The sequence below is a fragment of the Triturus cristatus genome, chromosome 1_1 (genome assembly GCF_964204655.1).
Source record: "Triturus cristatus chromosome 1_1, aTriCri1.1, whole genome shotgun sequence".
NCBI classification, from domain to species: Eukaryota; Metazoa; Chordata; class Amphibia; order Caudata; family Salamandridae; genus Triturus; species Triturus cristatus.
In genome coordinates, this window is record NC_140579.1 from 494841734 (window position 1) to 494913822 (window position 72089).

General features: G+C 47.0%; 1 long non-coding RNA gene across 1 annotated transcript; it reads left to right on the forward strand.

The window, feature by feature from the left end:
- Positions 1 to 23464: 23464 nt before the first annotated feature.
- LOC146870467 (uncharacterized) lies at positions 23465 to 24553 on the forward strand. The gene is made up of 4 exons (XR_014959398.1): positions 23465 to 23525; positions 23617 to 23741; positions 23825 to 23885; positions 24365 to 24553. It is a non-coding gene; the product is annotated as an uncharacterized LOC146870467 (long non-coding RNA).
- Positions 24554 to 72089: the final 47536 nt, after the last annotated feature.

The following is a 72089-nucleotide window of genomic DNA, read 5'->3' on the forward strand; positions in this document are numbered from 1 at the left end:
CCCCTAGGGCCCAAACGTGTATTTGTGCTATTACTGATGATTGCTATCTTGTAACTTAAGTACTTCGAACTCCAGCCTCATAAAGAGACTAGAGGGGTGTGTGTTAACCTAAATACATATATTTTAAATATTTACCTGGTGTGGTTGTCCTTTCATTTGATCATTCAAGAGATTATAGACTGGTAAAACAAGCTGCTTCATTCCCTCAAGACTTAGCCTGAAGGCTGCTCTCCATAGCTACCACTAGGATAGCTTTCACATAAGGTTGTCTTTAACCATTCACCATAAGGGGTTTTTTGGACTGATACAAGGTGCCCACTAGAACTAGTGGACAGCATATATCAGGCCACCTTCTCACAACGGGCATAGACTTTAATGAAAGAAGGCTTGGCTTTCCCTAGCGCCCTGTATCTCAAGCACCATACCATCTGGGTCCAGCCATTTCCATGTGAACCTAAAAGGAGGATTCTTCTTGGTTTGTTTCACCACCCCTCTGGAGCCCATACAGAACCCAGCGTGACCCAAGGACTCATATTGACCCCTTCCCGGAAATCGGCAGTGCTTGCCTAGCAGATGTGTCTCCTGTAGGAAGACTACGACGATATCCGCCGAAACATACTCTTCCTCCGTTGATTCTACACTAGCCCATATCTCTTTACGCGGTAACAAATGCTTTAACTAATTCCCTTTCCATATCTTCTCTTTCGTTTATGCTATCAGAAGTGACCATAGAGGTTTTGTGATTCCCAGTCACTCTTTTCAAGCCCATCACTATCTAATGCCTCACTCTTTTCTTGTAACAAGCTCTGGCTCTTATCCAAAGCTGCCTTCGACTCTTTTTGTGTTATCTTTTCTTAACCTCTTGCTCTTCTTTTTAGTTCGTTCCACCCCATACTCCCACTCTCTGGGTTTTTTACCCACACCCATGCCCACAATATCCAGCACATGACTACCTTATAGAACATAGTTCAACTCAGCCTCCTCCCAAAAAACATCTTCCCACCTAAATCCTCCGTCACAACACATCTGTATTTATCCATATTAGGTCACACTGGACCCTCTACCCTACACTGACCCATACTGTCCTGACTGTTCCTCTTCTTCTCCCACACTCATCATCACCTGTGCTGCTCTTCTGTAGCCAAACCCACTGCTTCCCTCACAGCCTGTGCGTCACCAGGCTTCCCACCTGAGAGCTTCACTTGGCTGACATTCTGCTGAGTCCCAGCCCCACCTCTGATAAAAAGCCACATTCTTCTGTGGTGAATTCCTTCCAGGATTGTCTGCTTCAAATGCTATGCCCACTGCCTCACCACATGGTGAACCGCTCCTCTTTTTCACTTCTTCACCCCAGATCCCCTCACCAGCCAGTGCCGTCTTAACACTCAGTGTCTATTCCAGGAGAGCCCTGAACCTCCATCTTGATGGGTTGCTAGTATCAACTGGGAAACACGTATTCTTATCATACTTGATTGGAGCAATTGGTGTAGGTTTTGATAACCAATCAAACCACCTGCCCACATACTCGGAAGAAAAATAGTATGAATGATTCTTGATACAATTTTCAAACACCAAGTGCCACCATTATCAAAGACTACATGACCATATCGGGTGCTTGGGTCTCGAAGAGGTATTATTGGCTATGGGGAATTTATTTATTACTTTACTCCATGAATCATATCCAAACAAACAGCCTGTTTAAGATGTCTAGTCAAGTGCTTAAGCAATACTTCCATTCACTTACACAACAAGATGATAGACAGAGTGCTGACATTTTTAAACTACTCACCCACAGTGAAGAGCTATGGGTTAAATCCATCGTTCTTTTGCTCACTTCCCCACCCCAGTTTGGACCCAGCCATATGGAAATCAGTCTTGACCCTATTCCTCGTGGGAACAGTCCCACCTGAACTGTCAGGACAGGTCCTCCCTGGACCGGAAACAAGCATTCTGGAACCGGTTTCGGGGCATCACCCCTCTTCAGCCAGGCTGCATAACAAGCAAGAGACCCACGTCTGGGCATGCCCTTGGTCACTGAGGGCGAACATAGCAAACACAACAAGATGATGGTCGGGGTGCTGAAATTTTTCAACCACTCGCCCCCAGTCAAGAGATCTGGGTTTAATCCATCGTTCTTTTGCTCACTATGCCGACCCAGTTTGGACCCAGCCATATGCATTCCAGCATTCAGCACAACCAGAATGAATGGATATCTTACTTCCATCTTGCAGAACATATACACAATTCACATAATCAGACATCCACTCAATTCACGCCCTTCCACTGTACATAAGAGTGCCATCACAGCCCTGCCATTTCATAGGCTCCCACCAATGCAGCTGCCAGCAAACAGCTGCAAGTGCTACACCCATTTCCGACTCTAATAAAGGAAATACCAGCTAGCAGACACACATGGAAAAGCAGCAGCCTGCCTGACCCAGTTATCATGCTGGCAATAGTCGTAATTGTCCTGCAAACAACAGTTGGTTCCTCTTAAGTTGATACATACATTATCCATATTCAAATAATCCATATTCAATTTCAAGTAAGAAACGAGGGACACACATTAACGAACGTCAACTGTACACAGTTTATTATTTAAGCAGAAATCGCAAATGCAGGCGGTGCATAAAGTGCCGACACAGTGATCAATGTAGCAACAGTGCTACATATACAGATGACGTAGAAGCAATAAAAAAAAGTTGCTTTATGTTTTTTTGGGCCCAAAGTAAATATGGGGCATATCATCAACAAATTGCGATCATTATCGCAAAGCGCTAGTAGCACGAAAATTTTTATCGCCGGCGAAGTCCTGTTTTTATCGCCGCAGTAGCGACGTATTAGCAAGGCGCCGCTAGCCAGCGATAGCTAGCAGTTCCGGCGCCAATGGATGGCGATAAAATCTTAGCGCCGGCGATAAAAAAAAACACACGCTAAGCCGCGAAAAGTCGTGCTGGGCCAATTATCGCCAAAATCAGCCCGACAATTGCCAACAGGCCTGCATTTTGCATGCAGCAAGCGGAAAAATGCACTATAAAAGGCCCCCAAGCAGGGCAAAAAAAAAAAAGAAAAGCAAAATGGAGACCACAGAAAAAAGCGGAGACATGGAGGAAGCTGGGACAAGTGCGGAGCCTACAGCAAACCCCACAGCCAGCCAGGAGGAGCAGGGAGAGAGCATGGGGAAGGCCAAGAGGAGGAGGAACCCCAGGTTCAGCCACCAGGAGAATCAGGTCCTGTATGGCCTGGTGGCTGAACATCAGCAGGAGCTATTCATCAGGAGGACAGTGCCATCGTCCAGGAAAAAACTGATCTGGGAGGAGATCACAGCAAAGGTCAATGCTGTGGGAGAGAGGAAGAGGAGGACCGTGGAGGAGGTAAAGATGCGCTGGAACGACAGCAAAAAGAACACGAAAGAGAAGATGGCAGCCAACCGGAGGGCAGCTATGGCGACTGGAGGTGGTAGCCCTGGGTCCCTGCTGGAGCTCGATGAGCAGGAGGAAATGGTGGCGTAAGTCATCACCGAGGAGACGGTGGTTGGAGTGCCGGGTCGGGACACTGCTGAATGTGACTAGACACAACCACAGGGTGAGTACAAACTATGGAGTGGGTGGACAGGGGTGGATGGCCACAATGGCTCACATGTACAATAAATAGCATTGCATACCCACAATTACTGTGGTTCAGGTCCCAGATAGCCCTGTGCATGGTGGCATGGACACACATCAACTGATCCAACATAAACATTGCTAGACACACTTTGACGGACACACTGACATTGAAATGTGCACTGAAACATCAGAAAAACACAGTCCAGGTACATCATCAGACCACAAAATAAGTGCCACATCACATAGCAAAATGCCACATCACATAGAGACGCAGCATGCTGCCAAAATGCACCCCTTGCACCATCACAACCGATATCCAAATCATCTTCACAAGGCCGCAACTCCCATGTGCCAAAATGAGTATGCAGTGTGAATGTGACTGATCACGTGCACGAGTAAGCATGCCAACAGCAAGACCAGCACACCTGCAAAATAGCATATGTGTCTGACTTGTGTGCAAGGATGTGCGTGGCCAACAAGGGTGACTTGGAGGGCCACACACAACCTTGCACACATGCCAGACACATGTGCAATGTTGCAGGTGTGCTAAGCTTGTTGCTGGCATGCGTACTCGTGCACGTGAACAGTCACATTCACACTGCATACTCATTTTGGCACATGGGAGTTGCGGCCTTGTGAAGATGATTTGGATAAGTGTGGTGATGAGGCAAGGGGGACATTGTGACAACCTCATGCATGTTCTACAAAAATGCCCCCTTGCCTGTACATGCTATGCAGCACTGCGTACAGCAAGATGAAAAAGTAATGAGTGACTCTGCATACCGACAACACGTGCAATGTCACTCCCAAAATACGGATTTAGTCGTGTGCGCTCCATTGCAAAATGCGATGCAGGGCGCACCATGAAATCCATTCAGTCATTCAAAGTCTACTTACCTGCATTCACACATTTCCCTGTCCATACTACCCACCACCCTCCCCTGCCCCACGTCAATGCATGGCATGTACTATTTCCTCTTGCAAATTCAAAAACTCTTTATGTCTGAGAAAGCTAGATCTTCAAATCTAACAATAGCACCAACCTAGTCCCTCTCCCCTCACTATGATGTACAAGTGTCTGAGCATAGGATCCTTGGCTCGTTACTATGACATTTCTCCTCTACTACCTTTAATATGAAGAACCATGTAAAAAGGGGAATAACAACCAATTTTCAACACAGTCCATATAAACAAACATCATCATCACAAATAAATCCATCTGAAAGTCCATTTCACACTCCCTCAAGGCATGTCACTACCCATGTTGCTCTATACTCTTTGATAGCCATTAGCAGTGCGTAATCTGTGGTATCCAGAAGGTAAACACTAAAAACACAATATACAGGCTGCCGCTTTAGATTCACCCATCATGCATGTCTACAATTGTGTCGAATGGTTACATCTATGTGCCATAAAGGCCCAACCCTGGTACCAACTCACCTGGCTCAGTGTTAACATCGCTCTCGCTGTCTTGGTCTACCAATGGTCCAAAGAAATGGTCCCATGCCCTAGCCGCCTCAAGTGATCCCTTGCTCACCGTACCCTTGATCAGTAGTAGCCTAACTATCCCATCACGCTCTGCCCATTTGGTGAACTCTCACTCCCATTGATCTAAACTCGTGGCCCCACTTGCCTTCCAGTGCATCATAATATCCCCTCATGGCCACTAATAATCCCCTATCCATAAACTTGCTGCAATCCCACTTTGAGCTGTGTGTGGGAAGCAATGTAGGATACAAGCCCCAAACGCCAGATCTACCTCCCTGTCCGTCAACACCTTCAATAGTGCCATCACTACGGTCCGATAAGCAGCCCAAAGTGGTCACCCCCAAATCATGTGAGGTAAGTTTGCCCCCTCTCCCTGAAGCCTTGGGCATTCGTATGAGTCAGTGTTGACTTTTTGCCGGTGTGAGGTAAGGCGATGTAAAACATTAAAAAGAAGCCTTTGAAAGCGGGCATGCCTGGTGCACCTCCATGCTTACTCTACAATCTCAGCACAAGCCCTTTCCGGTATCTCTCTCCCTACATCTACCTCCCATTTCAATTAAGTATGTACAAAGGGGGCAGCTCCTCAAGATTCATGCGCATGTACAGGCATGTGACTTCCTTAAACTTTACAGCTGCTGTCAATATGTATTGGCACCCTAAAGAAAGCTCAGGTCCTGCTTGGTCCCCTTTACAATGCGCACGAATATCCGCTGTGATTGCTGCATGGAGTAGGAAGTCCCCCCTTCTAAAATCAAAGCGCTTATGCAGAGTACAGAAGGTCACCGTCTAGTATGATGCACAAAACGGCCCACCACTGCCACACACATTCCACATGTGGGCCCAAATCTGTGGGTAATGGGTGTGGACACAGTCTGCTCAGACAGCAACAACAATTGCTATACATGCTGCACCATACTCTGAAAGGGTAATCCAAAAGAAGTGCAGGAAGCAAACCATGCAAGATTAAACATGAGAGACGCAATGCACACAACACAAATCACAAGGAGCCAAAGCGACTTAGAGGCACATGTGTCCTACACAGTGCAGCTCTGTAGAAAAAACACGGTGGATATAATCAAGGACGTTCTTAAAATTATCGCTGCTTCAGCGGCGGGAAACTGCCGCCAAAGCGGTGATAATGTGCCTGATAACATGCTGCAGAGAATTCTAATAGAAGCCCATGTTCACACCAGAACATGTGCTTCTATTGGAATTCTATGCGGCATATTTTCAAGAACATCATCGCCGCTTGTAGCGGAAGTTTCCTGCCGCTAAAGCGCCGATAACATTAAGGCCGTCCCTGATAACATGCCCCCAAGTAGGCTCCCATTGCCAATGTGCCAAAAGTGGGCCCTCATCACACATAACTAATAGCACACAAAACACCTGCACATGTGCAAGCCCCTGCAAAGCTGCAACTCCTTGAGCCACACTGATAAGGCAAGTGATAGGGTATGATGGATAGCGTCCCTGCAGGACAAAGAGATTTACATGGTGCAGGACACCTCACTGATGTTGCGGAGTGTGGAACACATCCTCAAGGGAGCATGTCTCACCCTCTCACAACCTTATGTACACACAACCCCTGATGTGAACAAGACACTTGATGACCTACTATGCACAAGTGTCACAACTCTGACAAGGACACACAATCCACACAGCTTTCCACATGTCTGCATTGTACATACACAGAAGTCAAAGGCCCATTTCATGAAAGGGACAAGGGGCAGCTAAACAAAGGCAGCAGGTGCCACCATCACACAATGCAGTGTACACACATACTAATCTGAGTACATCAGGACTGCATTACACAAACCAGGATACAACAGGTAGCATTTGTGTGTAGACACTGTCAAGACACATTTCCCACATAGGTAACTTGTGATATTACAATGTACAAGTACACCCTCACATCCGTGATGTCTCTGAAATAATCGCCATCCAGAAACTAACATGCATATTGTACAAAATATCTACAATGTACAGTCTCCCTCAGTCTGATTGTTAAGTCAAATAATGCATGCCCATACATGGATACCACTGTTAAACTGTATCTCCCATTAACATTTCAGAGGGAGAGACAACACCTCCTGGACAGCAGGACGACCCACTCCGCCACGATGACTTGTCTGAAACCCCCACCATCAATGTGGATGAATTTCAGCGTCTCCTGGATTCCTTTGCCACACCAACTCCAGGAGCAGGGCCACCCAGCAGGGTTGCGCTAAGCCCACCCCCTGCACAAACCACCCAGCAGCAAGCACCTCCACCACAGCTGCCTCACAGGACCCTGGTAACCCAAATGTGGCCTTTCACAGCATGGTGCTTGAGGTCCAGTGTGAGACACAAGACTATGTGCGGGTGGAGTTGGAGAGCCTGGCAGCCAAATTTGATGAGCTACGTGGGTGTCTGAATCGCCTCGACAACCACATGCAGAGGATGTCAGACATCCACATACCCCTCAATAATATCCAACACACCCTGGATGACATTGCTGGGGTCCTGATCCGGAGAGCTGACACACTGTCCTGGCAGGATAGCTCCAGTAGTGTCTGTGCCGCATTATCCAGACTGTCACGGATAATGGAGGCCAGGGAGCGGAGGGAACTCCAACAGATGGCTGCCACGGCTGAACACCAGCACAATCTTGAAGGGACATGGCAGGCCCTGCTACATCATATCACATCTGCGCCTCCCCACGGTCTTGCGCCAACATCTGCTTCTGCTGGCGCATCCACATCCTCAGCTCCGTACCCTGATGTGTCTGTGCCTCACAGTGCTGCTCCCACCATACCACCACCCACATGTGAGACACATGACACATCAGAGGACGAATCTGAGGATGAAACTGCCACCCTGGTAATGCGCAAGTACACCTACCAGTGACATACAAAGGCTTGTCTCACTATTGGATTGTACATACCATCATTCCACTGACCTTCCCCTTCCACTGTCTTCCGACGTCCACCAACACACAGCTTGGACCCACACATGGACCTGCAGCAAATCTCTTTTTTCCTCAAACTCCGCCTCTTCCCCTGGCTCTGTCACTCACAATGGACTCTGCCTGCCACTCCAACGGGCATCCAGCCAATCCTGTGTCGTATGGGCCACTTCTGGTCCAGTCTAAACCTTGTCTTGTAAATAAATTCCCTAAAATCACACAGATGCTTGTTTCCATGACCAATCAAATATTTAACTAAGGCCATAAGTAAGGGGCTGTGAATTCACAAGAAGGTCCAGCAAGGGAAATACAATCAATGTACATGTGTCACCTGACACGGATAGGCAGTGAGATGACCGTGTATGTACGAAAGCAATCAATCAAATTTTCCTATCACAACATCTTTAGAGTGCACCACTAACCCGTGAGTGTCTCAAGGAGCGGAGGGGTGGGAGTCTGCCACTGCTTGAAAATCCAGTTCTTGAGGAGTCTCATTAAGGTTAGCATGTCCTATGCTTGCCGTAGGAGGGTGGGGAGAGTGTTCCAGTTCTTAGCGGCGAGGTGGCATAATGATCTTCCGCAGGAGGTCGCTTTTCAGATGCGGGGGACTGTGGCAAGTGCGATGTCAGCGGAGCGGACCTGCTGGTTTGGGGTGCAGAAGCTGAGTCGTCTGTTGAGGTATGTAGGTCCGGTGTTGTGGAGTGGCTTGTGTACGTGGTTCAGGAGCATGAAGGTGATCCACTTGTTGGCGGTGAGCCAGTACAGGTCTCCTAGGTGTGGTGTGATGTGCTGTCGGCGTGGGATGTTGAGGACCAGGCGTGCAGAGGCGTTTTGAATGCGTTTAAGTCGTTTCCAGAGTTTGGTCGAGGCTCCTGCATAGAGGGTGTTTCCGTATTCCAACTTGCTGCTGATGAGTGCCTGTGTGACTGTTCTCCATGTTTCGGTGGGAAGCCACCTGTAGAACTTGACAAGCATCTGGAGGGTGATGAAGCAGGAGGACGAGACGGCGTTTACCTGCTTTGGCATGGAGAGAGTAGAGTTGATGTTGAACCTCATGTTGCGTGCGTGGTTGGTTGGTGTTGGATCTGTTCCCAGGGCGGCCGCACACCAGGAGTTGTCCCAGGCAGAGGGGGTGGATCCAAGGATGAGCATTTCTGTCTTGTCCGAGTTTATCTCCAGTTGGCAGTTCTTCCTCCACTCGGCAACGGCTTACAGTTCTACATGGTGTTTGGTTGTGTAAGTGAGGGTGGCCATGGTGAGGGAGAAGATCAGCTGGCTGTCGTTCTCGTAGGAGATGATGTTGAGGTTGTGCAGTCGGGTAACGTGTGTGAGCGGTGACATGTACATGTAGAACAATGTTGTGTGAGGGATGAGCCCTGGGGTAAGCCGCTGAAGATTAATGTGGATTCTGAGCAGGAAGGGTGGAGGCGGGCGGCCTGGGTTTTGCCAGAGTGGAAGGAGGTTGTCCAGTCACGAGCCTTGTCTCTGATCTCGGTGTCGTGTATCCGTGTGCATAGTGTGCGGTGCAAAACAGTGTTGAAGGCGAATTACAAGTCCTGGGCAATGAGTGCTGCTGTTTCACTGTTGTCCATCCGTGTCATTATGTCATTGGTGGCGGAGATGAGGGCAGTTTTGCTGCAGGAGTTGCCGCAGAAACGTGAATGGGACGGATCCAGGATGCTGTTCCCATAGAGTTAGTGGGTCAGTTGTCTGTTGATGGTCTTCGCAATGACTTCTCACAGGACTGGTAGCAGGGAGATGGGACGTAAGTTCAGGAGGTCCTTGGGGTCAGTCTTGTGTTTGTGGAGTAAGGGGTTGGTCTCGGCGTGCTTCCAGCTCTACGTGAATGTTGAATTTTCGAAGGAGATGTTGATGCTTATCTGGAAATGGGGTGCAATGGTGGTGCTGGCTTTGGAGCAGATGTGGTGTGGGCATGTGTCTGACATTGACCCGGAGTGGATGTTGTACCAGATTTTGATTGTGTTTGTGTTGTTTACGTTGGTCCAGGAGAGCAGGGGGTTGGTGCGTATGGTGTCCGTGGGGATGGAGGTCTCAGTGCTATTCGTGGCAGTCGTGACGTTGTAGCTGTCGTGGATGTCTGCACTCTTGCGATGGACGAAAGTGTCAAGGGAGTTGCACAGATCTTGCAAAGGTGGGATGTTGTTGGTGTTCGAGCTGGTGTTGGAGAGTTCTTTCACTAGGTTGAAGAGCACTTAGCTGGTGTGTGCGTTGTTGACTATGCGATCTTTGAAGGAGGCCCGGTTGCGGATCTGATGAGGTGATGGTGTCTGCGTGCGGCGTCTTTATGGGTTTCGTAGCTGTCCAGTGTCTGTTCACGGTGCAATTTCTTCACTAGCTCATGGCAGGTCTGCATTGAGGCCTGGTGTTCTACATTGAACCAGCTGGCTTACTTGCTGGTGTGTCTGTTGGAGTGTGTCTTAATCTGGACAAGGGTGTTGGCGCAGTCACCGATCCTTTGTCTGAGGTTCTGGGCGGTGGAGTCAGTGTCGGTGGGTGTGCTCCGGGCAAGGCTGGTGGTTAGCTGGGCTTCTGTGACTTTGCTCCAGCAGTGCCAGTGGATCTGTTGGGTGTGGTGGTGCGTGGTGTCTTTATGGAAGGCAAAGTTGATGCATCGATGGTTGTTCCAGTGGAGGTTGGTTGTGTGGTTGGAGTAGACGTGGTAGCTTGCAGAGAATATGTGGTCAAGCATGTGGCTGGTGTGGTGGGTGGGTGGGTGTCGTGACGGGTTGTATGAGTCCGAGGTTGGCCTGGTTATCGATCAGGGTGGTGGATATGGTGCCGTTAATGTACACGAGGTGGAAGTTCAGCTCAACGTGAAGGATGTAGTCTGTGGATGTGAGGGCGTGTGTACTGAGAAAGTTGGCGATCGAGTTGCAGAACTGTGTTTGGGGTCTGGAGGCTCTGTAGACGAGGGTTACTCTGAGGGTGGTGTTGGGATTGTTGTGGGTCTGGAAGTGCAGGTGTTCGGCGTCGCTGAGGATGTCGTCGTTGTTGGTTGAGACTCTGAAAGTGTTCCTGTTGACGATGGCAATTCCTACTCCTACTCCGTTGGTGCGGTCCCTGTGGTTGGTCTTGTAGCTGCACAGGATGGCTATGGCGAGGTAGTGTTCCGAGGAGGGGTACAATTAGGTCACTGTCATGAAGGCCATGTCTGGGGAGGTTGAGTTGAGTAGGTCCCAGAGTTCACTTGTGGGTTGGCGTCCGTGGCGGGTGTTGAGGACAATGCATCTGAGGTAGTTGGCTTCCTACCCAGTGGGTGCATTTGTTGATCGGATGTTGGTGACGATGCTGTTCCGGCAGGAGAGATGTCCTTGTGTGCGTTTTGGTCCGGGCAGGAAGCAGGTGTGAATTCATCCTATGTTGAGGGCGTTGAGGGTGCTAGCATCGTAGTGGCAATGTGTGTAGTTGCGTTTGCGGTCCCAGGATGTTCCTGCACTTTGCGCGGTCCCGGCGTGGACGTACGCCAGAGGAAGAGGAGGTGGGAGGATCAGCCTGGCATGTGGGCGGTACGAATGGGCGTGTTGCCGTGCGGGTCAGCAGGGGATACTCTGGCGGGAAGGGAGAGCGGAGGCGGTTTGAAAAACACGTGTCCAAATACAGGGTAAGAAATGTAAATGAGCAATACAACTAAACCCGGCAGAATGGGGCACAGTGGGCCAAACTAAATTACACTTGCGATGAAGGTACAGATGAGACAACCGGAGGCAGACAGTGAAGAAGGGGCGCAGGGGGTCACACGAGATTACACAGGCCAAATTGCACTGCCCACATTGATCAGATAGCACAATCTAGCAATATACCAACTCTGACCCACGTCCATGTAGGACATATGTGTGAGAAAGTGCCATCTTTCTTGCATGGTATTCCCCCACTTTTTGCTGAATTGCTGAATGTACTTTGACTGAGTGTGCCCTGGACTCCTGCCAGTCAGGTGCCCAGGGCCTATGTTCCTTCCCTAAAAACTAAAATTACAAATTGGAAAACCCTGGCCACATGTCAGCCCCTGGTAAATGGTACCCTAGGTACCCAGGGCCTTGTGACCAGGGAAGGCCTCCAAGGGCTGCAGCACTTATTGTGACACCCTTAGAGGCCCTGTACCCTAACACAACCACACTGCTCTTGAGTGTCTGGGTACAAGGCAAAACAAAGAGTCAACATGGCACACATCCCTATGTGCCATGCCCACAACCTACACTGCCCTGGCATACATCAGCCACCGCTCTAGCTGGGTGCCCTATGCCAGTGGTGTGGACACAGGAGCATGAGCCCTGTGCACCTACAGTACTCAGATCCATTACTGGGCACTGTAAGTGCAGTACTGTCATTTAAGAGTATATGGTGCTGAGAGCTCGTCGAACACGAACTCCACAGCACCATAATGGGAACACTGAAGACTGATAAGTTTGGTATCAAACTTCTCAGCACATTAAACCCGCACTGATGCCAGAGTGGGATTTAATGTACAAAGCACTACAGAGGGCATCTCTGAAAACTAACCTACAATCCACGTCTGGTCTGGGAGGCTGCCTAGGCTGCCACACAGCAGGCATGTTACTGGACCCCAGGGTGGAGAGCCCCCGCTCACCTGGGCCTGCAACAATGCACATCCTGGGCGAGGTGCTAGGTCTCCTCCCCCAGGATGGGCAGGGGGAAGCTTCAAAGGCATGCCTCTGTGAGCTTCTCCAGGCCACTTGCTGTACCCATCAAACTGCCCCCCCCCTGGTTCTGACCCCCACTCTGGCGGGAAGACTGGCCGGAAACCCCAAGTAAGGACAGGGGATGTGCCAGCCTGCCCACCCCAACCCTCAGGTGGGGGAGGCGAGGTGAAGCACATCTCCGGGCGCTCGCCATCTTGAAGATGGGAAGCCCTGCACAATCAGGACTAGGTTACTGCCCCCTCCCACAGGAGAGTGGCAGGATAGGGGGTGTACCTACCCCAGGGCAGGGACCCATTGGTCCCTGCCCTTTACCTACCTGTAACACCCCTAAATCTAGTATTTAGAGGCACCCTGAACCTTCCTTCTCCAGATACCAGATTCTGAAAAAGCAAAGAAGAGCAAGAAGAAAGAAGACCTGCCGTGCAGCTGCTAAGAAGAGGAAGACACCAACTGCTTTGGCCCCAGCCCTACCAGCCTGTTGACCCCCGAACCTGCTCCTGCTAAATCCCAGCCCCACTTGTGGCCAGCAACCTCACAAACCCCGGAGGACCAGGCTACCTTGTGACTCTGAGCATCTGGGACTCCCATGAGCAGCTGCTCTGCTCAAAGCAAGTTTCTAACCCCTGGCATCATTCCGGAACCGCAAACCCTGCACACTCTGCACCCGCCAAGCCTGGCCTTTGCCGGAGTGGACAAAGACCCCGATGACGTCCCCCCCCCGGCGACTGTGACCCCTAATCTGGCCCCCAAGGACTCACCTCGACGCTCATGACGACGCCTGCAGCCTCAGAACCAGGGACCCCCCGACCACAATCAACAGAGGGTAAGATTTCCCGACACCAAAAGTCACCCCGGCACCCGGCGCCCTGCGGCCCCCTGTGCCCGACTCCTGGATACCTACCCATCCTCCAACTACCCAAATTACCTCCCGAAGTGGTGGTGGTACCTTAAGAATCTTTGTCCCGAGCTTGCAGCCTTTGTTCGTCCTGGAGCTTTCCCATTGCAATCCATTGAGCGCCCGAAGGGTCAAAAGCACTCTGCACCCAGCCGCCCGAGTGGCCCTGGCAGTGCAACTTCTACTCCTACCTACTTCCCCATTTTCCCTGAGCAAGTGACCCGGAGCCCACCTCCCACAGCCGCGAGGCCTGCTAGTCAGCAGCCACCAACCAAGGACCCCCTGCCTCCCATAGGATAACATTGGGCCTAACTCACTCTGCACCCAGCCGCCACAGTGCCGCAGAGGGTGTAACAACTGTACCAACCTGACCCTGGGAGACCCCTGAGTCTGTGCCCAGAACCTTAACTCTGCCAGTCGAGTACTTACCCAAAAGCCGATAACCCAATTTTATTCCATAGGGTAACATTGATTGGTTTCAGCTGAAATTTCTTCTAAGTGTGGAGATTCTAAAACTTAAAAAATTCACCTAAAATCAACCGAGTAACAAAACAGAAATACTCACCTGCTATTAGGAGATATCCCAGTTCTGGATCTTGGTGCCCAGCACTGACCCTGAAAAGTACTCACAACCGTACTTACCACTAACCCAATTTTCTTCCATAGGAAATCATTGACTGTTTTTTCGGTTAAATTTCTTCCAAGTGTCAACTTTTGAAATAGCAAAATATTACCTAAAAATCACGACAGTAACTAAAACGAATTTACTCACTTGTTTCCAAGACCTTTCCCAGGACTGAATCTAGGATCCAGTCCTGGAATTAGAAAAGTAATCCTGGAAGTATTCTATTGCAAATAACTTAAAACTCACATTGAGCTCAATGTATTATTGTGTTTGAAATTGTGTTGCCTATTGCAAAAACTTGTAACTATTACCTACCAAAGTCAATTGCATATTGCAAAAGTATGTAACTAAAGCCTCTCATTCTGAGGAAGTATATTTTGATACCTATTGTTGGTTCTAAAATAAAACAACCATATATTTTTTATATAAACCATTGGCCTAGAGTTCAGTTCTTGAGTGTGTGAGACCATTTGCTGACTGAGTGTGTACAACAAATGCTTTACACTGTCCTCTGATACTGCCTTACTGCTTGACCAAGCTACCACTTTAGAGAGTAAGGTTATATCTAACTTTAACCTCTGCCAAACCTCTAGAAACTGTGGACTCTGTGCACACTGTACCTATTTGGGAACAGTATATACAGAGCCACTTTCTCACAATATGCATGTGTGACAACATGTACAAGTCTGTTGCAGGACACAAGTAGTGTCACCAAGAAGGATAGCAAAGCTTAATTTCATAGCATATCGCCTTACACAGGACATGTTCGTCAAAGATTGTTGTGATGTAGCACATTGCATGTCACATCTCTAGGTGTTCACAACAGATTCACATTGCTGATGAGACCCAAGGGCACAGGTCTAACATACATACATGGGACTACAAAGTAAGCCACACTGAAGTTGAGTCTACAATAGTTACTGAAGCCAAAGTGCAAAGCGTCAGTCAGCCCCTACCTGTGCACAAACAATGCCAAACCAACTTCAGAGCCCTGCTATGAAGTGCCCACATATTGGCCAATGTGCCCACGGATGTCAGGTGAACTGCACTTGGCATATAGTCGGAATCAGTGGCAAGATTACAAGGGTGTCATCACCGTGACCCTATGCGAAAGTTACAGCTGAGATGAGTGGCTATGGCACTGTTGCGACAGGGAGCAATGCAGCATGTCACCACCTGTGTGCAGCAGAACTGTGTGCCTGCAACCAAACATCATCAGGTCCAAAAGCATAACTCAAATGATTAAGGGTGTCACAAAAGCAAGAAACTCGAAGTTAAGTCTGTATTCCGAACAGTGCAATTCCTAAAAGACACCTGTGAATGACCTCTATTCCAAAGTCATGACTCAGTCTCATTTAACTCATGTGACTCACACACTGTCGTGCCATGTGACGTTAACAATGGGCACACAAATGACTAACAGCATGCATGGAATGGAGATCGATCGGCCATGCCCAGGAACATGTGAGATGTTGGAGGTCACAATAAACTGTCACCAGAGTAGGCAATAAACCATATTTGCTAATCTATCAGACATGCAAAGTCATTGTGCTCACATCTAAGGTATCTGGCCTCAATCAATCCTGCTGAGTGACAGGTCAGGACTATAGTTACACATACAATGATTACTCCAGTGATGGTATGAGTTTCACACAATGGAGCAAGCCCCACTACCCCGCATCAGCCATGATATAAGTGCAAGCAGAAATCTAAAATTAACAAGATTTATTCAACAATATGAAAGATACAAAAACCCTACACTAATCTATGACCCTAACTCTAGACCTAAACTAACTACAAATATTTTTACTAACAAAAACTATCTACCCTAACTATTTACAAACACACAAAATGAATAAAGACATCAACCCCCCACCCAAAGCTAAATGAAACCTATCCCCAAATCCTATAACATTCAAGAAGTAAAAAAGTCTAAATCTACAACTAACTAAGCGTACACTAAAACTATTCTAACTAATACACACAACAATGACATAACACAACATAATACAAAAATAGGGACATTGTGGGAAGGGAGAAGGGGGGGATGGGTGAGAACCGGGCAGTCTTTATTGCAGTCCGAGTTGACTCCGGATCTCGTGCAGATGCCGGTTCAGGTACAGAAGCTTCCTGAATGTCAGTCAGGATGGTGGTGTTGTTGCGAACCATCTGCCGGAGTTGTGACAGTACCGGATCCATGGGGGCAGGTGCAGGTGCTGGTGATGGTGCTGGTGCTGGTGCAGGTGCAGGTGGCGGTGCATGGTGGACTGGCACCTGTGCGGGTGTTGCGGCAGGGGGATTGACTGTGTGGGAGCCCACAAGGGCACCTGAGGTCGAGGGGATGTTGCTGCTTCCGGTCAGGACACATTCCGGCAGCGACTTCCAGGTCCCTGCCTTCTTCTCGGCCTGGTACCTCCTTGCCATCATTCGAAAACCTTATGGACCTTCCTCACGTGGAGGTACCGGTCCTTGGCTACCTGGAATTTGTGCTGCTCCTCAGTTGTCATGTTGTCTGTAAAAAAATAACTCAATGTCAGTTTTCTGTCCCCTACACTATGTAAACGTCCAACATGATATCTGTATCACAAGTTAAAAACAACATGGGAGGCAACACACCCGCTTCACCCTGTTAAGTCAAAGACTGACCTGTTAAACCCAATGTCTACGCATGATTCAATAACTACATGCTGTGGAGACTGACATGACAGTGCATGGCATGGTACATGCACTGACACAACTAAAAGCTAATGACACGCTACAAACATGGCACCATTGGACAACCGGGCTGTGGGTGACATGTACAATTGACTTCAGTCGGGAGGCATAACCCCTACGTGCACAGTACAACCCTCTCCCATCCTGTGACAGCCAGCTCCATCAAAAGTACAATGCACATGTGCAGCCATGTGTGTCCCCCAGGAACTGTGAGCAGTACATCAAGTCAGTGCCAAGACAGGCACTCTTGCACAAGCGTGCAAGGGTGTATGTGTGCAGGTGTGAATAACTACCTATTGTAGTCTCACTCTACATCAGGGTTACTCATAGTATGGCCTGCGGGCTGCCAGTGGCCCGGCAAGCCTTCCTTGGCGGCCCGCGGACCTTGCAGACATCCTACCTGTGTTTAAAAAAAAAAAATAGCAAACACTTCCGGGTGCAGCAGCCCAGACTCTGCTCTGTGGGGGCCGAGGGATTCCAGTGATTGTCAAAGTGGAGATGCAGGGGCCTAAGAGGTGAAATACAACAAAGCTTTATTAACATGTAAATGGTCTTTTAAAGACCTGTGAAGTACTCGGGTGCGGCTGTGTGTGCGCGCTGGGAAGCTGTCTCAGTGCAGCTGTGTGTGAGCGCTGGGAAGCTGTCTGAGCCCGGGCTGAGGGCTGACACACAAAGGGGGTAAGATGACAGAGGGTGATGGAGGGAGGGAGAGGGAGGCAGAGAGAGGGAGACAGAGGTTGACAGAGAGTGACAGAGAGAGGGAGACAGAGAGGCGCAGTCTGGGGGAGACAGAGGGAGGGAGGGAGAGGAAGGGAGACAGAGAGAGACAGAGAGGGAGGGAGGCGAGAGGGAGGCAGAGAGGGAGACAGAGGGCGGGAGACGGAGGGAGGGAGACGGAGGGAGGGAGACGGAGGGAGGGAGAGAGACAGGGAGAGATAGAGGGAGGGAGACAGAGAGGGAGACGGAGGGAGGGAGACAGAGGGCTGGAGGGAGACGGAGGGAGACAGAGGGAGGGAGAGAGATGGAGGTAGACAGAGGGAGACAGAGGGAGACGGAGGGAGAGGGAGGGAGAGAGACAGAGGGAGAGGGAGGTAGACAGAGGGAGGGAGAGAGACGGAGGGAGACAGAGGGAGACGGAGGGAGAGGGAGGGAGACGGAGGGAGAGAGACGGAGGGAGGGAAAGAGACAGGGAAAGATAGAGGGAGGGAGACAGAGAGAGAGACGGAGGGAGGGTGACAGAGGGCGGGAGGGAGATGGAGGGAGGGAGACAGAGGGAGGGGGCGACAGAGGGAGGGCGACAGAGGGAGGGCGACAGAGGGAGGGTGACAGAGGGAGGGCGACAGAGGGAGGGCGACAGAGGGGGAGACAGAGGGAGACAGAGAGGAAGGAGGGAGACAGAGAGGGAGGAGGGAGACAGAGGGGGGAGGGAGACAGAGGGAGGAGGGAGACAGAGGGAGGAGGGCGACGGAGGAGGGCGACGGAGGGAGGGAGACAGGGAGAGAGACGGGGAGAGAGACAGGGAGAGAGAGACAGGGGGAGAGAGACAGGGGAGAGAGAGAGAGGGAGGGGGAGGGAGGGAGAGGGAAGGGGAGAGAGGGAGAGGGAGGGAGAGGGAGGTGGAGAGAGGGAAGGAGAGGGGGTGGGAGGGGAAGGGAGAGGGGAGTGAGGGGAGAGGGAGAGAGAGAGAGAGATGTATTTATGCCGGGTCTGGTGGCTCAGTGGACGAAGGCGTCTGCTGCAGGGACCTGTGTTCAACCTCATGGTCACAATTGTTTTTTGCTTTAGCCCCGCCCCTCCCCCTCTGACCCCGCCCCCACCGGTGCGGACCTCAGCCACAAACCACACTGTAAATTTGGCCTCCCGAGAGAAAGTTTCTGAGTACCCATGCTCTACATGCACAATAACAGGACTGGGACTGCCCTACTCACACTTGCAATCATGCTGCATCATGCCGCACACATGGAAACATGTTTGGTGTATGAATGCTGACTTAGGCACTTACTCACTCCACCATTACTATGCAATTGGTGATAGTCATCCACTGCGAGGGGGAGACATCATTGACCCACAACTGCCACTCATGCATGTGTTGTAACCACTGTAGGAGAGTAGGATCTGCTTCACATGGGTACCCCCACTTTTTGCTGGTGTTTTTCAACCTTAGTCTGGCTGTGGCGCTGCTACTCAGGACCACAGCCTAGCTGCTTCCTCTCTAAAATGGTTTCCATGTACATTAGGTACATATCTAATTAGAATCTGGAGTGCCTTATAAGCCCCTAGTATATGGTATACTATGTACGTAGGGCATAGGTACCTCAGAGGCCTACCAGGGGCTGCAGCATGTATTATGCCACCCCTGGGTAGCACTCCAAAATAGCACCACAGTTCTGCTACTGCAGCCTGGGTAAGGGTGTGCTATACAGACACATATAAACCTATAAGCCACTCCTATGGCAGGCCTTGACAATCCTGAAGGCAGAGTGCTTGGTTTTAAGTGAGAAGGTGGCCAAGCATGAGCTGAGCCCCTCTGCAGCTTTTGGAAATACTTCCTTATGGCTGTTCTGTGATACAATGAAAACTGAAGGTAGTCAGCGCACACCTATGGGTTAAATCAAAATTTATAATTCTTTATCTACTGATACATAGGATAGCGTGCGATCCAGAATAAAGGTAGCCAACCTATATGTAACAAATGAAGAATCAGGTGGACTACCACCCGTGTACTGGATGCACATCGTTGAACAATATGTTAGTCATGTACATACATTAACCAAAGAGACCAAAATCATCAAAAAACAGTTTGGATTGACACTTTTTATCTATTGATTGATTTGTTCAAGCATCCGAAAATAATATTGTGTCATTAAACAAAGATTGAACATATATACACAAGGATCAAAAAATGTGACATTAAAATTTTTGTATGCATCAAAAGAACATATATAAACATATATAAACACTGCAGCTGAAATCAAGTATTGTTGGAATTACAAATCACGCCCAATGCATTTCGGTGTGCGCTGACTACCTTCAGTTTTCATTTTGTCTTTAGCCCACCTCTAGCCAGCTAGCACCCTTTCTTAAATTTTGAAAATGTCATTCGAAAGTATTTCAAACCTCACGGACAACAGAGCAGACACCCTAACGTATTCATCTGCTCAAGTTAATGATATATATGCTCTTATTCAAGATGCACCATCTTTTAATGTCCAGGGTGGCTCAGTCTCACAACAAATTCGTCAACTTGAATTCATAACACGCAGGGCCTTAAGCCAGCATCTACATGCTTCCACCTTAATTCAATATCATAAGGTTCAACGTATCCCTCGTGGTTTACGATTACCTATCAAACCACTTTTGTACAAATTTCAATTCAATAAGGCATTCATGGAAAAATGGCAGGCGGTTTTAAATAAATGTTCACTCGACCTCATCCTTTTATTGATAGAAGAACTTTCACGCGCTATCAGGGAGTTAGAGGAAGAAATTGATGCCATCAAATCAGATTTGTCCACTCGTTGTGAGTCCGATTATTTAAACTAACTTTAGAAAATCTCAACAATAAACTTGAAGTTTATGGTAAAGAGATTCAAGAAAGAAAACTCTGGAAATTCCGCCGCGATACCATAGACTACAAGCTTAATGAAGTATATTCCTGGGCAGAGGTATATGCTCGTAGGTGGCCTTATCAAAAACCAAACACTTCTTCTCAAGAGTCTGTAGTTTCTGACTGTGAGCTAGATCCTACTCGCACACCACTTTCAGCTTCAGTAGAAACAACCGGTTCAAATTCCCAGACTACGGGAATAGAGACATCAACTCAATCACAACCTTTTTTAGCCAGCGGCTCAACCTCAGGTCGTCCACCAGACCCAAAAAAATCAGGCGTAGCAGTTTGAGGAGCAAGGGCAAGGTCTTGTAATAAATATTTCCTCCATAGAACTGTCACCCGCCCAACATCAGGTTCTTAACAAAGGTACATCCTTTGTACCAGTGTATCACACTAATTATTTTGAGTTAGAAATTGCGGTGTTCAAGTTCATGAGGAATCTGCGGTTGAAACACTTTTTTTCCAATGTGATTCCCACTCAGGAATCACAAGATTCCATCCATCATGACTCACAGCCTGAAATGCTTGCTTTTAAACCCAAAAGCGTTTTTATGCCACTAGTTTCACATAAAACCCTTGATACTTTTGAAACACTTATCCGCAATGATTTGGCCAAATTGAAATTACATACATCGACTCACACCAATCTCAAAAAGCATGAAGTGGCCATCATCAAACAACTAGCAAGGGATGACAGACTTACATTCCAATTGGCAGATAAGGGAGGAGCTTTGGTAATCCTGGACAGTGCTATTTATGAAAACAGAGTGTCCTTACACTTGCAAGATACTACAAAGTACATTAAGCTTGATCAAGATCCAACTACCTTGATTCAAGAGACTCTTCAGCAAATTTTGGACCACGCTGAAGATATGTCATGGATCACCTCCAAAATCCGCAGTTTCTTGTTTGTATCCCATCCAAGAAGACCCAAATTGTATATGTTGCCCAAGGTCCACAAAAATTTACAAGATCCTCCTTTATGTCCAATAGTGTCAGGTTGTGACTCAATTTTTATGCCATCAGGTCAATTTGTAGATCACTTTTTACAGAAATTTGTTCAAATGTGGAGAAGTTATGTTAAGGACACCACTCATTTTTTGAATCTCATAAATCATGCCAATCGACAATTCTCTTCATCATGGATACTCTTTACCATCGATGTCACATCACTATATACATCTATACCGTTAAAAGAGGGTATAGAGGCGTGTGAATGGGCCTTATTGCAACTTCCAGAAATTGGTGTTAACAAAGTTTTCATCCTAGAACTTTTGACATTCTGTTTGCAACACAGTTATCTTCAGTGGAAAGATGACTTTTATTTACAAACAAGCGGCACTTCGATGGGTTTTTCTGGGGCCCCAGCTTACGCTAATACATTTATGTCGAAGTTCGAGTTTGACTACATCTTTACCGACCACTTGTGGAGTTCGAATCTGGCATTCTATGTCAGATTCATAGATGATATTTTTCTCATCTGGAATAGCTCTAAAGCATCACTGGAAACACTAATCAATGAGTTGAATTTCATAAATGCGCGAATCAAGTTTACACATAATATCAGTGACAAGTCTCTATCATTTTTGGATGTATTAATAACTAAAAAAAACAATTCTCTTGTCACCACAGTGTACTCTAAACATACCGACAGGAATAATTTATTGTTGTTTTCTAGTTTTCACTCTCCATCATTGTTGCGTAACCTGCCCTATTCTCAGTTGCTCAGGATCAAAAGAATTGTATCAGACCAACTGCAATTAGACAAAGCTTTGTGTGAGCAATGTGATAAATTCAAGCAAAGAGGATATCCGGATCACGTGATAGATCTAGCTATCACGAAAACACGTGGCAAGGAACTTACTGCACTCCTTACCACACAGTCAAGAAACAGTCATAATCGCCAGGTTTTTGTTTCTAAATTTTCCACTAGTTCAGGCAAAATTATCAAATCTAGATGGGAACTGTTGAAACATGAATCTGACTTCAATGGCTTGTTTGCTCATGAACCACTATTTGTACACATGCGTAGCAAAAACATTAAAGATCTGTTGACAGAAACTGACAGTGAACAAAGAACAATTTACTGGCATGCGCAAATGTTATAATTGCGTAAATTACCATAACGTAATAACAGGCAACATTATTAACCATCCCCATTCAGGAAAAGCGATTTCACTCAGATACAATGGTGATTGCAATAGCAGTAACGTTATTTACACCATAAAATGTCCATGCGGTTTTCTGTACGTTGGCAAAACATCCTGCAAGATCAAAATTAGAATTTCTGAATATAAAAGTTCTATTCGGACCAAAAGTCTTAAGTCGCATATAGTCACACACTGGTTAGAACATCAACACTCTATTGCTCAGTTGAAATTCATGATCCTCGAAATAATTACATTGAAACTTGGTATGGACACAGTCAGGACTTTGGCACAAAGAGAAGTGTGGTGGACCAAGTATCTGCAGACTTTATTGCCTAATTTAGTCATTTTGACTAATTTTATCAGTTCCTCTTTTTCATTGTGTTTACCTTTTTTATTATTTTTTTATTATTTTGTTTACATTTTATCTCGCACTATATCACTCGTTTAATTACATTTTTTCATTTCCCCTCACTGGTTGAACACACAGGATCAGTTTGCACCATCTCTTCATTTTTTACAATACACGTCATGGGTTGCAGGATTTTACTCAACATTGCCGGTTTGTCCACTTTTTCTTGTTGTAGTATACACAACATTTTCTCATTTTTTATTCCTCTTCCAAGATGGCGCTTAAAATTGCCAGCAGTGAGTCCCTCTTCTTTGTTTAGCTAGACTGTACGTCATCGCGTGCTACGTGATCAAGGCAACATTTATAAGCAGCCTTTTTTCACTTTGTTTCTCTTCTGTCAAATTTTACTCATCAGCGCTTTGGATTAAAGCGAGAGCGGCAAACATCCAATAGTATTTTTGGGTAAGCATGATTCAGCTCTGTTAGTCATTCTCTAACCGAGAGTGTAGAAGTATGGTCACATTGACTGAGCGTCTTTCACTCATATCTTCAGGTTCCGATATTGTCCATTAAGTAGCAGTGTTTGGATCGCACTTTTTACATACCCTTTGGTCGTTGGACTTCACTTCCAGTTACTGGAATCATAATCGTTCAGACTTTGCTGATTACCCTTCTCAGGTATTGCACAGTCAAACTAGGTGTATTTCGCTTTGTCCCCGCGCAATTTGGGCAACATTCACTATTTTGTTTTCAATCAACAGCCCCACAACAGTTGTCGCCCACACCGTTGAGCGAGTTGTTTTCAGTGGTCGCTTATTACCTGTAAGTTTATCTCGCATAGGGTGTTTTTTGTTCCATCACTTTTCGTTTTAAACACCCCACAGTATACACTTCTTTTTTTCAGAGCCATAGTTGGTAGAAACGTTCATCTTCAAATTTCTAATAGCCTACAACTTGCAGCTATCTTTAAGGATTTTTCTCACAAGTAAGTGCTGTATACCAGCACTAGACAGACCTTTCACTAGTGCGTGTCACAATCTCGGTTCGGTCACTGGTTACGTGTTTTTATTCATCTGGCATGTTTACTTTTTGTTCGCCTGTTTCACAAAAAATCCTTTTCACCGAGCACAAGTTTCCTTTTCTTGTTGCTGTTTTTCACTCTCAGTCGATAATCTTTCTGGGTTGAATATGTACAGGAACCACTCTTATACCTTGGTCATTAATGATGCATCTGTAGTGTTTTTTATAGCTTTATTTAGTGAACAGTCACATAAAATGTATTTTGTTTATTTTCCTTGCAGTGTCCCCTGAAGAAGGGATTCATGGTAATCCCGAAATGCATTGGGCGTGATTTGTAATTCCAACAATACTTGATTTAAGCTGCAGTGTTTATATATGTTCTTTTGATGCATACAAAAATGTTAATGTCACATTTTTTGCTCCTTGTGTATATATGTTCAATCTTTGTTTAATGACACAATATTATTTTCGGATGCTTGAACAAATCAATGAATAGATAAAAAGTGTCAATCCAAACAGTTTTTTGATGATTTTGGTCTCTTTGGTTAATGTATGTACATGACTAACATATTGTTCAACGCTGTGCATCCAGTACACGGGTGGTAGTCCACCTGATTCTTCATTTGTTCTGTGATACAGCCATACCATATACTCTTAAGTGCATTATAACTTCGCGGTAAATGCTAACTTCGGGATGGCTGCATCAAAACAGGTTGTGTTTGGTGTCAAACGCTTTGAAATACTATCCCCCTGTTCTGGCGGGGGGGGGGGGTAGCATTCCACCCTTCTAGAGGGAGAGACATGTTCACAATGGCTAAACCCTATAGGACTTTCCTGAGCCCTGGCATCACAAAATGGATGCCTCTGTCACAGACACGGGTCTGGCCTCCTGCTGCTGTACATAGTCCAGTTCAAACCGGTTGCAGGGGCTACCTGCCCCTGCTCTGGCGTGAAACTGGACAACAGAAATGGGTGTAACTACTCCTCTTTCCTGGCCCACCCATAGGTGGGTCCTTAGATTTAGTCCATCCCCTAAACTTACTATAAGTATAGGAATCCAGTTCCTAGGACTTTAGATTACCCTGGACGAAACTCTGCAACATACATCCAGGACCTTCGACATTCTATCCTGACTAGAAGACTGAAGAAATCTCCCTTGGGGTCTAACCAGCCAGGAACCAGTGGGTCCCTACCAGGAACCAGTGAGCTCCTTCTCTATAAATATGAGGATCTCACCTTTGCTCAGCTTAGGGCCTTATGTTCCATTAGGAAGCTGAAGACAGGCAAAAGTCCATCCACCCAGCATCTCATAAAGATACTGAAACTGGATGATATCACAGGGCCTAGTGGGCCTGATGATGTAGACAGTGTGGGTGGGGCAGCACCTGAGGGTGGATCTAGGGGTGGAAACTCTAATGCTGACCAGACTGGTGACAATGACCAGACTCTGGTGAACACAGAACACCAGGATGAGGATGAGGAGGATGACAATAATGCCACTTCCTTTATTCCTCCTGGTAGGCCTGACAACAGGGCTAGAAGGGATAGAAGGGATAGATCTCTGTCAAGGGGATCTATCCAGTCTAACTCCTCTATAGGAACCTCTGTTTCTTCTCACAGAGGGAGGGAAACCTCCCAGGAGAGGAGAGAGAGACTGGTGAAGTATGAGCAAGACAAGTTCAACCTCAGAAAGCAGGAGATGGCCTTAAATAGGGAAGCCCTGGAGCTCTACAGAGATAGTAAAAAGTAGGGACTAGAGTCCCTTGGTGGCAGCAATTTCCCTAGAGATAGGGAGAGGTCTTATGACCATAGAAACCTAAGTAAGATTGTCCCTCCCTACCAGAGTGGGGATGACATCCACAAACGGATAACTGCCTTGGAGAGGGCCTGTAAAGTACAGAAGGTCCCTCAAGGTCAGTGGGCAGCAATCTTATGGCTCTCCTTTGCAGACAAAGGTAGAGACAAGCTCCTCACTGTAAGAGAAGAGGATGCTGATGACTACAAAGTCTTTAAAAGTGCTCTAATAGATGGGTTTGGCCTAACCACTGAACAATACAGATTAAAGTTCAGAGACACCCAAAAAGCACAAAATCAAGACTGGGTTGACTTTGTTGACTGTGCTGCTAAGGCTCTGGAAGGTTGGTTATTGGGCAGTAAAGTGTGTGACTTCAAAGGATTGTACAATCTGATAATGAGGGAGCAGATTCTTAATAACTGTCAAAATCAGCTGTTGCACCAGTACCTGGTAGACTCTGATCTGTCCTCTCCCCAAGAATTGGGAAAGAAGGCAGACAAATGGGTCAGAACCAGGGTGAGGCAGAAGGTACAGAACCAAGGTGGTGACCCAAAGAAGCAAGATTCCCAAAACTCTGACAAGGGTGGGGACAAGGGTAAAGACCAGAAGTCTTCACAAGAGCCCCAAAAATCTTCTTCAGGTGGGGATTCCCAGGCTAACAAAGGGAAAGGCCAAAAGAAAACTTGGTTCAAAATCTGTAAACAGAAAACTCACTGGACTAGTGACTGCACCAAGGCCAAACAAAATACTCCAGCCACCACCAATGCCCCTAAGGCACCTGCTCCCCCTAGTGCAGTTACAATTGGTGGTGGGAATACACAGAATAAGGGTGTAGTAGGGTTGACCCTGGGTTCTGAGATGGACTCTGGCCTAGTCAGAGTACCAACTCAGGCTGTGCTTGTCAGTGATGGGGGCATGAATATGCCCCCCTTTGTGAGCCCCAGTAACCTGGGCAAATACAGACAGCAGCCTTTAATTAATGGAGTAGAAGCTTGGACATTCAGGGACACAGGAGCAAGTGTCACAATGGTGACTTGTGGATCCTGGGCAGATTATACTTGGTGAAATGTACCAAGTGACCAATGCTAGCAATGTCAGAACAGACCATTCTCTGGCAGTTGTTAACTTCTCCTGGGGAGGTGTAACTGGCCTTAAGAAGGTTGTGGTAAGTGCAGACCTACCAGTACAATGTTTGCTTGGCAATGATCTAGAGACTTCAGCTTGGGCTGAAGTGGATCTCAGGACAAATGCAGAAATGTTAGGGATCCCTATACATATCTTTGGTGTGACCAGGTCACAGGCAAAAATGTCAAAAGCTGGACAGGCCCTGGATTCTGGAATAATGGACCAGGTGCCTCACAAGAGGAGGAGCAGTAGGGTTAAGGCAGAGCCTTCCCACCTGATTCAGAATGCTGATCATTCTCCTCAGCGAGATGATCTTGAGCCTGAAGAAGGAACGGTCCCAGAGGAGCTTGAACCCGACCAGGTTGAGTTCTTGGGGACAGGGGGCCCTTCCAGGTCTGATCTGAGCCAGGAGCAGAACACCTGCCCCTCTCTTGAAACCCTCAGACAGCAAGCTGCTGATGAGGCTGCTGGGAATGCTAGTGGCACCCATAAAGTTTATTGGGATGATGGACTCCTATACTCAGAGAGTAGAGACCCCAAGCCTGGTGCATCCAGGAGTTTGGTTATACCTCTGATGTTTAGGGGTATCCTATTGACACAAGCCCATGATATTCCCTTAGCAGGACACCTGGGCCACAACAAGACTTGGGACAGAATTGTTCCTCACTTTCACTGGCCCCATAAAGTTTATTGGGATGATGGAATCCTATACTCAGAGAGTAGAGACCCCAAGCCTGGTGCATCCAGGAGGTCGGTTATACCTCTGATGTTTAGGGGTTTCCTATTGACACAAGCCCATGATATTCCCTTAGCAGGACACCTGGACCACAACAAGACTTGGGACAGAATTGTTCCTCACTTTCACTGGCCCCACATGTCTGAAGACACAAAGGAGTTTTGTCGCTCCTGTGTAACCTGCCAAGCCAGTGGCAAAGCAGGTGGTACTACAAAGGCCCCCCAGATAGAGATGGCTTGGCAGTTCGGGCTGGACTGTTCCCATGAGGCACAGGGTCAGACTGTTTTGCATATGGCCATGTATGAACTGGGGTGGCAGAGTGGGCTAAAGAACGGTGATGAATCAAACCCAGATCTGTTGATTGGGTGTGAGTGTTTGATTGGTTCTCATGCTCCGTCCATCACCACCCCCTTTTGTACCTCTTCGTTCGCCATAAGTTGGCAGGGTATGCTGAGACGTTGAGTCCCTTGCTCACTTTGCCACTGGATTCAAGCAAGCCTGGCTGAAGACGGCTGAAATGCCAGAAACCGGTTCTAGGAAGCTTGTTTACGATCCAGGGAAGACATGGCTTGGCAGTTCGGGCTGGACTGTTCCCATGAGGCACAGGGTCAGACTGATTTGCATATGGCCATGTATGAACTGGGGTGGCAGAGTGGGCTAAAGAACGGTGATGAATCAAACCCAGATCTGTTGATTGGGTGTGAGTGTTTGATTGGTTCTGATGCTCCGTCCATCACCACCCCCTTTTGTACCCCCAGATACCACTACCTGTGGTGGGGGTGCCCTTTGAAAGGGTAGGGATTGACATTGTTGGTCGAATGGATCCCCAAACAGCATCTGGGCACAGGTTTATACTGGTGGTGGTGGATCATGCCACCAGGTACACAAAGGCAATTCTCCTCAGGACCACTACAGCACCTGTAGTGGCAAGAGCTCTCTTGAGTATGTTCTCAAGAGTAGGATTTCCTAAGGAGGTAGTATCTGACAGAGATGCAAACTTGATGTCAAGTTACTGAACTGCTATGTGGAAAGAGTGTGGAGTGAATTATAAATTCACCACACCCTATCACCCACAATGCAATGGTTTAGTTGAGAGATTCATGATCAAAGGACTCCCAGAGAAGCTTAGGCGAAAATGGGACCTGCTCTTGCCCTGCCTTTTATTTGCATACAGGAAGGTGCCTCAGAAGGGGGTTGGCTACAGCCCATTTGAACTTCTGTTTGGTCACCCTGTCAGGGGTCCATTGTGTTTGGTGAAGGAAGGATGGGAGTTACCTCTCAAGCCCCCAAAGCAAGACATAGTGGACTATGTACTTGGTCTCCGCTCCAGGATGGCTGAGAGCATGAAAAAGGCAAACAAAAACCTTGCGGCTAGCCAGGAACTGCAAAAAGCCTGGCATGACCAAAAGGCTGTACTGACTGTTTACCAGCCAGGACAGAAAGTGTGGGTGTTGGAGCCAGTGGCCCCAGCAGCTCTCCAGGACAAGTGGAGTGGACCTCACACTATTGTTGAACAGAAGGGAGAGGTTACTTATTTAGTGGACCTAGGAACTCCCAGGAGTCCCCATAGGGTTCTCCATGTCAACAGGCTGAAGCCAAATGTGGACAGGGCTGACATGGGCTTGCTCATGGCAACTGATGAGGGACAGGATGAAGAGAGTGACACACTCCCTGACCTCCTCTCACAGAACCCCGATGATGGGCCAGTTGATGGTGTAGCCTTGGCAGGCAGCCTCACTGCCCAGCAGCAAACTGATTGCAGACAGGTTCTCAATCCGTTGAGACACATGTTCTCACTGACTCCAAGTCAGACTACCTGGTGCACTCATGAAGTGGACACTGGGGACAGTCTGCCTATTAAAAATAAGATTTATAGGCAACCTGACCATGTCAGGGACTGTATCTTGACAGAAGTCCAGAAAATGTTGGATTTGGGAGTTATTGAACCCTCAGATAGCCCTTGGGCTAGTCCAGTGGTCCTTGTGCCAAAACCTCACACCAGTGGTGACAAAAGAGAGATGAGGTTTTGTGTGGACTACAGGGGTCTCAATGCAGTCACTAGGACTGATGCCCATCCAATACCAAGGGCAGATGAGCTCATAGATACTTTGGCCGCAGCCAAGTACCTCAGCACATTTGACTTGAAAGCTGGCTACTGGCAGATCAGATTAGCTGATGATGCAAAGCCAAAGACCGCATTTTCGACCCCTAGTTGGCACTATCAATTTGTGGTAATGCCCTTTGGTCTAAAAAATGCACCTGCCACTTTCCAAAGGTTGGTGAATACAGTTCTCACAGGTCTGGAAGCCTTTAGTGCAGCATATCTAGATGATATTGCTGTCTTTAGCTCTACCTGGGAGGATCACCTGGTCCACCTAAGGAATGTTTTGGAGGCCCTGCAAAACGCAGGCCTAACTATCAAGGCTACTAAGTGCCAGATAGGGCAGAGTCAGGTTGTGTACCTGGGCCACCTTGTAGGTGGAGGCCAGGTTCAACCATTGCAGAGCAAAATCCAGACCATAATGGAATGGACTGCTCCAACTACCCAGACTCAGGTGAGAGCCTTCTTAGGCCTGACTGGGTACTATAGGAGATTTGTCAAAGGGTATGGATCAATAGTGACACCCTTGAATGACTTAACTTCAAAGAAAATGCCCAAAAAGGTTCAGTGGACAGCTAGCTGTCAAAAGGCATTTGATGACCTGAAGCAGGCCATGTGCACTGCTCCCATTTTGCAGAGTCCTGAGTACTCCAAGAAGTTCATTGTTCAAACTGATGCATCTGAATTGGGGGTTGGGGCTGTACTGTCACAATTGAATGAAGAAGGTCAGGATCAGCCAGTAGCTTTCATAAGCAGAAGGCTGACCCCTAGAGAGAAACGTTGGTCAGCCATTGAGAGGGAGGCCTTTGCTGTGGTTTGGGCTCTGAAGAAGTTCAGGCCATACTTGTTTGGTACTCACTTCCTTGTTCAGACAGATCATAAGCCCCTCTTATGGCTAAAACAAATGAAGGGTGAAAACCCCAAACTGCTTTGGTGGTCCATTTCCCTACAAGGGATGGACTTTACAGTGGAATATAGACCTGGAAGTAACCATGCTAATGTAGATGGACTCTCTAGGTATTTGCACTTAGAACATGAAGACTCAACTGGTCAAGGTTAGTTTAATGTCCCTGCGTTTGGGGGGGGGGGTTGTGTTGGAGAGTAGGATCTGCTTCACATAGGTACCCCCACTTTTTGCTGGTGTTTCACTGTTTTTCGACCTTAGTCTGGCTGTGGCCCTGCTACTCATGCATGTGTTGTAACCACTGTAGGAGAGTAGGATCTGCTTCACATGGGTACCCCCACTTTTTGCTGGTGTTTTTCGGCCTTAGTCTGGCTGTGGCGCTGATACTCAGGACCACAGCCTAGCTGCTTCCTCTCTAAAATGGTTTCCATGTACATTAGGTACATATCTAATTGGATTCTGGAGTGCCTTATAAACCCCTAGTATATGGTATACTATGTACCTAGGGCATAGGTACCTCAGAGGCCTACCAGGGGCTGCAGCATGTATTATGCCACCCTTGGGAAGCACTCCAAAATGGCACCACAGGTCTGCTACAGCCTGGGTAAGGGTGTGCTTGCACCCCTTACTGTGGTATAGGCTACCTATATCACTACCCTATACAGACACATATAAACCTATAAGCCACTCCTATGGCAGGCCTTGACAATCCTGAAGGCAGAGTTCTTGGTTTTATGTGAGAGAGTGCCCAAGCATGAGCTGAGCCCCTCTGCAGCTTTCGGAAATACTTCCTTATGGCTGTTCTGTGATACAGCCATACCATATACTCTTAAGTACATTATAACCTCGCGGTAACTGCTAACTTTATGATGGCTGCTTCAAAACATGTCGTGTTTGGTGTCAAACGCTTTGGAATACTACTCCCCACCAGTTCTGGCGGCGGGGGTAGCATTCCACCCTTCTAGAGGGAGAGACATGTTCACACTGGCTAAACCCGGTAGGACTTTCCTGAGCCCTGGCATCACAAAATGGATACCTCTGCCACAGACACGGCCTGGCCTCCTGCTCCTGACCGAAACTCCAGCAGGGGAGGCCTGGACAATAGGTTTCCTGTCGAGGGGAGGTGTCCCCACCTCCCCAGACAGGCTGATGTGTATTGAGGCTGGGCGGGAGCACTCTCTGGTGCTTTGAAGTCCTGCACTGGGGGCACACTTGGTGTCCCTGTGCATACTCCAGTTCAAACCGGTTGCAGGGGCTACCTGCCCCTGCTCTAGCGTGAAACTGGACAAAGGAAATGGGTTGTAACCACCCCTCTTTCCTGGCCCACCCATAGGTGGGGCCTTAGAGTTAGTCCATCTCCTAAACTTACAATAAGTATAGGAATCCAGTCCTTAGGACTTTAGATTACCCTGGACGAAACTCGCAACATACATTCTGGACCTTCGACGTTCTATCCTGACTAGAAGACTGAAGAAATCTCCCTTGGGGTCAAGGAGTGACTCTCCTGCTTGGCAGGCACCAAAGAAGCAACTGACCGGTCTGCAATTCTGAAGCTCCCGCCAGATGCTGAAGTCTCTGCATCCCCAGAGGTGGATATACAGACTTCCCCGAGGCTACCCTGAGTCCACAGCAAAGCTGAGGCCATTGGCTATCGTGGGTGATGTGGAATCGTGACCCCTGGACACTGTGAACTTTTGCAGCAACACTATCTTCCGGGTCCTCCTCGAAGTTGTGCTTTGGGCTCCGAGTAGCCACAGCCTTGTGCACCTCTTGCACTGAAGATTGTTGGCCTCCACTCCACGAGTGACCCATGGGCCAGCTTCAAGTGCAACTGCTTGAGGCTCCTTCGCGATCACTAGCCCGTTGGCTAGCAGGTCCCCACGAAGGCAACTCCTTTTCTGATTAGGCTTACCTGGTTGCTCCAGACGTGCCCCGACTTACCCTTGCTGGGTAAGTCCCATAGACCTTGCTGGTCTGCACCGCAGTCCTTTCTCTAAATTTCAATGACTTACCGTTGCCAAGGCTTGTTGGGTCCATTCTGGTCGCCAACACTGCAGCACTCGACAGACTTTGTGGGGCAGCTCGAATCCGGCTCGGGTACTCCGTCGACGTCTCCTGAACCTCGTGGCTGAAGCGTTAAGACACCCATCAACTCACCTGAAGCACCCGACATCGGTGGGCATTGGTCCATCTTGTCCTCGGTCACTAGCTAGTGACCCAGACTCTGTCCCCTCTGCTTTCAGGTTCCTTACATCCTAGATCCAGGCTTGGATCTCTTCGGACACTCCTCCTCTTCACGGCAGCAGCAGTTCTTTGCAGGCTTCCACTGAAATCGACGACGCGACTCGACACCAAAAGACACCTATGCACCCGGCTTCCCTGGGTAAGGTAACTCCAGTACTCCGGTGCTCACGTGGGTGCTAGCCCTAGAACTTCTTAAGTCCAAAAGGGTTTGGTCCAGACTCGATTAGAAGTGTCCCTAATCTTTAAATTTCCAACTGCGACATCGCCCATAGAAGATAACAGGAACCCGCGGTTGTGTTTACACACTGCTTACAGTCCCCGTGGGTCCCCTGTGTCACTACCTTGGGTGGTTCCTTGGGGTCCCAGTGATTCTAGAGGCAATATGCCTAGTGCCTGTCCCAGTCGTGGTTCTTATACCACTTTTTTGGTATATGGTTTGGTACGCCCCTAGGGCCCAAACATGTATTTGTGCTTTTACTGATGATTGCTATCTTGTAACTTAAGTACTTCAAACTCCAGTCTCATAAAGAGACTAGAGGGGTGTGTGTTAACCTAAATACATATATTTTGAATATATACCTGGTGTGGTTGTCCTTTCATTTGATAATTCAAGGGATTATAGACTGGTAAAACAAGCTGCTTTACATTCCTTCAAGACTTAGCCTGAAGGCTGCTCTCCATAGCTACCACTAGAATAGCTTTTAATAAAGGTTGTCTTTAACCTATCACCATAAGGGGTTGTTTGGACTGATACAAGGTGCCTACTAGAACTAGTGGACAGCATATATCAGGCCACCTTCTCACAACCACCAACCATATCACTGCATAGTAGAGATGAACACGCATGCATCAACTACGCAAACTGTTACAATGGATTACACATTGTAATGGCACCCTGGGGTCATGAGGGTTGTGTAATTCTTATGGCTAATGCGTACACACAGATATTGTTGCCGCAGGCTGGATTTGCCAATCTATGTGATATCAAATGATGCATAGCTAATGCATGCGTATGAAATGTGTGTTGAGTAATGTCACAAATTGTGTCAGCTGAGTTGGTACACATGATCCTGATTCCAGCATGGAATGTCCACACGGACATAGCCTATCAACACCATTGCAGTGCACAAACATCAAATTTCAATTGACGTACACATCTATAGAATGTTTTTGTGTAACACGCCATTGACAAATTTGGATCTGAGCTACACCCTGCCACTTCTGGTTCTGTGCTATGCAGCATACCTTAGGGATCACTGTGCCAAGATGTCTGACCTTGTACGGACATAAATGCACTGCCTCATTGTGCACAATGCTACACCCACTGCACGCCCGTTGGACGATGTTTACAGCATGTAAGTGTGCCATCTTGACTAGGCTGCGCAAATGAACATGGGAGAAAATGCTAGTGGCCTATTGTCAACACAACTGCAGTGTAAATGCATAGTTGGCAGCATTATTTGCTCAGAAATAGGCACATACATTGACATGTGTATCACTGACTGTTGATGGACAAAGTCACAACTCTGAATAAGATGCATTGTACCCCTTCAAACTACCATATTTGACAAAGATCGGAAATGCTGAATACCTCTGCACATCGTAGGCAATTGACATGCGATACACACCCATACTGCTAATCAACAACGTGTTGCATTTGGCACAGACACTCATGACCCCACAACATGCCAATATTTGTTGTCACTACTCACCAGTGGCGTGTGGGTCCCGGAATCGGTCAAGGTCCCCCGCGGTGATAGGTTGGCGTCCATCTGTGAGAGGACAAATGTAAATAGGTGTTGTTAGCAAACCCCAGCAAACGTGGCATATTCACAATGTGAATTATTACAGTGACAGATAATGCTACATTCCTGTAGTGTTGACTTCATGATGGCCACATGACTGGGCCTACTTTGAATGGCATCCACACACGACCTGTGGAAGCAGAGGCTGCAGAGCCAAAACATCACTGCTGGCAGACCTGCACATATGAGTTGTGTCACGCAATATTAAGGCACCTCATCCACATGGAGTGCGAAAAAAACTGTTGCACTCATCATCCTTGACCTATCGCTGTGGCGTTCAGCACTGTCTCTCAAAGCCCACCAATATGCAGACTCCACAACAAAGGGATCCAAGACAAGGCCCTCAACTGGATCTGCTCCTTCCTCAACTGTGAGAAGTTGGCCTGGTATATGATGTTCACTAGTTAAAGTGGCCACCTTGTACCATGCCAAGCAACCCTTATGGTGTGGTTGTAAGTCAACCTTTTCGGACTAGCTGCCCTAGTGGTAGTGTAGGCTAAGCAATCTTTGAGGCTAAACTCGTTAAAGCGTGTTAAGCAGGCTGTTTTACCAATTGCAACCCCCCTTTATACCAATGAAAGGACACCACACAGATATATATTCAAAATATATATGTATTTATTTCTCAAAGTATCCCCTAGACTCTTTATGAGCACAGGAGCACAAATCGTTAAACAAGACAACGTTATAATATACAGAAGTTGCACTTTATATGGATGGGCCCTGGTGGCCACTCAAACCATATACTAAAATAGTGGTATAAGTACCACGAACAGGAAAGGAAAAAGGCCTAGGGCCTCTAGAATCGCTGGTCCTACAAGGAGCTAACTTCAGTTAGTGACCAGGAGGTCCACGGGTCGCGTGTGCAGTGAGGAAAGTTACACGCGGGCTCCCATAGGTTTTCAATGGGTGCGTAAAAGTTAAAAAGTTACTGCAGAAAGGGTCTTCTGGATGGACTACGATCTTAAGATTCAAAACACAGACACTAGAGATGTTTCTCTACACTTGGGCACCGGAGTGCCAGCTTTACCTCACCCACAGGAAGCGGGTGCATAGGTCTCAAAGTGCGTCGGGTTTCTTCTATCGATTCAATGGAGCCTGATGACAAAGATGCTGCAGGCGGTCGGTCCAGAAGAGATGCGGTGGATCCAAAGGTGGATCGGAGTTGTAGAAGACCTGAAAGCAGAGGGGACAGTGTTCACAGTCACTAGCCAGTGACCGGCGTGGCACCAGGTAGGTACCAGGCGATGTCGGGTGCAAACAGGTGAGGAAGGGTAGCTTGTCTCCGCAGCCACGTGGTCCCTGAAGGTCGACCACGTCCAGGAGTTGGTTCCCAAACTGTCCCACGCAGACTCTCGCTGTCGGCGGTGTCGGCGACTCAAAAGAGGCAAACAAGCCTTGACAAAGGCAGGAGTCGTGGAAAGAGAGGAAAGCTGATTGTTCTGACCAGCAAGGTCAGAGGGGCTGCTCTTTTGGAGAGCATCTAGGGCCAGTCTGGAGCAACCAGACCAGTGTCATTGATTTCAAAATAGGTCGCCAAAATGGCCACTAGCCAACGGGCCAGGGACCGGGCAGGCGCGTCGAGATGCAAAGTGCAGAGGGGCCCCACGCAGATCGTGGAGATGCTGGAGGGCTCACCTTTGGTGCAGATGCTGCACGCTGGTTGGGCTTCTGAGGACCCAAAGCACAACTTGGAGGGAGCCTCTGTCGTTGCGCTTGCAGCTTGTCGTCGGTCTTCCAAGATGGCTGGCTCCACGTGTCTCCACGGGTTCCTTCTTTGCAGGGACTGTGGATCGGGCGGTGAGAGGTCTGGAGGTCCAGGTCTTGTCGGGCTCTGGGCTCGGGCTCCGGCAGGAGGCGGCGGCAAAGCAGACGTTGAATAGCTGGTTGGTGCTTGCGTTAGCAAGATGGTCCCTCCCTGACCATAGGGGAGATTTCCTTCTGTCCTCTGTGCAGCAGAGCGTCGAAGTTCCCGTCTTCTTCTTGTGGTTAAGTTGATTCCAGGATGTCTGAAGTCTTAGGACACAGCTCCTACCTTTAAGCGGATTCTAGGGGCCGGACTACCTGCTAGGTCCCTCCCTAAGGGTGGGACCAGGAAGGGGGGTGGTTACACCCCCAATCCTTTGTCCAGCTCGCCCCAGGTCCGGGGCTGGTGTGCCCCAGGACCGGATTGAACTGGCATATGCACCGAGGCTCCTTGTGAGCCTCAGGCATGTCTGGTTTCTTTCAAGCCCTACCTGACCAATACACAAAATGCTGTCTGGGGTGGTGCTCGCACCTCCCTTGGCAGGAAACCCTTTGTCCACGTCTCCCAAGCTGGAAGGACTCCCAGCAGCAGGAGGGCAGACTTGTGTCTGTGGTGGCAGCATCCATTTTGTGGAGCTGAGGCTATGTCTGATTTTACCCGGGTTTCAGGTACTGTACATATTGTGTCCCTCTAGAAGGGTGGAATGCTAACCCCGTCGCCAGAATTGGCGAGGGGTTAGTATTCCAATTCGTATGACACCTTACTCGACATGTTTTGATAAAGCCAAACCAAAGATAGCATTTAACCGCGAGGTTCATAATGCACTTAAGAGTATATGGTATGACGATATCTGGAAACGGTAGAAGGAAGTTGTTCCGACCACTGCAGACAGGCTCAGCTCATGCCAGAGCACCATCTCACATGGAACCAAGCACTCTGCCGTCAGGATTGTCAAGGCCTGCCATAGGAGTGACGTATAGGTTACCAGGTGTCCCATTTAAGGTTAGGTATAGGTATACTACACCTAAGTAAGAGGTGGTTACACCAACTTACCCCAGCTGAGTGATCAGCCAGTTGTGTCAAATTTGTTAGGCCAAGCCAGGGGTGGAATAATACATGCTTCAGCCACTGGCAGGCCTTAGATACACCAATGCCCTGGGTACCTAGTGTACACCGGTACAGGGGCTCACAGGGTGATCCAATTCCAATTGGTTATGCACCTAGGGTGCATAGTGTCAATTTAGTTAGAGAGAACAGCAGGCTGGGGGTCTGATTAGCAGGCCCACAGCCTCAATATGTCAAAAACCAGTGAAGCAAAAAGCAAAAATTTGGGGTGACCATAGGATAGCAGACCCTACTCTCCTACACAACCCCCCCCAAACGCAGGGACATTAAACTAGCCTTGACCAGTCTCGTCTTCATGTCCTAAGTGGAAGTACCTGGAGAGACCATCTGCATTCCCATGGTCTGTACCTGGCCGGTGCTCCACTGTAAAGTCCATCCCCTGTAGGGAAATGGACCACCTAACCAGTTTAGGGTTTTCACCCTTCATCTGATTTAGCCACAAGAGGGGCTTATGGTCGGTCTGAATCTTGAAGTGAGTGCCAAACAAGTATGGCCTCAGCTTCTTCAGGGCCCACACCACAGCAAAGGCCTCCCTCTCAATAGCTGACCAATTCTTCTCTCTGGGGGTCAACCTTCTGCTAATAAAAGCAATGGGTTGGTCTTGACCATCTACATTAAGTTGTGACAGCACAGCTCCCACACCCAACTCAGAAGCATCTGTTTGGACAATAAACTCTTTGGAGTAGTCAGGACTTTTCAGGATAGGTGCAGAGCACATGGCCTTCTTCAGGTCGTCAAATGCCTTTTGACAGCTTACTGTCCACTGAACCTTTTTGGGCATCTTCTTGGATGTCAAATCATTAAGAGGAGTCACAATGGACCCATAGTTCTTAACAAACTTCCTGTAGTACCCAGTCAAGCCCAAGAAAGCTCGAACTTGAGTCTGGGTGGTTGGAGGAGACCAGTCCTTGATGGATTGTATCTTACTCTCTAGTGGTTGAACTTGGCCTCCACCTACAAGGTGGCCCAAATACACAACCTTACTCTGCCCTATCTGGCACTTAGTAGCCTTGATAGTGAGGCCTGCCTTTTGCAGAGCCTCAAGTACCTTCTTCAGGTGTAGCAGGTGATCCTCCCAGGTGGAGCTAAAGACAGCAATGTCATCAAGATATGCTGCACAAAAGTCATCCAACCCAGTAAGGATTTGATTCACCAACCTTTGGAAGGTGGCAGGTGCATTCTTCAGACCAAAGGGCATCACCAAAAATTGATAGTGCCCACCTGGGGTTGAGAATGCTGTTTTGGCCTTGGACTCCTCAGCTAACCTGATTTGCCAATAGCCAGCTGTCAAATCAAATGTGCTCAAAAACTTAGCATGAGCTCATCTGCCCTTGGAATAGGATGTGCATCTGTCCTAGTGACAGCATTGAGTCCTCTGTAATCCACACAGAACCTCATCTCTCTCTTGCCATCTTTGGTGTGAGGTTTGGGGACCAGAACCACTGGGCTAGCCCAGGGGCTCTCTGAGGGTTCAATGACACCCAGTTTCAGCATTTTGTGTACCTCAGCCTTTATACAGTCCCTGACGTGGTCAGGTTGTCTGTAAAGTTTGTTCTTTACAGGCAGACTGTCACCAGTGTCCACCACATGGGTATGCCAGTCAGTTTGACTAGGTATCAGTGAGAACATATGTTGAAATGATTGTAGAACCTGTCTACATTCAATCTGCTGATGGTCAGTGAGGTTGCCTCCAAGGGTCACTCCTTCAACTGAGCCATCTTCAGGGTTCTGAGACAACAAGTCTGGGAGAGGGTCACTCTCTTCCTCCTGTCCCTCATCTGTAGCCATGAGCAAGCCCATGTCTGCCCTGTCAACATATGCTTTTAACCTGTTAACATGGAGTACCCTGTGGGGACTCCTGGGAGTTCCTAGGTCCACCAAGTAGGTAACCTCTCCCTTCTTTTGCAGGATTTTATGGGGTCCAGACCATTTGTCTTGGAGTGCTGCTGGGGCCACTGGCTCCAACACCCATACCTTCTGTCCTGGCTGAAACTCAACCAAGACAGCCTTTTGGTCATGCCAAGCTTTCTGTAAGGCCTGGCTTGCCTCAAGGTTTTTGGATGCCTTCTCCATATACTCAGCCATCCTGGAGCGGAGACCAAGTACATAGTCCACTATGTCTTGTTTAGGCTTTTTGAGAGGTAACTCCCATCCTTCCTTCACTAAACACAGTGGGCCTCTTACAGGGTGCCCAAACAACAATTCAAAGGGGCTGTAGCCAACTCCTTTTTGTGGGACCTCTCTGTAAGCAAACAGAAGGCAGGGTAGAAGGATGTCCCATCTTCGCCTGAGCTTTTCAGGTAATCCTTTGATCATACCCTTTAGGGTCTTGTTGAATCTCTCAACAAGCCCATTGCATTGTGGGTGATAAGGAGTGGTGAACTTCTAGTTGACACCACATTCCTTCCACATAGCGGTCAAGTATCCTGACATGAAGTTGGTACCTCTGTCAGAAACCACCTCCTTAGGAAACCCCACTCTGGAGAATACTCCTAGCAGGGCCCTGGCCACAACAGGAGCTGTAGTGGTCCTAAGGGGAATTGCCTCTGGATACCTGGTGGCATGATCCACTACCACCAGTATAAATCTGTGCCCAGATGCAGTGGGAGGATCCATGGGACCCACTATATCTATTCCCACTCTTTCAAAGGGGACCCCCACCACAGGTAGTGGTATTAGGGGGGCCTTTGTTGTGCCACCTGATTTGCCACTGGCTTGGCAGGTTACACAAGAGCGACAAAACTCCTTGGTATCTTCATTCATGTGAGGCCAGTGAAAGTGAGGGACAAGCCTGTCCCAAGTCTTGTTCTGGCCTAAGTGTCCTGCTAGAAGAATATCATGGGACAAGGTAAGAAGGAAGCCCCTAAATTGCAGAGGTATAACCAACCTCCTGGTTGCACCAGGTTTTTGGTCTCTAGCCTCTGAATAAAGGAGCCCATCATCCCAATACACTTTATGGGTACCTTGAGCATTCCTAGCAGCCTCAGCAGCAGCCAGCTGTCTGGGGGGTTCAAGAGATGGACAGGATAACTGAGCCGGCCCCAAGTCAGCCCTGGAAGGTCCCCCTGTCCCCAGAAACTCAACCTGATCAGGTTCAAGCTCTTCAGGGACAGTTCCTTCAGGGTCCTCTAGATCATCTTCCTGAGAATGCTGATCATCACTTGGAGGCAGGGGGGGAGGCACAGCCTTAACCCTCCTGTTCTTCTTCTTGGTAGGTACTTGGTCCATTGTTCCAGGATCCAAGACCTGTGGTTCAGTAAGGCACTTTTTGGCCTGTGACCTGGTCACAGCAAGGACATGTGGTGATATACCTAACATCTCTGCATGTGTCCTGTACTCCACTTCTGACAATAGAGAACTCTCTAGGTCATTGCCCAACAAACATTCTACTGGGAGGTCTGCACTAACCACAACCCTTTTGAGGCCAGTTACCCCTCCCCATGAGAAGTTAACAACTGCCACACTATGTGAAGTAGTGGCATTGCTGGCATTGGTCACCAGGTAGTTCTCACCTGGTATGTACTGTCCAGGGTCCACAAAGCCTGGTGTCACCATAGTGACACTGGCACATGTGTCCCTGTAGGCTTGAGCCACTTTTTCATTTATTAAAGGAGTCTGTCTGTACTTGCCCAGGTTACTGGGGCTCACAGTCAGGGACAAATCCATGTCCCCATCACAGATCAAGACTGTGTCAGGGTTCTGTCTAAGTCAGAATCTCCTTCAGTTCCCATAGTGATTCCCACTACACCCTTTGTCTGGGGACCAACACTGCTAACAGTAGTACTGGGAGCAGGTGCCTTAGGGGCAACAGTGTTGGGGGCTCCACCCTTCTTACAATCACTAGTCCAGTGAGTTGTATTCTTGCAAGATTTGCACCAGGGTTTCTTTGGACCTTCTTTCTTCTTCCCTTTAGGTTGGGACCCACCCTCGTTAGTACTAGTTTGGGGCCCTGTTGAAGACTTCTGGTCTTTAGATTTCTGATCTCCACCCTTTTGGTCTGTTTTCTTCTGATCGCCCCCTTGGCCCTGGTTCTGGTTCTTTTGCTTAACCGTGGTTCTGACCCATTTGTCTGCCTTCTTTCCCAATTCTTGGGGAGAGGTCAGATCTGAGTCAACCAAGTGTTGATGCAGTTGCTGGTTCTGACAGTTATTTAAAAACTGTTCTCTCATCATCAAATTGTACAATCCTGTATAATCAGATACCTTACTTCCCAGCAACCAACCCTCCAAAGCCTTAGTGGCACATTCAATGTATTCAGACCAGTCCTGAGTCTGTGTCTTCTGGGTGTCTCTGAACATTAACCTGTACTGTTCAGTGGTTAAGCCTAACCCATCAACTAGGACACTCTTCAGGGCTCTGTAGTTTCTGACATCCTCCTCTCTAACAGTGAGGAGTCTATCTCTGCCTCTACCTTCAAAGGAGAGCCATAGATTGCTGCCCACTGGTCTTCAGGAACCTGCTGCACTTTGCAGGCTCTCTCAAGAGCAGTCATCCATTTGTGGATGTCATCCCCACTTTTGTAGGGGGGCACAACCTTGGACAGATTCCTATTGTCAAAGACCCTATCCTTGACCTTAGGGACAATACTGCCACCAGTGGGTATAGACCCACTCTCTCTAGGTTGCCTAGCCTTACTCAGTTTCTCTTCCATCAGAGCTACTTCTAGCTCCTGTCTCCTGATTCTCAGCTGAGCTTCCTGCATTCTGGCCTCATGCTCCCTCCTCTGAGGGGTGGTCATCCTTCTTCTCGAGTGACCTTGAGAGCCTCTAGAGGCATGAGAAGCATTAGACTCACCTGAGTGATTCCTCTACCTCCCAAGCCCCTGGTTAAGTCCACTGGGGAGATCCAATGGGATGATCCCATTGTCAGTCCCCAATAGCCTTAGTTTAGCTGGGCCACGTATAACACTTGGCACTGGGCTAGTTCTCCCTTCAACCCCACTACCTTCTGTATCAGTACCCTTATCACTCTCATCCTCTGTAGTATGATTCTCATCTAAGGGGTGACTATTGGAAAGGGGTACCTCAGTAGAATCTTCAGAAGGGGGGCCTCCTGTTCCAGTCCCTAAGGGGCCTAACTGGGAGGCTTTCTTGAGAGCTTTCTGATCTTCATCAGCTTGTAAAAGCTCCCTGAGTTCAGCAGAGGTAGGGTTCTTGGGCTGTTTAAGGCCCCTGATATTTGCCAACTGCCTGAGCTCATTTTAGTTTAGGGTAGCAAAGATGGATGGTGCCCTCTGGGGGTCACTCTCAACAGAGATGGGTACATTGGACCCCTCTGCCCCAGCCATTGCTCTTAAGTGTGGGTGGATGTGTTGCAATCTACCTACACTTGGGTTTTCCTACTAAACCTATCTAGTAGTTGTAGTCAGGGTGTGCTACTCCCTTTGCTCTACAACAACTAAGTTCAGTAGAACTTAAGTATATCTATCTTGTTTTATATGTACCTACAGGTACCTATGTGATCTTTCAATTGGTAACCAAGAGATTACAATGGTAAAACACAGCAAGCTCAAATCCAACCGCTGCTCACCAATGTGAGAAGTTGGCCTGGTATATGATGTTCACTAGTTAAAGTGACCACCTTGTACCATGCCAAGCAACCCTTATGGTGTGGTTGTAAGTCAACCTTTTCGGACTAGCTGCCCTAGTGGTAGCGTAGGCTAAGCAGTCTTTGAGGCTAAACTCGTTAAAGCGTCTTAAGCAGGCTGTTTTACCAATTGCAACCCCCCTTTATACCAATGAAAGGACACCACACAGATATATATTCAAAATATATATGTATTAATTTCTCAAAGTATCCCCTAGACTCTTTATGAGCACAGGAGCACAAATCGTTAAACAAGACAACGTTATAATATACAGAAGTTGCACTTTATATGGATGGGCCCTGGTGGCCACTCAAACCATATACTAAAATAGTGGTATAAGTACCACGAACAGGAAAGGAAAAAGGCCTAGGGCCTCTAGAATCGCTGGGCCTACAAGGAGCTAACTTCAGTTAGTGACCAGGAGGTCCACGGGTCGCGTGTGCAGTGAGGAAAGTTACACGCGGGCTCCCATAGGTTTTCAATGGGTGCGTAAAAGTTAAAAAGTTACTGCAGAAAGGGTCTTCTGGATGGACTACGATCTTAAGATTCAAAACACAGACACTAGAGATGTTTCTCTACACTTGGGCACCGGAGTGCCAGCTTTACCTCACCCACAGGAAGCGGGTGCATAGGTCTCAAAGTGCGTCGGGTTTCTTCTATCGATTCAATGGAGCCTGATGACAAAGATGCTGCAGGCGGTCGGTCCAGAAGAGATGCGGTGGATCCAAGGGTGGATTGGAGTTGTAGAAGACCTGAAAGCAGAGGGGACAGTGTTCACAGTCACTAGCCAGTGACCGGCGTGGCACCAGGTAGGTACCAGGCGATGTCGGGTGCAAACAGGTGAGGAAGGGTAGCTTGTCTCCGCAGCCACGTGGTCCCTGAAGGTCGACCACGTCCAGGAGTTGGTTCCCAAACTGTCCCACGCAGACTCTCGCTGTCGGCGGTGTCGGGGACTCAAAAGAGGCAAACAAGCCTTGACAAAGGCAGGAGTCGTGGAAAGAGAGGAAAGCTGATTGTTCTGACCAGCAAGGTCAGAGGGGCTGCTCTTTTGGAGAGCAGCTAGGGCCAGTCTGGAGCAACCAGACCAGCATCGTTGATTTCAAAATAGGTCGCCAAAATGGCCACTAGCCAATGGGCCAGGGACCGGGCAGGCACGTCGAGATGCAAAGTGCAGAGGGGCCCCACGCAGATCGTGGAGATGCTGGAGGGCTCACCTTTGGTGCAGATGCTGCTCGGTGGTTGGGCTTCTCAGGACCCAAAGCACAACTTGGAGGGAGCCTCTGTCGTTGCGCTTGCAGCTTGTCGTCGGTCTTCCAAGATGGCTGGCTCCATGTGTCTCGGTGCCTCCACGGGTTCCTTCTTTACAGGGACTGTGGATCGGGCGGTGAGAGATCTGGAGGTCCAGGTCTTTTCGGGCTCTGGGCTCGGGCTCCGGCAGGAGGCGGCGGCAAAGCAGACATTGAATAGCTGGTTGGTGCTTGCGTTAGCAAGATGGTCACTCCCTGACCATAGGGGAGATTTCCTTCTGTCCTCTGTGCAGCAGAGCGTCGAAGTTCCCGTCTTCTTCTTGTGGTTAAGTTGATTCCAGGATGTCTGAAGTCTTAGGACACAGCTCCTACCTTTAAGCGGATTCTAGGGGCCGGACTACCTGCTAGGTCCCTCCCTAAGGGTGGGACCAGGAAGGGGGGTGGTTACACCCCCAATCCTTTGTCCAGCTCGCCCCAGGTCCGGGGCTGGTGTGCCCCAGGACCGGATTGAACTGGCATATGCACCGAGGCTCCTTGTGAGCCTCAGGCATGTCTGGTTTCTTTCAAGCCCTACCTGACCAATACACAAAATCCTGTCTGGGGTGGTGCTCGCACCTCCCTTGGCAGGAAACCCTTTGTCCACGTCTCCCAAGCTGGAAGGACTCCCAGCAGCAGGAGGGCAGACTTGTGTCTATGGTGGCAGCATCCATTTTGTGGAGCTGAGGCTATGTCTGATTTTACCCGGGTTTCAGGTACTGTACATGTCGTGTCCCTCTAGAAGGGTGGAATGTTAACCTCGTCGCCAGAATTGGCGAGGGGTTAGTATTCCAATTCGTATATGACACCTAACTCGACATGTTTTGATAAAGCCAAACCAAAGATAGCATTTAACCCCGAGGTTCATAATGCACTTAAGAGTATATGGTATGACGATATCTGGAAACGGTAGAAGGAATTTGTTCCGACCACTGCAGACAGGCTCAGCTCATGCCAGAGCACCATCTCACATGGAACCAAGCACTCTGCCTTCAGGATTGTCAAGGCCTGCCATAGGAGTGACTTATAGGTTACCAGGTGTCCCATTTAAGGTTAGGTATAGGTATACTACACCTAAGTAAGAGGTGGTTACACCAACTTACCCCAGCTGAGTGATCAGCCAGTTGTGTCAAATTTGTTAGGCCAAGCCAGGGGTGGCATAATACATGCTTCAGCCCCTGGCAGGCCTTAGATACACCAATGCCCTGGGTACCTAGTGTACACCGGTACAGGGGCTCACAGGGTGATCCAATTCCAATTGGTTATGCACCTAGGGTGCATAGTGTCAATTTAGTACGAGAGAACAGCAGGCGTGGGGTCTGATTAGCAGGCCCACAGCCTCAATATGTCAAAAACCAGTGAAGCAAAAAGCAAAAATTTGGGGTGACCATAGGATAGCAGACCCTACTCTCCTACACAACCCCCCCCCAAACGCAGGGACATTAAACTAGCCTTGACCAGTCTCGTCTTCATGTCCTAAGTGGAAGTACCTGGAGAGACCATCTGCATTCCCATGGTCTGTACCTGGCAGGTGCTCCACTGTAAAGTCCATCCCCTGTAGGGAAATGGACCACCTAAGCAGTTTGGGGTTTTCACCCTTCATCTGATTTAGCCACAAGAGGGGCTTATGGTCGGTCTGAATCTTGAAGTGAGTGCCAAACAAGTATGGCCTCAGCTTCTTCAGGGCCCACACCACAGCAAAGGCCTCCCTCTCAATAGCTGACCAATTCTTCTCTCTGGGGGTCAACCTTCTGCTAATAAAAGCAATGGGTTGGTCTTGACCATCTACATTAAGTTGTGACAGCACAGCTCCCACACCCAACTCAGAAGCATCTGTTTGGACAATAAACTCTTTGGAGTAGTCAGGACTTTTCAGGATAGGTGCAGAGCACATGGCCTTCTTCAGGTCTTCAAATGCCTTTTGACAGCTTACTGTCCACTGAACCTTTTTGGGCATCTTCTTGGATGTCAGATCATTAAGAGGAGTCACAATGGACCCATAGTTCTTAACAAACTTCCTGTAGTACCCAGTCAAGCCCAAGAAAGCTCGAACTTGAGTCTGGGTGGTTGGAGGAGACCAGTCCTTGATGGATTGTATCTTACTCTCCAGTTGTTGAACTTGGCCTCCACCTACAAGGTGGCCCAAATACACAACCTTACTCTCCCCTATCTGGCACTTAGTAGCCTTGATAGTGAGGCCTGCCTTTTGCAGAGCCTCAAGTACCTTCTTCAGGTGGATCAGGTGATCCTCCCAGGTGGAGCTAAAGACAGCAATGTCATCAAGATATGCTGCACAAAAGTCATCCAACCCAGTAAGGACTTGATTCACCAACCTTTGGAAGGTGGCAGGTGCATTCTTCAGACCAAAGGGCATCACCAAAAATTGATAGTGCCCACCTGGGGTTGAGAATGCTGTTTTGGCCTTGGACTCCTCAGCTAACCTGATTTGACAATAGCCAGCTGTCAAATCAAATGTGCTCAAAAACATAGCAGAAGCCAGTTTATCTATGAGCTCATCTGCCCTTGGAATAGGATGTGCATCTGTCCTAGTGACAGCATTGAGTCCTCTGTAATCCACACATAACCTCATCTCTCTCTTGCCATCTTTGGTGTGAGGTTTGGGGACCAGAACCACTGGGCTAGCCCAGGGGCTCTCTGAGGGTTCAATGACAACCAGTTCCAGCATTTTGTGTACCTCAGCCTTTATACAGTCCCTGACGTGGTCAGGTTGTCTGTAAAGTTTGTTCTTTACAGGCAGACTGTCACCCGTGTCCACCACATGGGTACACCAGTCAGTTTGACTAGGTATCAGTGAGAACATATGTTGAAATGATTGTAGAACCTGTCTACATTCAATCTGCTGATGGTCAGTGAGGTTGCCTCCAAGGGTCACTCCTTCAACTGAGCCATCTTCAAGGTTCTGAGACAACAAGTCTGGGAGAGGGTCACTCTCTTCCTCCTGTCCCTCATCTGTAGCCATGAGCAAGCCCATGTCTGCCCTGTCAACATAGGCTTTTAACCTGTTAACATGGAGTACCCTGTGGGGACTCCTGGGAGTTCCTAGGTCCACCAAGTAGGTAACCTCTCCCTTCTTTTCCAGGATTGTATGGGGTCCAGACCATTTGTCTTGGAGTGCTGCTGGGGCCACTGGCTCCAACACCCATACCTTCTGTCCTGGCTGAAACTCAACCAAGACAGCCTTTTGGTCATGCCAAGCTTTCTGTAAGGCCTGGCTTGCCTCAAGGTTTTTGGATGCCTTCTCCATATACTCAGCCATCCTGGAGCGGAGACCAAGTACATAGTCCACTATGTCTTGTTTAGGCTTTTTGAGAGGTAACTCCCATCCTTCCTTCACTAAACACAGTGGGCCTCTTACAGGGTGCCCAAACATCAATTCAAAGGGGCTGTAGCCAACTCCTTTTTGTGGGACCTCTCTGTAAGCAAATATGGGAAAAAGGGAACACCGGGCACAGTGTCAGGTACACACTAGTTGCAAATTGACTCCCAATTTGACAAAGCTATCTCCAATTATACTAACAGTTAGCATGCATGCCTAACAACCATATACCTGCATATGGAAAAACAAACAAGCTAATATGTTCATGATATATCTCTTTAATTACTACAACATATAAATATATTTTTTGGTTTCGTTTTCAATTTTTTACAGTGAATTATTTTCTTTATATCAACATATACATTTGTGGGCAACAATATATCAATATGTCATCATGTTACTAATATAAATACAAGTTAATTCCAATATACTGTATATGAGTTCTGATTAAACTATGATTAGTATTTCATGATAAGTTTGCATTGCCTGCTTGTGATATCACAATAATTTCTCATTTCTTTTACTATGATTGTTCTTCATTAAACATTCAATAAACAGTAACAATTTTCAAAAAGCAGTGTAAACATATTTTTATCAGATTTTTACTCTATGGATGATAGATGGGCACATAGGCGGTCGATTGACACAACGCGTTTCGGCTAGGCCTTCGTCAGGAACCCGCTCTGAGTTTTACACTATATGTGAAAAATAATAACAAAAAAAACATATACTAATTAAAAACCAATCTAAAAAAATTTTTGGGGAGTCAATATAGCAATCATTATTCATTTACAAAAAATAAATTGTGTATAAATTCATATGAATTGTCGGATCCAATCCAAAGTCTCCAAACTCAACTGAGATCAACACTCCTAAAGTAAAGTTGTAGAATATAACAACCTTATTGTCCCTAAGACGTTAAGAAGGGGGCACTTTCAATCTGCTGTAACCTTTCTCCAAATGGCCAATAGGCTAATAACCTTGGATCAAATTTAACGGGAGAATGACATGCCCTTCTAATTCATTCGATGAACTAAGTACTCTTCTGCTGCATGGGATGTATCATTATAACGAATTACTGGACCTATGTGAGGCAAATATGCGTCATCTATACTCTGTTAAAAGCCCACTTATATCAGTTAATCTATTCAAAACGAATTTATACTAACCCTCTTTCAATTGGCTGTTCTCGTTCTTGACCTCGGTTAGTGTGTTGAACCCAGGTTGTGTTCTTCTTTAAGATGATGATATATGATATTTCTACTCTGAGGACAAGAAAGATAAATGTACGTCTCACAAACTAAAGGCCGGTAGATATACATTCCTCATCTCTTGCTTTTAACATATGCTTGTATTATAGATAATAATCATTCTTCCATAAGATATCTCAAGTACTCACTTACTCAAAATGTACTCTTCTGGATATCAATATGACTTCCAATAAAAAATATATATAGCAGAGGATTACACCTTCTTTTCTGTCTTCAAAGGAGGGATCAGATCTGCGGGTTTAGATATATAAGCGAATATATTGTAAAGACTCAACTTTTAATAAATCTGTATAGAAAAGAGCCTTTGCTTAAAAACGTATTGGTATTTTCTAAGCTGATGTCGATGATTTGCAAGTTAACTATATATATATACGATTAATATCAGATCTAACTGGTTATATAGTATAAACTATTACAAAGTATTTCATTTATGCATTTATAATTTGCCAATTGGTTTTGTTCTCACATGATGCTAATTCTCAGCTATAGTCATGTTAATTCGCCCGTATGTTTTGAATACACATACCTTAATCGCTCTTATCTTTTTGTTCTATTCATGATAAATCTTTTTCATTTTATCGTCTGTTCTGGCGATATCTTTTCTTCCGCGTCTAGCGATCTATTCCGTCCTCCTGGTTAGTAGCATAGATAAATGTATGTCAATTCTTGCCAAATATGACAACACCAGGTTGAACGTCTATTTAAAAGTGCTCCCCATAATTCAAGTAACTGGAAATTAGATAGAAGACCCGCCCTATCTCTAATTAATCGGAATGTAAACCTTTTGTGAGGCGAGTGTCATTATGACTTGCAATCATTGAAACTTCTGACAACACGACTTGTATCCCAAAGTTAATTTAGCTTGCAAATCTGCCTAAGTCCATATACAATCTTATCTCTAATTCGTATCTTTCCATCTCATGATTAAGACCTTAAACTAAACATACCTCCTCTCTCTTATGCTCCGCGTCCTCGTTTGGTTCGGCAGTTATCAGACTCACGGCCATTGTTGGTCTATTTACGTACGCCGTTTGAACGTGCGTTTCCATGACGCACTTAATCACTCGCATAGATATAGGACTTATGGCATACCGGATAATGATTGCTGAACTCGCGCCATGTTGGAATGATCAGTTTATCTCGTTGCTATTCCAATCTATTTTCAAGCATTGGAAAGCTATAGGGCTTATTTTTAATAAACGTCCAAATAGCGACTGTTGCCTATTTAGTTTGGAACATTCGTGAATGCCCCAAATTGGTCTTTGTCATCAAGGGTGATGGATAAGTTTTTGTTATATATAAACTCTGACTGTCGGTAACATGTGTCCGGTACAATGAAGAGATCTACCTGCTGATAAGTCCAGGAAGGCTGGTAGTGAAACTCCTCTTATAGACTAAATACGTACAAATGGAGCTGAAACCTGAATCTCACAGTTTTATCCTCTTAATGGTTTGTCGACTGCTATCATTTATTACCTAAACTATATTTACTAATTGGTTTCGAACCTCCTTGGTCATATTACTTCTAGATGGGAAATCAGTATTTTATTAATCAGTAATTCTGTGTCCATTCCCTATTCTTTTCGATTTATTTAGCACAACATAAGATCCGGTTTAAATTTAACTGGCCTAAAATCTGTCACAAATATGGTTTATCCATTATTTTTGATAGCTTGATCCCAAGGTATTTCTTGGTTCAGCCCAGATGTTGCTGTATTAAGGATAAACATCCAGTAGACTTCTCTAATTTTTCTGATTTTATCCGTCTGTACACCTGCTCGAGGCCAAATCTTTTCCAAAATATACCACTGGATGTCATCTGGTGTATGTCCCAAATCTATAAAATGCTGCACCATAGGCGCCGATGTTTTCTGCGTTCTGATTGCAGATCTGTGCTCTGTTAGTCTGACATTAAAGGCTCTCCCTGTTTCTCCCACATATCCCATGTGGCATGGACATATAATCAAGTAAATGACATTTGTCGATTTACAGTTGTTAAATGTCTTGGGAGAAATATTGACGCCATTGAAAGTGAATGTCAATGCTTCAATGGCCATTGAGCAAGATTTACACGTAGTGCACTTAAAGTTTCCCACCACTTTTTTAGAGCCTTCCAGATTGGTTTGGATAAAGGTAATCTCATTTTTCATCCTTGAGTGTACTATGTGATCTCTCAAGCTTTTATTGCGCCTGTATGCAAATAGCGGTTTAGGTATTATTTCCCTTTCTTTGGATTTTTCCACATTTAATATATGCCAGCTAGAGCATACCGCTTGACGAATTCTGGCATTCAACATAGAATGCCGTGTTGCAAAAACCAGGGGTGGATTTGTTTTGGTTTTTGTGTTTGTTAGTAAATGCTGCCTATCATAGTAGCGTGCCCGTTTCTAGGCATCCCGTACAATTTTGTTCGGATAACCTCTGGCATGAAATTTTTTCTTCATGACCTCCGATTTCTCATCAAAATCACTGATGTTCGTACAATTTCGCCTGAGGCGCAAGAATTCGCCAAACGGTATATTATCCTTTTGGCTCTTGGGGTGATAACTATCGTAATGCAGTAGTGTGTTCCCGGCAGTGGTTTTGGTGAACAACACGACTGTTAAAACTCCCATCTGATGCTTCTCTGTAAGCAAACAGAAGGCAGGGTAGAACGATGTCCCATCTTCGCCTGAGCTTTTCAGGTAATCCTTTGATCATACCCTTTAGGATCTTGTTGAATCTCTCAACAAGACCACTGCATTGTGGGTGATAAGGAGTGGTGAACTTGTAGTTGACACCACATTCCTTCCACATAGCTGTCAAGTATCCTGACATGAAGTTGGTACCTCTGTCAGAAACCACCTCCTTAAGAAACCCCACTCTGGAGAATACTCCTAGCAGGGCCCTGGCCACAACAGGAGCTGTAGTGGTCCTAAGGGGAATTGCCTCTGGATACCTGGTGGCATGATCCACTACCACCAGTATAAATCTGTGCCCAGATGCAGTGGGAGGATCCATGGGACCCACTATATCTATTCCCACTCTTTCAAAGGGGACCCCCACCACAGGTAGTGGTATTAGGGGGGCCTTTGTTGTGCCACCTGATTTGCCACTGGCTTGGCAGGTTACACAGGAGCGACAAAACTCCTTGGTATCTTCATTCATGTGAGGCCAGTGAAAGTGAGGGACAAGCCTGTCCCAAGTCTTGTTCTGGCCTAAGTGTCCTGCTAGAGGAATATCATGGGCCAAGGTCAGAAGGAAGCCCCTAAATTGCAGAGGTATAACCAACCTCCTGGTTGCACCAGGTTTTTGGTCTCTAGCCTCTGAATAAAGGAGCCCATCATCCCAATACACTTTATGGGTACCTTGAGCATTCCCAGCAGCCTCAGCAGCAGCCAGCTGTCTGAGGGGTTCAAGAGATGGACAGGATAACTGAGCCTGCCGCAAGTTAGCCCTGGAAGGTCCCCCTGTCCCCAGAAACTCAACCTGATCAGGTGCAAGCTCTTCAGGGACAGTTCCTTCAGGGTCCTCTAGATCATCTTCCTGGGAAGGCTGATCATCACTTGGAGGCAGGGGGGAAGGCACAGCCTTAACCCTCCTGTTCTTCTTCTTGGTAGGTGCTTGGTCCATTGTTCCAGGATCCAAGACCTGTGGTTCAGTAAGGCACTTTTTGGCCTGTGACCTGGTCACAGCAAGGACACGTGGTGATATACCTAACATCTCTGCATGTGTCCTGTACTCCACTTCTGACCATAGAGAACTCTCTAGGTCATTGCCCAACAAACATTCTACTGGGAGGTCTGCACTAACCACAACCCTTTTGAGGCCAGTTACCCCTCCCCATGAGAAGTTGACAACTGCCACACTATGTGAAGTAGTGGCATTGCTGGCATTGGTCACCAGGTAGTTCTCACCTGGTATGTACTGTCCAGGGTCCACAAAGCCTGGTGTCACCATAGTGACACTGGCACATGTGTCCCTGTAGGCTTGAGCCACTTTTTCATTTATTAAAGGAGTCTGTCTGTACTTGCCCAGGTTACTGGGGCTCACAGTCAGGGACAAATCCATGTCCCCATCACAGATCAAGACTGCCTGTGTCAGGGTTCTGTCTAAGTCAGAATCTCCTTCAGTTCCCATAGTGATTCCCACTACACCCTTTGTCTGGGGACCAACACTGCTAACAGTAGTACTGGGAGCAGGTGCCTTAGGGGCAACAGTGTTGGGGGCTCCACCCTTCTTACAATCACTAGTCCAGTGAGTTGTATTCTTGCAAGATTTGCACCAGGGTTTCTTTGGACCTTCTTTCTTCTTCCCTTTAGGTTGGGACCCACCCTCGTTAGTACTAGTTTGGGGCCCTGTTGAAGACTTCTGGTCTTTAGATTTCTGATCTCCACCCTTTTGGTCTGTTTTCTTCTGATCACCCCCTTGGCCCTGGTTCTGGTTCTTTTGCTTAACCCTGGTTCTGACCCATTTGGCTGCCTTCTTTCCCAATTCTTGGGGAGAGGTCAGATCTGAGTCAACCAAGTGTTGATGCAGTTGCTGGTTCTGACAGTTATTTAAAATCTGTTCTCTCATCATCAAATTGTACAATCCTGTATAATCAGATACCTTACTTCCCAGCAACCAACCCTCCAAAGCCTTAGTGGCACATTCAATGTATTCAGACCAGTCCTGAGTCTGTGTCTTCTGGGTGTCTCTGAACATTAACCTGTACTGTTCAGTGGTTAAGCCTAATCCATCAACTAGGACACTCTTCAGGGCTCTGTAGTTTCTGACATCCTCCTCTCTAACAGTGAGGAGTCTATCTCTGCCTCTACCTTCAAAGGAGAGCAATAAGATTGCTGCCCACTGGTCTTCAGGAACCTGCTGCACTTTGCAGGCTCTCTCAAGAGCAGTCATCCATTTGTGGAAGTCATCCCCACTTTTGTAGGGGGGCACAACCTTGGACAGGTTCCTATTGTCAAAGACCCTATCTTTGTCCTTAGGGACAATGCTGCCACCAGTGGGTATAGACCCACTCTCTCTAGGTTGCCTAGCCTTACTCAGTTTCTCTTCCATCAGAGCTACTTCTAGCTCCTGTCTCCTGATTCTCAGCTGAGCTTCCTGCATTCTGGCCTCATGCTCCCTCCTCTGAGGGGTGGTCATCCTTCTTCTCGAGTGACCTTGAGAGCCTCTAGAGGCATGAGAAGCATTAGACTCACCTGAGTGATTCCTCTGCCTCCCAAGCCCCTGGTTAAGTCCACTGGGAAGATCCAATGGGATGATCCCATTGTCAGTCCCCAATAGCCTTAGTTTAGCTGGGCCACGTATAACACTTGGCACTGGGCTAGTTCTCCCTTCATCCCCACTACCTTCTGTATCAGTACCCTTATCACTCCCATCCTCTGTAGTATGATTCTCATCTAAGGGGTGACTATTGGAAAGGGGTACCTCAGTAGCATCTTCAGAAGGGGGGCCTCCTGTTCCAGTCCCTAAGGGGCCTAACTGGGAGGCTTTCTTGAGAGCTTTCTGATCTTCATCAGCTTGTAAAAGCTCCCTGAGTTCAGCAGAGATAGGGTTCTTGGGCTGTTTATGCCCCCTGATATTTGCCAACTGCCTGAGCTCATTTTGGTTTAGGGTAGCAAAGATGGATGGTGCCCTCTGGGGGTCACTCTCAACAGAGATGGGTACATTGGACCCCTCTGCCCCAGCCATTGCTCTTAAGTGTGGGTGGATGTGTTGCAATCTACCTACACTTGGGTTTTCCTACTAAACCTATCTAGTAGTTGTAGTCAGGGTGTGCTACTCCCTTTGCTCTACAACAACTAAGTTCAGTAGAACTTAAGTATATCTATCTTGTTTTATATGTACCTACAGGTACCTATGTGATCTTTCAATTGGTAACCAAGAGATTGCAATGGTAAAACACAGCAAGCTCAAATCCAACCGCTGCTCCCCCGCGGTGATAGGTTGGCGTCCATCTGTGAGAGGACAAATGTAAATAGGTGTTGTTAGCAAACCCCAGCAAACGTGGCATATTCACAATGTGAATTATTACAGTGACAGATAATGCTACATTCCTGTAGTGTTGACTTCATGATGGCCACATGACTGGGCCTACTTTGAATGGCATCCACACACGACCTGTGGAAGCAGAGGCTGCACAGCCAAAACATCACTGCTGGCAGACCTGCACATATGAGTTGTGTCACGCAATATCAAGGCACCTCATCCACATGGAGCGCGAAAAAAACTGTTGCATTCATCATCCTTGACCTAGCGCTGTGGCGTTCAGCACTGTCTCTCAAAGCCCACCAATATGCAGACTCCACAACAAAGGGATCCAAGACAAGGCCCTCAACTGGATCTGCTCCTTCCTCAACGGATATACGCTGTGGGTCAGACATCCCTCTTTTGTCTTGGAGCCTACAACAACCACCCGTGGAGTCCAGCAGAGATCCTCACTCAGCCCTACAATCTTCGACATCTACATGGATCCGCATGCCACAATCGGGATTAGCTATGGACTCAACATTGTATCATAGGCATACGACTGACAACTCCTCCTCGACACATCCAACTAACACAATTCCGGCAAACACAAGTATTGAGAGGCCATGGCAGAGCTTGGTAAATGAATGTCAAACAGCTGCATACAAGTGACCAACAACAAAAGATAAGTACCCATCATGCTCCAAAACCTCCACACATGGAATTACACAGGGTCCTCACACAGCATGGGGAACCCACATCCCAACACGAACAAGGCAACATGGAATCCATCATGGACTCCGATGTCCAAGATAATTGCAAGATCTATCCGGTCTCATCATCCTGCTTCCACACACTCTGCCTCCTATGTCAGACAGTCAAATGACTCCTACTCAAACACACATAGACACTCACTCATGCCCTGTGCGTCAGCTCACCCTATTACGGCACCACAGTCCATGACGGAATTTACATTGACCACATCCGCAAGCTGCAGGACATCTCAAATGCAACCACAGGACTGATCCTCACACTGCCAGGACCCTGTCACACCTCCCACCACCTGCACACACTCCACTGTCTCTACATCAAAGCTAGAGTCACCTTCAAAATGTTCACCCAGGCTCACACAGCCAACCACAACACTGGGCCAACATACCTTAACGTCCAACTCTCTTTCTATGGCACATCAAAGAACCCGACGATCAGACCAGCTAGCCTATGCTATGTTCCCCCGCCCCAGAGAGACCAGATTGTGAGTCTGCTCCTTTTCCTACCTTGCAGACATAGCCTGTGGCAACCTTCCGCTACACCTCTGACAGGCAACGTTGCTCCCTATCTCCAAGCACTAACTCTGAACATTGCTCTTCAACAGACACGCCTCTTGCTATACTTCAACATGCAAACACCGCCACGCACCCTGCAAACCTACCTGCTGAGTATACGCTCACATTAAGCATGTGTATTTTGGGATGGTTAACACCGGGGATCTCCATTCCTATGTGGTATTTCCAGTGGCAAACTTAATCTACGCGGTCATTGCAATGTCAATCGTCACTACAACTTGCGCTGCATAGCGCACATCAATAATGGATATTTGGATTGACTATCCCAACACCTTCCCTACTGTTGCACACACTGTAGTGGGAAGAGTGAGTCATACAAATCCAAAGTCAAGGTCAGTGTGCGCAAGTATGTTTTGCAAGCAGCATTGCATTAACCACGTTGTTACAGTGTCACGGTCTTGAGACAGCATAAAGACCTCATATCTTCTTGTCAGGTCGGCCTCCCGCGCCAGCATGTCCTGCCAGCGGTGCTTCCACTGGCGCACGGTCCTATTGACTTTGTAGCAGCGGAGCATCTGCACCCGCACACACTCCCACCGCAACTTCCGCACTACCACACTGTAGCCCTGGAGGATACGTCCTCCCCTCTCCAACATCAGAGGCAGGTAGCACCGCACCAGCCAGAGGAAGCCCCCCAATGCCCCCTCTGACATCCGCCCTGACCTTCCCACAGCCTGCATCTCCCAGCACCCCAGTTCTCACCCAAGACTAACAAAAGAAAACCCCCTAATGACAGAAAACTAAAATAACCCACAACAAACACAACAAGACTGAGGACAGTAGACAGTAAAAAGTAATAAAAATATAAAATAATTACAAAAGACACTTTAGACAGGACACAGCAACACAGCAACACTCCAAAATCCACTCTCAGACACCACAATCCACAAGACACCTCCATCACTCAGCCAAATCAACCACAGTATACTCAAAAGAGAAAGTGAAAGTGAATGCCACACCCAAGGGAGACAGGAAGCATGCATACATCACTTCCTGTGTGTTAGAGGCAGTTTTTGTACAATGCGACAAAAATCTGCACGCTAAGGGGCCGCTAATGTACTCAGGCTGATACTGTAATGTGTATGCGGCCCGTTTTATTAAATGCGATCATAATCTGAGCGCTAAGGGTCCCCTAATGTACTCAGGCTGAATAAATGCTATCAGATTCTGCACACTAAGGGGCCGCTAATGTCCTTAGGCTTACTGTAATGTGTATGCGTCCAGTTTTATTAAATGCGATCATAATCTGCACGCTAAGGGGCAGCTAATGTACTCAGGTTGAATACATGCGATCAGAATCTGCACGCTAAGGGGCCGCTAATGTACTCAGGCTTACTGTAATGTGTATGCCGCATGCTTCATAGATTGCAATGGGTTCTTTCACGCTAAGAGGCCGCTACTGTCCTGATGCTGATACAGTATTGTGGAGTGTGTCCAGCCATGTCCTTTCAAATGCGCGGGAGAAATATCATCGTCCCGCCATTTTTCAGACAATGATGGACAGTCAGGCCAAAACTCTGATCACAGCACAATAATACAATGTGAAGATAGGTTTGCACAATCAAGGCAGACTCCATTTTAGGGTTACATCTTTTTATAGAAAGGCAGAAATATTTGGCAAACACAGCTTGCTGCCTACATCCGGAGGCCGGCCGGGCAAGCATTGTGAGCATTTACACAGCGTTTAAGTCGCAACCTGGAGGCCGGCCGCATACCGGAGGAGCGAACAAGCCACTAAGAGCGTCTTCAATTTTCCAAAGAATAAACATGTAAAACAGACAAGTGAAACAATCAAGAACAAGGGAGAAAAGAAACCCCTCCCCCAATAACCCTCCCACAACCCCACCTACCGCACCGGTTGCAGCCTCCCTAGACAATAGTAAGCATACACAATATGTGTGGAAGGGAGCCCCCTCGTCACTCCACTGGGTTAGCGGCGGCGGATGATTGCCCCATCGGTGGAAGGCGTCAGACCTGCAAGTACTTGGGGCATGTGACTTCCCTCATATCTCGGGACAATGAAATCACAAAGGGGCAACACAGAGTTGCGAAATCTCTCACCCTTCCCTCTGCCCCCCGAGACAGACGCTCCATAGCTAATAGGTTCCTTAGACGTTGTAACCAGGACATGAGCCCTGGAACTGCCACTGTACCCCACTGTGCTAGGATAACCTGCCTATCGCCAGCAACGCTGGGACTATTTGCCTACCCCTGAGGGATGTTAGTGGCAAGGCCTTCATATGTGAGAGGCCAGGGAGAGTGTACTCCGGTGCGCCGGGCATTGCAATGTCGCACGCTGTATCTATGTTATCTAAGGACTCACCCCAATATCTTTTCAATTTCGGACAATGCCAGAGTAAGTGCACGAGGGTACCAGTCATTTAGCATCCCCGACAGCAGCGATCTGGCTTGCTTTTATCCCAGACATGTAGTTGCACAGGTGTGCAACACCAATGAGAGCGAACCTTAAAGGAGGTTCCAGACCCCGCTACACTGTGCGCAGTGTGGTGTGCGCAATACAGGATACGTTCCCATTCCTTGGAGGAAAGCGGCCTCCCCAGCTACATTTCCCACAAAACCTGCGCTTTTGTGCACTGACCACTCCAACTGGTCAAAAGCATTTTGTACAGCTCAGATATGAGGGGACGTTTGTCCTCCTTATGCGCTAACCACTTCTCATATGACGTAAACAACCTCGCGTCCCCTGACCCAGTGTGTTATTTGGCGTTATGAATACACATCAGCAGCGGGCAAATCATAATCCTGTAGGGGCCGCAGATATGGCACAAGCCCTTCTAGATCAAAGATAGACCCTATGCTCTTGCATCACTGCTCTCACCAGCGATGGAATATCGCTGATTCCTGACCCGGGGACAAGTCCGGGTTATCCACGCTGGAGTTCATCGGTGATGGGAAAGAGGTTCAGCCCTTCCGTACTGCCACCCTGGCCAAAACCTTGTGGGTGGGCGCCCTAACCGGCAAAGAGTACAAGCTCCAGGGCCAGTGCTTATGGGCTTGCCACAGTTATATCCAGATGTTTTTACCCGCCACAGACTGGTCCATGAAGTTCCAGTGCTTCTCTGAAAGCAGCCTATTCCTATGCGGTCTTCATGAAGGTGTCTAGGGATGGTGTGCATGTGAGCCTTGCTGTTGGCTCATTCAATGTCTTGGATGCATGCAGAGTTTATTTCCCCCATTTGGCACCATTTCACACCCAATTTACAGCTTAGACCCACAGTTCACGCCCACTTTTCAAATTTGCACCCAAATTAGGACACATTTTACCAAATTGAGCACCAAATTCATACCTATTTTTCTTATTGGACACACAGTTCACACCCACCTCTCAGATTTGAGCCCCATTCCACACCCACTTCTCCACATTGAGCCCCATTCCACACCCACTTCTCAGATTAGTGCCCCATTCCACACCCAATTTTCTGATTTGTCCCCCTTATCACTGCCTTAACAGTTATATTTAACAACGAATTAACCAATGAAATCATTTTTTGGCACTTCAAAACCCATACATTATAAATTATCATGTCAAGTACACCCTGTGAATCATGAATTACATACTATTTGACACAACCATTGATGAGTTGTATGCCCGATTTTACTCATTGTAAAGTCAGCTTGTGCACGATTGACGCACTATTGCATCTCTGGGATGATGAAACATACACAGCATGATTTTACTTTGGTACTCTTACTTGCAATTATTGTACAATGGTAACATTTCATAGTGATATACTGATGCAGGAGAGTAACTTGCAGACAGGGTATGTGTGTTGAGTTTGTTTATTGTCACAAACAGTGCTTGAGGTCCTTTTCTACATACATGTATTTGCTTTTGTCATTCACAATGTGATGTGCTCATGTGAAGAAATTATTTATGATCCTGTCCATTCGGGCAATTCCAGCAGCAGTGGCTGTGGGGTGTGGGCCACCTCGCTGATCCTCGTCATCATCCTGTTCATCGCCCGGTGCTGCAGGCACTTGTACCTAGGGGGCATTTGTGGGGACACAAATGTTGTGCAATACACAACATGCAAGTATTATTTTGTTCACCATTTCTGGGCTGTACAGCAGTTTGCCACCTGTAATATCCAGGCAACGGAAACGTGACTTGAGCACGCCAAATGTACGCTTAACGATACCACGTGTGCGTCAATGTGCAGCATTGTACTGCCTCTGTGCCTGGGTGGTGGGGTTTCGTATGGGTGTCATCATCAACCGGCAGAGAGCATATCCTTGATCACCTATGACATGTGAGGGATAGATGGGTACTAGATTCATTAGGCATACTATGTTGGCAGTGTTGACAGTTTATTATCTTGTGATTTTAGCAATTTTTAGACTTAGGTTAGACATGTGTTGCTTCTGGCTATTTAGCAGCATCAATGCTGAGTACATTGCCTCAGTGTTGATCGTCCAACCATCCATTTAGCTTGTGTTTGCTGCACAGTTGCATACGTGTCACTACAAATGTACAAAATGGGAATGAGACCTGCCCAAAAACCACAGACACCAACAGGCAGCCTAGCTCTCCTGACTTCTAGCCAGGGCACTGATCCACACTCCTCGCAGTCACCGCCATGGGAATGTTAAAATGAAATCGGCCACGCATGACACAGCTCACTTTCAGACATGCATCTCATGCTGATGGCAGACCTGTGACACCACACAAGCCATGCAATTGTATGTTCCGTGAGAAAACGAGGGACAGTCCGCATCCACCTCACCTGCAGGGCCCACTGGAGACAGTGACGGCTTGAAAACACCATCAACAATAACTTTTGACACAACGTAAACTTCATGGCCTGGGTCATCTGTCACTAGCAGGGCATGAAACTCACATGACACCACTTCTCCAAATCATTTACACTATGTGGTTTATTTGACCAGATCAGACTGGCCACACACTTCACCAAGCTGATACACATGGCATGGCTCACCTTTGCACACTTCTTAGCATTTGTAATTCTTTAGCATTTGACCTATCTATTTCAACACACAAGTAGTGGCCGAATAGACCTCCACTTACTCATCGGGCAACCACATGACACACCATATCACAGGGGTGAGGATGAGAAATATATGTGGCAGAGGGAGAGAGGAGATGCTACTAAACGCCATCAGCAGCAGCACCAACAACACTACAGTCAACACCAATGGCGCTGTATGGTGGTTTCATGACACATTTTCCAGCATATGCATGCACATTTGCCACGCTCTGCACTTCCTACAATCAAAGTGCACTGTTACAACCTTGGTCACGACAAACCTCTGAATTGACACACTGATTGTACATGTGTGAGTACTTGTGCAACGTTGGGTTACCCTAATAGGTCACCAGCAACAGGAACTGCAACATGACCATCTTCATCAACAATGCAACCACACACCGGACTGGGATACCAGTGAGGATGACTTTGATTAGGTCCATAGATGGCCAGGTGCTGGGGGTTACTCTACACCATGGGTACTCACATACTTTCTCTCTGGTCCCAAATTTGCAGTGTGGTTTGTGGCAGTGTGCCGCATGGGTGGGGGCGGGGTAAGTGGGGAAGGGGGTGGGGCTAGTGAGAAAGGAAACTGACCATGTGGTTGGACACAGGCCCCTGGGGCAGACACCCTCATTCACTGAGCCAACAGACCTGGCATACACACATCTCTCTCTCTCTCTCTCTCTCTCTGCCTCCCTCTCTCTGTCTCCCTCCCTCGCTCTATCTCTCCCTCCCTTTTTCTATCTCTCCCTCCCTCTGTCTCCCTCCCTCTGTCGCCCTCGGTCTCCCTCCCTCTGTCGCCCTCATCCCTCTGCCTCCATCCCGCTGTCTCCCTCCCTCTGTTTCTTTCCCTCTCTCTCCCTCTGTCACCCTCTGTCATCTCCCCCCCTGGCAGCCTGGGCTGGAACAGCTTCCTGGGCATACACACACAAAGCCACAACCCAGTACTTCACAGGTCTTTCATGGACCATTAACTTGTTAACGAGTTTTTGTTATATTTCACCTCTTGGCGCACATGCATCTCCACTCTGCCTATCTCTGGACTCGCACAGCCCCCATGGTGCAAAGTCTCTCAGAGTGTGCGCTGGTGAGGCAGTGTTTGGTGGAACTCTTATAAAAAAACAGACATGGCACACAGGTACAATGTCTGCAAGGTCCACGGCCCAACAAACAAGGCTTGCCAGGCCGCTGGCAGCACGTGGGCCATACTATGAGTACCCGTGCTCTACGCAGTGGAGCCTGTATACCTCATCCTCGTACACAATACATCAGCATGTTGCACGTAGTGGTGTGCCCTCTTGATGGGTCAACATGATAGTGTTTTTTGTGCATGTGGTGTGTTCAGTTGGTACTTACCCACAAGCAATGCATTTCCATATGTGCCATCCTGGAAGCGCTGGTTTATGATGCAGTGTCGGAAGATGAATGCATCATGCACACTCCCTGGAAACTTGGCAATGACATTTGTGAACAGTCTGCGGTGGTCCACTATTGCCTGCACATTCATTGAATGGGTGTGCTTCCTGTTGCGGTAGTCTGCGGAAAAGTAACGCTAACAGGGGTTAGCGACGCCTTGTTGATAGGGCGATAGAATTATCGCAGCTTTATCGCCGAAAACTGAAGCTAACTTGGCGATACGTCCCTTGATGATATGCCCCCAAGTCTTGAAGCGGCATGTATGAGTCAGGGCAGGAGACTTGGCCAATCAATGGAAATAAGTCCAAAAGTAATATCACTGCCTTCTGTAGGGTGTCCACACCTTCTGTAGGGTGTCCACGCCTCGACAGAGTAGACGCAACCAGCGGGTCATCGGCAGAATGATAGGGCAGTTCAAACGATTATGATGCAAGGATAGTAAGGAGTGAAGGGGTCCTCATGTTTATGCCAAAGCTCTCAAATTATATATTCTTTTAAATTAAAAAAAATACAGCTGCAAGACTTTAAAAGTTATAAGGGTCGCTTTGTCAGTCAGCCCAAAAGGAGCCGTTGGGCAACAGTGGCTCGAGGTAAAACGCCGCCAGAGAGTACGCAAAGCAGCAATAGTAAGCCCTCGCGGCCGGCCGGCCTGTCTGTAAGCTGTCAATCAATTACGTAATCAGGGTCTTGTGACCACTGTATTGCCTGGTGTTATATGTATTCACAATGGATGTCAACTGTCCAGCTATTTTCAGGTCATTTCCCACTCTTATGTCAGGTGCCTCAGGCAGTGCTGGCTTCCATCATGGCAACAGTAGATTGCATAGATGTGAACTACCTACAGGATAGCTGAATGTTCTGAAAAACTGCTAGAAATGCTGCAAATGCTGCCTAGAGCCCGAGGACAAGATGCACACCAACAGGAGTAGTGTCTTCTTGCACCTACCCAGTGTTCCTTTTCAGACCAATGTTTCTGGTATTCATGTGGCCCTTGATCTAACCAATCCACTGATGTTGGCTCCCTTGGTGGTCATCTCGTAACGATATTTTGTAATTTGTGTCATTGTTTCACCACTTCAAAAAGGCTGCCATATTAAGAATTACTGCGTCATCCATCTTGGGCAAGAGTTTTTTTGTCTACGAGTAGCGATGTTCACAATATCACCCGCACTCAGTCCCCTGGTAGCTAGGGCATAGGGCAGACCGGCTTAATGTAGGGCAATGTGTGAAGTATTTAAGCAGTACCAAAATAGTTATTAAGTAGAAATGCAGAACAATAAAACTCCCTAACAGAAATAGAAAAAGAGTATGATTTAATAAACAATGTGACACCAAAATGACAGCAATCCAATAAGGGCAACCAGAGATCTGTATTTTTAAAGTTTTAAGTAAGAATAGAAGGAATAGTGCCAAGAAGCATAAAGTGTCAATTGTGGTGGTTGACTCAAAAGCTAATGTAATTTGACACTGCCCGCAATGGAGCGCATTTCTGATACTCTAACCACATTTGTCATGGTCAAAGATTTCCCATTCTGATTTTAGTCCTTTAAGGTCACAATCCACCACAGAAGTACACTTCTAAAGGCCCCCAGGACCTGAGGGGAGGCACTTAGAGACTCACAGGGTGTTAGGCAGGGGCCATCAGTAGAGTCCGTCCAGGTGGTCAGCTGGGCAGTTGCAGGAAAGGCCTCTTGTATCCCTGTAGCTTGAACAGGAGATCAGCGAATTGACCTTTGGAGTCAACTTATTTGTCCTGGGCACAGGAGAGAGCATGTTCAGTCCTTCAGGGATCTTCTCAAGTTGCAGTCAGCAGGTTTAATCCTGTTCTGATCTTCCCCAGGTCCAGGAGTGCTCTGAAGTGGGTCCCTGATGATATCACATCTATGCCCTGCACAAGCTAGTCGGTGGGAATGACTCATGAGCATGCCATAACCAATGGGGTAAATGTTCCCAAGGCCAATCCTTCCCATTTTAGGGATTTGCAAGATGCCAAAAGTCTTCAGCCACAATAATCCTGGGCTCGAATGAGTAGGGGTTGATAATTGTACTAGGGGAATCCTAGTGTTCCCATCTAACATTAACATCCAGTAAGGGGCAGCTAATGTACATTCAATAAACCCAGAGAGAGAAGTCTGTTCGAAAAAAAGTAAGATTTTCCAGCAACCAGACTGTGGATAAACAAGAATTGTTTTGGCATCCTGTTTCTTTTCCTTTCAAGTATGTCCCCAGTGTTAAATGTAAACCCAGCAGACCTATCAAGCAGGATTGACACTGTAATGTCAAAAAGGGTACTCCCAGCCCCCACACTACATATTCTGTCAAATTCGAGACGACATCTCTTCCATTTCAGGTCAGCATATTGTTTGCTGCTGGGAAGCATTCCACACCTATACAAATGCTAATTACTGGCTGGCAGAAGAGGGAGAGCAAATGCAAATTTAGCTTCCAGGCACTTCAGACAGAGAAAAGTTACTTTCCTTGAGATTTATTAAAACCTTGAAATGAATTTGAAATAAGTGTTACAAATAGTTGTTTAATTATTTTACCTGTTAATCCCATTCCCGAGAATAGAATTAGTGTCTTTAATCTGTACTCTGTTTTTTCTACATAGGACAGCTAGGCTTGCCACAGTGAAAAATAGCTTTTGGGTGTGAGTCATTGTATGGATATGTTAGCATTACATTTCTACATGTCTACATTTAAATACCATGCACCATGCTTTGTGAACTACAAGGCCTACGCAGGGGTGACATATTAATATTTAAAAGGGAGGTTTTGACCTGTCAAAAGGATTTATTTTGACAGGCTGAACTGCAATTTTTATCCTGCTACTGTCAAGCTACGCTGGTAGTCCTGAAGCCTTGTTTTACGCAGTCACTGTAATGGATGGTAACATAGGTGCTTTAGTTCACTAGTAACAATCAACTTGCAGGTCCTAGGTACACTTTGTGCCATATACTAGGGCTGTATAGGTAAATTAATAATACCTATTAGGAATATGCCAATTCAATCATTTTTAAGGGGGCAAAAGCACTTTACTACTGATTGCCAGGGGTAAGATGCACAGCGTTCTAAACACTAGCACAAACCATGGGGTCCAGCAAAAGGCAAAAATCCAGTGAGATCGTGCAGAAAAGTAAGATTTCCTATAGGGTGTATGAGAACTGTTTATTAAATATGCCACTGTATATTGTGTTTGTTCTGCTTATTGCAAGAACGCTGCTGCCACGCCACTGCAATCTCCTGGTAGGCTGCATTGACTAACCACGAGTTAGGGAATCTAGCCTGCTTGCTCGTCTTCCAGTCAGCCAAGTGACACTTATGACTTACTCAATGTATTTGCCTACTTTTTACCTGAAGCCAGGTGAGGTAGTGATAGTCGTCTTACACTTTTTTGTGGCTCATCTCATGCATTCTCAACATGAGAAGCATTTACAGCTGCTTTAGAGACTGATGGTGGCTTCCAGTATTACCTGTCAGTTGTTTAAACTGACAGAAGTAACATTTGAAATGAATGGATGATGTGGGGACTTTGTATTGTGGGACATTCAAAGTAAAAAAACAAAGTGATGGGTGACATTTCCCCTTTTAGCACCCCAAGTATTCCAATCATGCCCTTTGGACCTCCACACCTAGTATTTGTAATCCTCAACCAGTTACTTTCTGTAGTACACCATATCATTTCTATTTTCTTTCATTATTGAAACATATTTTAGTTTTTACTTTCCTATCTTAACTGTTTCCTGGGTCATGATGTGTTGATGATGATGCGTTGTCTCCTTATTTCCTTCTCCCTTAAATCGGAATTTTATTAAAATAAGATTTGTATTCCTTCATCAAAAGTTTCGTATTTCACTCACATTTTGTATCCCTTTTTTGTCTATAAGTATTGGGCATTTTGCAGATGGCATCACTTTGCAGCTCCCAGCTGTCTACTTTGTAGAGTGCCCCTCTCCTTCAGGGTAAAACAGTGCTTTATAAAAAGGACAATAAAATAAAATAAAGATGGTCCTATAATAAGGTAGGAACACATGATAGAGCGGGCTAAATTGCCAGACGGCCAAGCTATAGAACTGGATTCGTGCTGGAAGATATGATAATTATCTAGAATTCCGGGGAGCACTAAAAACTCAGTTCGTCTTATCCACTTAACTGCACGATACATGGGATCACTTCTGAAAAACAAAATGGCAGGTATGTGCAACTGTATCTATTTCAACTCCCTCCACAACACCTCATGCTTTGCACTGTGGCGTATGTTTGAAGCATGTCTCGCATACCTCATCCAAAACCTCCCATACGGGACAGACTACATCCAACATACTTTTAACTATACACTCCGAATGGGCGCCCAGGAATCCAAAGCAAAACAGAGCTGTCTTTTTAAAATATTTGTATTGACATTTACATTAAGAAAAGTTTGGCGGAACTCATTAGAATTAGATATACAACATGGATTCTATTGTGGTAAATATTTCGTTACCGGTACTATTTTTTATGCGGTAAAGTCTATCATGAATAACTCAGTAAATATAAGAGGCAGAATCCGTGGTATTAGAGGTTTTAAAAGGCTTTATTCCTATACAAAGGAAGACAATTCGAATTGTGGGCCTTCTGTTCCATCACCACGAAAGTTCAGGAAGGAAGGGAGCATATATTATTAACAGATAGGCAGTTTTATAGAAAATACATTACAGTGAAACAGACGCAAGAGGCGTAACAGCTGATAACAGCTGCATACGTAGCTAATAGAGGGCGTAATTCAAGAAACGTCATAAAACATGATGTCACAAGTGGGTGGATCCATAAAAGAATCCTGCAATGTCAGCAGAAATGTTTGGTAAAGATGCGCACGCAGCCGCATGACGTGTGATTGACGTGCAACTAGAGGGTGAAGGGGACTTGACATTTAGCTCTACATGTGGAGACAGAAGTCTGGGGTTATGTCAACCAAATCCCGAATCATATCTAATATCCTATGTTTAAAGAACTGTGTTATCCAAAAAGAGAGGTCTCTTAGGATAGAATCTTATTCTATACTGACTATACTGACTGTTAGTGCGTGTACAAGCGTCTAAGTGTCTACACTAGATGCGAGGGGGTAGGAATATTCCATGGTAACGGGGCTATGAATTATTTGCATGAGGGCAGCGAGGCCTGGCCCTTTGCACGGGAGCTGGAAGAATGTTTACCTAAACTACTAGACAGGAATGCATCGGATGAGGAGCGAAGGAGATAATCTCGAAGGTGAAATACAGTTTTTGGCAGGCGACAGGCTGGATCAGGCACCGTTTAGCCGCGCAAGGAGTAAGACAAAGTTCATGGTCACAGATGCAAGCTCAGACTGGAGCTTTCAGAGGCAGAAGGCAGGAAAAGGCTTGATGACAGAATTCGGGCCTACTCGCCTGAATCTGTGAAATGTGGAAAGTGAACCACATAAAGTCGGTGGCCTTTTATACTTAGGAATGGAATATCTGACCCATTCATGGCAGATCTGAAAGAGGACATGTTGACGGTGGACGCACATATATTTGCGTCTTCAGAACTGGAGCAGGAGGGAACATACATGTACTTATAGCATGCACATGGAGCCGTTGGGGTCTACGATAGGGGACATAACTGATCACAAAATTCATATTTCCTCATTCCCTCCTTGTCCCTTTCGGACCCTTAGGAGATATCGATCTTCATCAATCCATCGATCTGTTCATATAGCATCATCTGTTCTTCTTTCTTCTTCCGGGATCTCGAACGAAAACTTGGAGGTGGGATACACGAGGTGGCACACAGACCACAAATCGCTGGCCCACATTGTAGACATAAGCAGCAACTGAATAGTATGAGAAAGCCAATACCTAGGAAGGATAGGATTCTCCATCCCCAGGCTGACAACACGCCCCAGAACCAACCGGACCAAGTCCAGGTGCCTGGACTCTGGTGTATCTGGCTTATAATCTTATGAAGACGGGTTATGGCTTTATATACAGACGGTGAATTTTCTGGTATGAAAATGCAACAACTTGATCCGATGACCCTACAAGCTCCGCCCCTATCGGCCAGGATGACGTCAAGGACAAGACGATTTTGAAGGACAACAATCCGCATAGCAGACTGATCTTCTGTTAAATTGCCTAAGGCGGAAATAGTTTCATTCACTACTGCTTCAAGGGTTCTGGTTAATCTACGTATCAGCTTACTATTAGTGACTGTACCTATATAGGGAAAGAAACCTTTATTGAAATCTGTGTATTTTTCCCATGCTGTTTCAGTGTAATCGACAATTGGGAGATCTCTCTGCTGTCTATTGTGTACTAAATGGGTATTTCTATGATAATCAGGAGGAGCTAGGAAAACCGGTGGCAGAAGGAATGCTATGTAACAGGTACCATCCCAATCTAAAGGTAGACATATATATGCGGTCTGGCCACATATAAAGTAGGAATGACGAGAAGCTCTAAATGTAGACTTGCCTTGATCACTGAATTTTATTACAGTGGTGCATTTACTATGGCCCATGTGTATGGAGCCATTCTTTCTTATACATAATTCCCCCTTTACTGGGAATACTGACATGGCGGGCAAGATTGGTGTAGCTTCAGATTCAACGTTCAGGATCATGAGGTTAAGTGTAAAATTACCTAATCCATATACTTCATTTTCCAGATCAGTTCCTGTTCTTTTGGGAAGTCCCTCCTTGTTAGGGTAGCAGACTTTAAGCAAAACTAAGTTCAGGTTGCCCCATACCCAGTTGTCTTGATAAACCGCGGAATTTGAATCCAAGGAATTAATCAAACTAAACCATGCTCCACAGGAGCCATTGTGTGTAAACGGATAGGGAAAGAGGGGCAAAACTCCCTTATAGTTCTGATAGGGAGGGAGTCGGCCACATATCCAACAATTTGTGGCATTGCTGGTTTGATGGGAATGATGTAACATACTAATGAAAGTGTTATTGCGCAGCGCAAATCTATAGGACAACTCATGCGGAGGAAATTCGCTAAAAGAATGTTCTGCAGTGATATTATAAGCATGCTTAGGAATAGGGTAATACATATGCAATAGGATGCTGACAATGATGATCAAAAGACTTAGAAAAAACAAAATTAATAATGTTACTGTACAATGACTACGAAATGATTTACAATACGCTTGCTTCTTCAGCTGCTTTCGCTGATTTCTTTCTCTATTCCGGTCTAGAGGATACATGTCAGAGACAAATTCAACCGATTCACCTTGGAGAGGACTTAAACAATCAAATTGTCTGACTTATTAGACCTCAATTTTAGTTTATAAATTTCTGAGTTCGATTGCTCAACCAAGGGGAGCTTTGAGTCTGTTTGTGAGGGAATACAGGGTTGTGTATCTACACTGGGTGGTAGTCCATAAAATTTCTTGATATGACTCGAGTGCAACCACCCTTTTCTTCCTTCGATTTTCACGGCTGTCCTTGTGGTGAGTAGAACTAACTTCGGTGACTTCCACCTGGGATCCAGTTGGGTCTTCCGGTCAAAGTTCCTGACCAAAACCAAGTCACCAGGAACCACGTCATGGGGCTTCACCTCAGTATTGTCGGGAAAAGCTGCGGATACCTGTGAACGACAATATTGTAGTGCAGACATCAAGGAAGCCAGGTAATCTGTCAGCATATTACAGTCAACGTCAGTGATTTTGCGAGGTATAGGCGTCCCCCACATATTTGGTGGTCTACCGAAGATCACCTCATACGGGGATAGCCCTGTTCGAGAATGTGCTACCATTCTCATGTAAAAGAGTGCAACTGGTAAGGCTACTATCCAATCGACTCCTTTTTCTCTACATATTTTGGACAATCTAATTTTCAAAGTTTGATTATGGCGTTCTACGAGACCTGCTGCCTCGGGATGTCGGAGACAGTGAAATTTCCATTGATAGCCTAATAGAAGGGAAACGTGTTTCATTAGTTCGGATGAGAACGGCTGGCCGTTATCTGAATAGACAACACGTGGTAAACCGTACCGTGGGAAGAATTCTCGAACTAACTGTTTGGCAGTAGTCGGGGCAGTGTAATCTGAAACCGGGTATGCTTCTGTCCAACGGGAAAGAGCACAGACAACTACGAGAACATATTTGAATCCTCGACATCGTTCCATCTGGATATAATCCATCTGGAGGACTTCAAAAGCATGATCGGGAGTTTGGAATCCACCCTGTTCTACGGGGATGCTTTTACCTGGATTAAACTGACAACATATCATACAGGTACGAACCTTTTGTTTAGCTGCGGCTCGCAAGTGTTTGTTAAACCAAATGTGTTGAATGCTGTCTAGCATAGCTTTCTCTCCTAGGTGTGCTGGACTCTGTATTGTGTTTATGATGACTTGGACCATAGAGTCGGGAAGAAACCATATAGATTTTTCCTTCGTCATCCATCCCTGATCTGTTTGGATCCCTCCTAATTCAGTCCATTTCTTTATTTCTTCTGGTGTAGCATGTGTCTGTATGTCAATTACATCAAGGGCGGGATCCTTAACTGTCATGCAATGTGTTGGTGTCGGAACTATTGTCTTTGTCATGTCAGTTGTGTGAGTCTGATTCTGAGCAGTCTGTTTAGCTGTTCTGTCAGCTAGGTCATTACCCTGAGAAATGATATCGGTAACTTTTGTATGGGCTTTGCATTTCATAATCGATATTGCAGTAGGTAGATGAATCGCGTCTAATAAGGTTTGAATGAGGGGTCCGTGTTGGATGTGGGCACCGTGAGAAGTTAAATAACCTCTCTCTCGCCACAGTACGCCGAAGTCATGAACGACTCCGAATGCATAACGTGAATCTGTGTATATGTTGACTTTTTTATTTGTGGCTTGAATACAGGCTTGTGTCAGAGCGGTGAGCTCTGCTGCTTGAGCTGACAAAGTGTTAATACAATTTGTTTCAATGACTTCAGTGTCTGTTGTGACTGCGTAAGCGGCCACTAACTCTCCTGTACTTGTTCTCATACATGACCCATCTACATACAATGTCAAGTCCGGATCCGACAAAGGGATGTCTGTCAAGTCTTGTCTGGGTTTCGTCGTGATAGTAATAACTTCAACACAATCATGTGCCAATGGATCTGTTCCGCTCACTGGTAACAGTGTGGCAGGATTTAACGTATTACAACGTCTGATTTCTATATGTGGCTGTAACAATGTTAATTCGTAACCGGTGAGTCTCGCTATAGTCAAGTGTTGTGTCTGTGTGCGGT